Source organism: Apium graveolens, chromosome 1 (assembly GCF_009905375.1).
Source record: "Apium graveolens cultivar Ventura chromosome 1, ASM990537v1, whole genome shotgun sequence".
In the NCBI taxonomy this organism is placed as follows: Eukaryota; Viridiplantae; Streptophyta; class Magnoliopsida; order Apiales; family Apiaceae; genus Apium; species Apium graveolens.
In genome coordinates this window covers 4,664,555-4,736,643 of record NC_133647.1, presented here as the reverse complement: position 1 = coordinate 4,736,643, position 72,089 = coordinate 4,664,555, and the positions used below count along the sequence as shown (strand labels likewise).

The 72,089-nt window shown below is 33.1% G+C and overlaps 6 protein-coding genes and 1 long non-coding RNA gene across 21 annotated transcripts in view; 1 reads left to right on the top strand and 6 right to left on the bottom strand.

Moving 5' to 3' along the window:
- LOC141660051 (uncharacterized) overlaps positions 1-11,226 on the bottom strand; it is a 14,816-nt gene extending 3,590 nt beyond the window's left edge. For 2 of the 6 annotated variants that reach the window (XR_012549863.1, XR_012549867.1), the window contains exons 1-5: positions 11,008-11,226; positions 4,753-4,840; positions 2,464-2,601; positions 2,265-2,374; positions 1-2,159 (exon numbers count right to left, since the gene is read on the bottom strand). The exon at positions 1-2,159 is cut by the window's left edge and continues 70 nt beyond it. This is a non-coding gene — a long non-coding RNA (uncharacterized LOC141660051). Of the gene's footprint in view, positions 2,160-2,264; positions 2,375-2,463; positions 4,841-7,878; positions 7,995-11,007 lie in introns of those variants that run through there. The other 4 variants (XR_012549864.1, XR_012549865.1, XR_012549868.1 and 1 more) reach the window with 4 other exon arrangements.
- A 5,615-nt stretch (positions 11,227-16,841) lies between these two features.
- Positions 16,842-28,467, bottom strand: LOC141660018 (putative F-box protein At2g33200). 9 transcript variants are annotated; one of them, XM_074467000.1, is made up of 8 exons: positions 25,856-28,467; positions 25,637-25,760; positions 24,936-25,472; positions 24,764-24,816; positions 22,897-24,523; positions 21,956-22,010; positions 19,972-20,217; positions 16,842-18,190 (listed from the first exon to the last, which is right to left on the bottom strand). In XM_074467000.1, the coding sequence occupies exons 7-8, from the start codon at positions 20,097-20,099 to the stop codon at positions 17,065-17,067; spliced, it is 1,254 nt and encodes a 417-aa protein (XP_074323101.1). In that variant the 5' UTR covers positions 20,100-20,217; positions 21,956-22,010; positions 22,897-24,523; positions 24,764-24,816; positions 24,936-25,472; positions 25,637-25,760; positions 25,856-28,467; the 3' UTR covers positions 16,842-17,064. The 9 variants fall into 9 exon arrangements, with proteins under 9 accessions (XP_074323101.1, XP_074323106.1, XP_074323091.1 ...); XM_074467005.1 differs by having other exon boundaries at positions 22,897-24,519; XM_074466990.1 differs by having other exon boundaries at positions 22,897-24,816; positions 24,936-25,133; positions 25,336-25,472.
- Positions 28,463-28,918, bottom strand: LOC141714041 (agamous-like MADS-box protein AGL61). The gene has a single exon (XM_074517779.1). The coding sequence runs from the start codon at positions 28,916-28,918 to the stop codon at positions 28,463-28,465; it is 456 nt and encodes a 151-aa protein (XP_074373880.1).
- A 3,087-nt stretch (positions 28,919-32,005) lies between these two features.
- Positions 32,006-32,344, bottom strand: LOC141713413 (uncharacterized). Its single transcript, XM_074517180.1, has one exon. The coding sequence runs from the start codon at positions 32,342-32,344 to the stop codon at positions 32,006-32,008; it is 339 nt and encodes a 112-aa protein (XP_074373281.1).
- A 3,400-nt stretch (positions 32,345-35,744) lies between these two features.
- LOC141660012 (putative polygalacturonase) lies at positions 35,745-40,638 on the bottom strand. Its single transcript, XM_074466969.1, has 6 exons — positions 40,364-40,638; positions 39,723-40,134; positions 38,276-38,396; positions 37,895-38,069; positions 37,333-37,403; positions 35,745-36,834 (listed from the first exon to the last, which is right to left on the bottom strand). The coding sequence occupies exons 2-6, from the start codon at positions 40,053-40,055 to the stop codon at positions 36,194-36,196; spliced, it is 1,341 nt and encodes a 446-aa protein (XP_074323070.1). The 5' UTR covers positions 40,056-40,134; positions 40,364-40,638; the 3' UTR covers positions 35,745-36,193.
- Positions 40,639-43,926: 3,288 nt separating this feature from the next.
- Positions 43,927-50,262, top strand: LOC141718980 (uncharacterized). The gene is made up of 17 exons (XM_074521359.1): positions 43,927-44,023; positions 44,356-44,493; positions 45,754-45,804; positions 45,906-46,081; positions 46,163-46,240; positions 46,352-46,463; positions 47,157-47,241; positions 47,328-47,379; positions 47,471-47,532; positions 47,608-47,720; positions 47,817-47,938; positions 48,154-48,222; positions 48,320-48,377; positions 48,605-48,678; positions 49,194-49,236; positions 49,397-49,476; positions 50,090-50,262. Exons 2-17 carry the CDS (start codon positions 44,373-44,375, stop codon positions 50,150-50,152), a joined length of 1,359 nt encoding a protein of 452 aa, XP_074377460.1. The 5' UTR covers positions 43,927-44,023; positions 44,356-44,372; the 3' UTR covers positions 50,153-50,262.
- A 1,825-nt stretch (positions 50,263-52,087) lies between these two features.
- LOC141660002 (ethylene-responsive transcription factor ERF061-like) lies at positions 52,088-53,903 on the bottom strand. Of its 2 annotated transcripts, XM_074466965.1 has the most exons (2): positions 52,692-53,903; positions 52,088-52,598 (listed from the first exon to the last, which is right to left on the bottom strand). In XM_074466965.1, exons 1-2 carry the CDS (start codon positions 53,356-53,358, stop codon positions 52,495-52,497), a joined length of 771 nt encoding a protein of 256 aa, XP_074323066.1. In that variant the 5' UTR covers positions 53,359-53,903; the 3' UTR covers positions 52,088-52,494. The 2 variants fall into 2 exon arrangements, with proteins under 2 accessions (XP_074323066.1, XP_074323061.1); XM_074466960.1 differs by having other exon boundaries at positions 52,088-53,897.
- Between the last annotated feature and the right edge of the window lie 18,186 nt (positions 53,904-72,089).

The following is a 72,089-nucleotide window of genomic DNA, read 5'->3' as shown; positions in this document are numbered from 1 at the left end:
TATTTTTAAATTAGTTTTTCCTTGCTGAAGTTATTATCAGCTCGTTGAATTAGAAAACACTGGAAATATGAAAAAAGAAAATACTTTGTTAGTCAACTACATTAGTAAATAGCACCAAAATCTTGACTAAAACTAATGAATTACATTGGTAATTGCACCGTAAATTTGAAAAACACTTGAAACGCTATTGGATGCAAAAATTTTAAATCAGGTATGATATTTCAATCAAATGTTGGTGCAGGAGATTGTTGCGGTTATATTAGTATTCCTACTAACTAGCACACTTGCAGCCAAGTGTATATGAGAAATGTATGCATCTAAATATCAATGTGTAGAGCTTTATAAATTAATAACCTCAAAAAAGGAAATTTTTTATTAATTTATTGAGATTAGTACTTTACTGAGATTGAAAATACAGTATCATTATTATGTTGGGAGCCAAAAAAATATCAATTTACCGAGATTATACTTCTCCGATTCTCAGTACCTTGTGTATATTTACATAAATACTTAACGAGTTAATAATCCACGACAATGTAATTTCTATAGAGGGGAGGGGACCCTCAGTAATATTTAAGGACGACTGACAAGTCGTCTTTATCAATCTTCTGACAAGTGATCATGCTAAATATGCCCTGCAAACAAACAACTTGTATCATCCAAAAACAAATGAATTGAAAAGGCATGACATATAATCAAGAATCATATGGTGCAAAAAGAACAATTACATAGAATAAGATCAAAGCGCTCTGGTCGCATGTCCAATGGTGGTGTAAAAATAAGTGTAGCAATATTGCTATAATTTAGCACCAAAAACATATTGCTATAATTTAGCACCAAAAAGTAGTTTTTGGTGCTAATTTAGCATCATGACTCCAATGGCTGGTTCTATATTTTATTCCAAATTCCATCAACTCCCCGAGTATCCCCACTATTTTGAATACAAAATTAATTTTTCTAGCTAACTTTTTACTTTTTGATGAGGTGTGATGAGGTGGGATGAGGTGTGAATTATAGCTCCACATATCTTTTGTTCTAAATTTTGCACAAATTATAGCATTGTGATATTTTAGCACAAGATATAGAACACCATTGGATTTGCTCTAAGAGGTTTCGTTATACAACTGTTATCTAATATTTGAATATAAATATGAAACTTTAAAATACACACTTAGCCACAAGATAGATAGACTCTTACATGCCAAATTCATCACCAACACAACTGGTTATTTTCACAACTTAATATGTAATGGCATAAAAGAAAAGAACATATATATGTGATTTGGGTGTAAGTCGTGTGATTATAAAATGTGATTTGATTATAGGATGTGACTTGGTAATGGCATAAAAGAAGAGAACAAATATATGTGATTTAGGTGTAAGTCGTGTGATTATAAAATGTGATTTGTTTATAGGATGTGACTTGGTTGTAAGACTGTGATTCGTTATGAATTAAACTTTAGCCCGACTTCGGCTCAACCAAAATGTTTTATGAACAAACCCATGTTTGATGTTTGGCTCATTTATTATCCGGCCGAGCTTGATAATCAATTTTCGTTCGAATAGAAAGCTAGGCTTGACTCTGCTCGTTTTTTGAAAAAAAAAGTCAGACCCAGCTCGGACATACCACGGCTCGGCGCAGTTCATGTAAATCTTTAATGCCTATGCTATGATTTTCAAGATAGATGATCTTGTGGGGAGCACATATTCATCACAACAGGGCCTAAGAAACTTCAAGATACAGATCCTAATACTGATATAGAGCAGTGTCAAAGAAAGATACCAAGGAAGAAACGTATATTCGTGCGTAAAATGAGAATCAACATGTGTCATGACTTTGGCACTAAATGCCTGCTTCATTCCACCAAGATCAGGTCTTCCGCCCACTTGCATTCTGCTGTCGAGCAAACAGTACTAGATGGATTTCTCAAGCTCTCTTAAGATAGAACAACAGACGAGAGTCAGGGAGAACTTGAGGTTTCCATCCGTCGTGCCCCTGTTAAAAGTTTGTGGAAGTAATTTATGGTAGATATATAATGAAATAAACAAATTTGAAACATCCACCGATAAAATTAGGGCTGATCTTAACTATGAGCAATTTGTTTGATCTCCAAAGAACATCATCTACCAATATCAAACACACATTTTATTTTGATTTCCTATTAAGATCACAAACATCAAATTTGAACTCATACCAGAAAAACACAGATATAGAAGCAAGTTTCAATTGCAAAAGGCAATAAAAGATTCAAACTGTATCTCACATTAAAATACAGAAATGAAGTTTGGACTGACACGGTGCACATCAAAACTTCACCAGATTCTAATACCTGAGTCGCTCTTTAATCATACATTGTTTACCTGTCAAAACAATCTGAAGTACAATGATATATTAATAATTTGCTTTCTATTCTATATCTTAGAGAACTTTTATCTATAGCAGCACCAACTAGGGGAACTAACCCGGTAAATCTGGTGTACACAGAAAGCAGAAATATCTTATCTGCCAAAAACAAGAATTCACTCCTAGTGTACCACAATATCCCCCCTTGATAAATGATAAGAAAAAGTGGTTGCCTCGACATTCTTTGATCACGGAAACTACAAATAAAATATTAGAACATGTGCAGATATGATCCTGACAGTCAAAGGAACAAGATCACAAAATATAATCTTGGCAATCCACTATGAGTAAGCACTAAATGGCCTGTTATATTGCACAGCACATGATTAGCACGACACCCACTCCATAACAGCTCTGGGCACTGTAATCGTTATCATGAATGAAAATGTACTTCGCATAACAGTGAAATGAACAGTTTTAGAGATTAGTTTTGAAGACAAAAGCGAGCAAGTAAGAAAATGAAGAAAAAAATATTAGAATAATGAAAATAAATGGAATAATATATATTAGAAATTATTTTAATAGGTATTTAATTAGAATGGACTCCAATATATCGATTACAACGATGGCATACAATTTGTGGAAATCTGTTGCATGAAAATGATTTGAAAGGTGCAATAGATTTTCCTAAAAGGGTGAAAACTTCTTCTCTAAACCTCAAAAGACTTTTGCGGTTTCTAGTCAACATTGTCGTGCAGGTTTTCCGCGAGGATAAGGAAACGGACAGGTACACTGTCCTTGGTGTGGATCCTTCGGCTGATTTAAAGACAATGAAGATTCACTATCTGCAACTGATTAAACAAATCAGACAAATTGGGTCGTCTGAAGCATACAAACTTCTGGACAAAACATGGAAGAACTTGTTAATCTTCTCTTTGAGACCATAATCTAATATGGTAACTCTATTCAATAAGATGTTCTATGCTTTGTCCAGAAGTTTGTATGCTTCAGAAGAACCAATTTGTCTGATTTGTTTAGTCAGCTGCACAAAATGAATCTACGTTGTCTTTTAATAAGCCGAAGGATCCACACCACTTACAGTCTACCATTCTGTTTCCTCATCATCGCTGGAAACCTGCACGACAATGTTGACTAGAAACCGCGAAATTCCTTTGAGCTTTAGAGACGAAGTTTACACCCTTTTACAAAAATCTGTTACAGCTTTCAAATCATTTTCATTCAACATATGTTCCACAAATTGTATGTCATCGCTGTTATTCGATACATTGGAGTATATTTTAATGAAATACCTATTAGGGGATTATTAGAAATTATTGTAATGAAAATACATGGGAGATTATTGCTTGAAAACCACTAATCTATACTCCCTCCGTCCCACTGGATTCTTTACATTGGGGGACGGGGGATCAGCACGCATTTTAAGGCTCCCGTAAAGCATGGTTCCCTAAATAATTTTAAATATTTTTTTTCTATTAAATAAAAATATAATGTTTAAACTTTTATACAGAAAAAGAAAATTCTAAAATAAATTATAGAACTATACTTTATAGTAGCCTTAAAAAGCGTGCCAAGCATGAGGAAAAAGCATGTAAAGAATCTAGTTGAACGGATGGAGTATTTATTATTAACACATGCTCCTTCAAAATTATGATTATGTATTAGGGGATTCATATCATAATATATATTACCAATCTCACACTCCATACTCATACTTCTTTGTTCGATCTTTCCAAACATTTCATATTTCTTTAAGATAAACAAAGTTGGGTAACGATTTAAGTACAAGATCTCTTAAAAATGAAAAAAAGGGTAAGAGCATACTGTTGAGATCTTAGACTCTAGCACAAAAACATGCATATACGTCAATCAAATTCAATATATAGAAGATTACTATCATTAAAAGAACTGATGAAGTATCAATTTAGCTAACAATCTTGCGAACACAATCCATAATCTTATGTAAATGCATAGAATTATATTCAAATTTAATTTCTATAAAATTAACTTGTTCCATATACTGAATAAGACATAATCAAGCGAAACAGATAGAGATACTGATTTTGAAAAAAAAAATATTAATAACTATTGAATTGTTACTAATTGAACAACTCAATGAATTAATTAGAAAACAAAAATTGTTTAGGGTCAAGGCAAAAACTTGTGGACAATTAATGAATCATCTTGCACAAATACAAAGTAAAATTGAATCAAATTAATAGCTATTCTGATTGAGGAAATGCAAAGTTGAGTTCTACAACGATTATTTGAGGGATGAGAGTCGACTAATTGATAGGTAACCCGCAAATCAGTAAAAAAAAGGATTTAGAGATTTACCGGTAGGCAACATGATTTTTCATAATGGAAATGAATAAAACAAGATCGCTTACCAGCTAGGAAGCACGGACTCGGATACAGCGACACAGAACACGAGAACTAGGAAACGGGGATTCGCCAATCATCTAAGAATACAGGACTCTGCAAATAAAATAATATTAATCAAATGTGTATACATTGATGATAAGGTTTATATATGTAAAATACTTAACATTTCAATTGTAAATCATAAGTTCAAAACAAGTAATAAAAGCTTAATTCTTCTAAACAAGTGAAAAATTAATAAAATCTCAGTCGGCATTGTGTTCATCTTGTGTAAAATAATCAGACTCCATTTCTGGTGTGTGTGTGTGTATGGGTGTGTATGGTTGTGAATCGATGGGTTTGGGTGTCGCACAGAGGTTGACGTGTGTATATATAGTGTTCGTTTACGAAAATAGGTTAAATAGATAATGGGTTGGGCTTTTTCTAGTTGAGTTGGGTTTTCTAGATTTTACTAGTTGGGCCGAGTCAGAGGTGTGTCACCAGTCGGTGGCGATTCGAACGTTGTATTCATGCCAACTCTCCACTTGGCCAGTCCCATACCGCTCGGTGGCGTGTCGAACGTTGTGTTCATGCCAACTCTCCACTTGGCGAGTCTCATACGCACTCAGCCGAGTCGGAATCACATAAGGCAGCCAAAAACCTAAAATTTCTCATAAATGTAGATTTGGAAATAATAATAATTAATAAAAAATTAAAATCCTATATAAAAGTCAAATCCTTGAGTATATAATTGCCTCAACATCTTAATTAATCATATTATAAACAATAAATTTTGTTTATACTGCAAAATCCTTAATGCAAATCCTTACGTATATAAATTATCCTCCTACAAAAAAAGACAAGTCCTTAAGTACATAAATTTGCCTCAAAATCCCATATATGTATAATGCAAAATCTAGATGATAGATTAATACAAATTCAAAAACCTGAAACTAAACAATAATAAGAAAAAGGCGGACAATTATCCTCTGTGCACCTGAAATACGTCAACAGTTTCCAATAATTTCTTTTAACAATATCCACTTTCTATGCTAAACTCAAAGGATCTAAGGAAATAAGTTCGCACCTTATGCATAAAGAGACACTGCTAAATGAACCTTTGCAACAGATGTTGGATTAATGCGTATCCTTATTAATTGAAACAAGCATATACCACACTTCAAAAACCAAGGTACATGCTAAAACTGTCAAGTAAACTTTTACATCTCATGTTTATGACTAATTCTAAGTTTCAACATTTTAAAGATTGCTTCTGAGTACTTGAACAAGAAGACCACTCAAATGCACTAATCCCGAAAAATCATGGAACAGAATACAAATAAATCTTATGCCAAAATTGATAACATGTAAAACGTCAGTAGAGCATTTCTATTGTGGAGTATAAATCAGACTAGCATTACCAGGACAAACTCTACTAACTATTTACCATGTGAGTTGATGTGTGTGCATGTGTACGTAACTTGCATAAACAATGACGCGCAAAATGTTACAGACTAATGAAGAAACAGAGGCCTCGGATGAATAAATGAAGTACCACATTAACTAGCCGGCTATTGGTTGCAAAAATTTTAAATCAAGATATTTTAATCCGGTGTTGGTGCAGGAGATTGGTGCGATAACGATATTAATTTACCGAGATTATTACTTTTCCGAGTTTCAAGTGTACATTGTTGAGTATATTTACATTAATACAGAACGAGTTATTTACTGAGGGGAGGGGTCCCTCAGTAATATATAAGGACGATTGACATACTTTTTCTATTGTTACTTGTTATCAATCTTGCAACAAGTGATCATGCTAAATTTGCCCTGGAAACATGCAAATTGTATCATCCAAAAACAACAGAACTGAAACGGCATGACAAATATTCAGGAATCGCATGGTGCAAAAAGAAAAATACATAGAACAAGAGCTCTGGTACAAGTACTACAAAATATTTGAATATAAATCTGAAATTTTAAAGTACACAATTAGCCAGAAGATTTGATTGACTTACATACCAAATTCATCACCAACACAACTGATATCACAACTTTCATTAGGGAAATACCAAAAACATGGTTTCCAGCAAGGGGCATCCCAAACCACCGGAGCTGTTGCTAGTTTATTGCCATTCAATTGAATAAAATCTTAACAAAGCTCGATTAGTACTAAATGGCCTTTTACAAAGCACAAAGAAAGCTTAGCATGATACCCACCCCATCAAGTAACGACTAAAACTGCAATTTTCACTTTTCTTAAAAAGAATGAAACATGCTCTCTCCTAACATTCATATTTAGACCGAGCAAAACCACTAAAAAAATCTAGGAAAGCTCCCTCAACCACCAAATTCTCCCATTGTGCATCGCAATGAACATTTTAGTTCCATATTAACTCCCGCCAACATGATTTCCTAGTACACAACTTATACAGATGCAATGACAAAAAAAGTATGATAAGAAGCTCGGGACTCTGTTATCATCACCATAAATATCTTAATTAACTTGTAATTACCAATCTCAGTATCAATATTCATATTTCTTTTCTCGATCTTTCAAATATAACTATCTATCCATATGATAAACAAAGTTAGGTATACATGTAAGCACAAGATTCTAAAGTACGGAAGAAAAAAGAAGGTGAACAGAAGATTAGAATTATCATAACAATTAAAGAAGTCCCATTTTAGCCATAATCTTAAGGTAAATGCTTAAGATGTATTCAAATTAAATTACGATTATTAAATTAATCTTCTTTATGAACAAAGCAAGGACTTAATTATGCAAAACAGACATAGATATTGATTTAAAAAGAAATGCCACTAACTTGAGATAAGAAAACACCTAGATAACCACGTAAGTTTAATCAAAACCTATGTTAATCGGACTCGCCTAAAAGTGTGCGACATGGACACGTATCCAAGTATCGGACTCATCAACTTTTTGAAAATATACATATTTTTGCCTAAAATAAGAGTCTAAGTCCGAGTATCCATGCCCGAACGTCAAGTGTCCGACACAGGAACTCGGAGATAAATTTAAGAGTCCGAGTAGCATAGATCACAACTAGATGCTCTATAACGCGATTATTACTAGACGAACAGTTCAATAAATGAATTACAAAACATAAAATCGCATGGAGTTAAAGCAAAACCTTGGGGAAAATTGATGAACCAAATTCTGTATATGCAAATTAGGGCTTTGACCTTCTAGGATGAAGATAATACGGTACTTCAGACACAATTGTTACCAACGATTAAGGGTATATTTGAGATGAGAGGATCGAAACTAGGGGTGTAAACAAACCAAATTGTTCGTGAGTTACTCGCGCTCGACTCGTAAAAAATTTGAATTCGGCTCGGAAATAGTCAAGCTGACCTCGAGCTCGAGCTTTTCAAACTTTTAACTGAGTCGAACTTGAGCTTTAAATTACTCGGCTCGTAAGGTTCGCGAGGTTATCGAACCTATATTATTTATAATTTTTTATTATAAATATATTTTTATAAAAATATTTAATATTTTTTATATATTTCTTAATTTATATCGAATCGATCTCGAGCCGAACCGATCATATTTTGAGTTTTTGTTAATATTTAGTGAAATCAATTCGAGTCGTCGAGAGCCGAACTCGAGCCTACCGAACTTTTTACGAGCCGAGCTTCGAACCTGAAATTAAAGGTTCGATCAAGCTCGAGTTCGAGCTCGATCCCGAACTATTTTAATCGAGCCCAAGTCGAGCCTGACAGTGTTCGACTTGGCTCGGCTCGATTACACCTCTAATCGAAACTAGATATACGAGAACAAATAAAAGAAGGCAATCTTTTTATAAGGAAAGTCTTGTTTAAATATATTCTGCAATTAACTGACAAGTAGAACAAAATACATCTAAAATTTCTGAAAAATGTGGATTTCAAAATTATAATGTTTAAAAATTAACATACGACAAAAACAACATTTGATACTTTAATATAGTTTGCCTCAATTTTTTTAAAATCACTAATTTGATTGTATAATAAACAACTTGTGTGCCGAAGCACTTTAGTGGAAAGCTTCAAGCCCAAAACGTGATTCAACTTAAGCACCATTTACCCTTCATGAATAGGAGACCAACAAGTGTTTAAGATTACGAATTCAACTAGCAAATCACATGTATGAACATGATTAGAATAAAGTATATTAATATGAGGCACTAAAATTTTGACACCACACTTTCAAATGATAATCTAAAAGATCGTTTATGACAAGAAAATATAGAAACATATAATCTAAAAGCATTATGAAGTGAATAAGTGATCTATTTTCAGATTTAATGTATGAAGAAAGCATCAATTGGACCATTTCCAAACTATTTTAATAATTCTATTTGCATGCTCTAGGAATAGCTATTTTTAATTTTATTTTGGGGGAAGGTGGAGGCAAATGAGACAATAGCTGATAACTAATTTGTTGTAGTCTTGCGCTAATAAATGCAGTATTTATTATATGAATTATCATAAACCGAAGGGGAGGTAAATTTTCGCCACCCCCTTTTAAGGGATATTCTAAGGCCATGTGTCTTTCATAGTATTATGTATAGGATAACTGGATAAGTCATAACATTATAATCCTTTAAACTTTTCAATCCCATGTTTGTTTTTAAAAATTTATTCCTCCTTAATCCAAGGATTATTATCTTTCCTATCTCATGTTTGTTATGTCGTAGCAGGGGATACGATTATAATCCACTTTAATACTTGGTTGGAGGAAGTATTATTTAATCCCCTCCAACAAGTCATTTTTCAAAGGATTACAATCCCCTCATTATAATCACATGTAAAACAAACATAGTATTGGAAAATTTAAAGAATTAGTCCAATCACAATTACTACCCCACAAAACAAAAGTGAGATAAAATTATAAAGAATTACAGTCCAATCCTAAACTCAATCCTTCAATACAAACATAGGATGGTGTTATTTAATCCATTGGATTAATATTGATGAATTTAGTTATCCTGGATTATTATCTCCGAAACAAACGTGGCCTAATATACCACCTCTGATTCATAAATTGGCAAAAATCAATTTAGTAACCTAGTGTGTTCCAACGAACCAACTTTAAGGTGTGCATAATAAATTGGTTTCGGATACTTGGTTAAATGATCAACCTACCTAAGGTCAAAAAGGCTAACAGCTCAAATTTCTCATAAATTCTTGAAATTAACATCATGTGTGGGTGCAGGAACTAAGAGGAAAGCCCAACCGTCTCTTAACTCACTCCTTAAACAAAGTATAAAAATTAAAGGCTTAATGACCTTTTGAATCTCAAAATTTCCACCTATATATACATCTGCCATGCCCCCATGTGTTTTAAAGTCATTCCTTTTTGCCCATTTTTGCGCCTCAAGTACTCTAAACCTACCTTTTTAATCCTGGACCTAGAAAAAAAAATCGAATGACCGAGAAAAATAATCAGTATAAACCAGGCGGTCCAAGATTTAAAAAGTACGTTTTTAGTGCATGTACACACAAAGGAGCAGCACAAACCTTAAAATTAAGATAAGTAATGCTGATTTTTTTTAATCCCATTCCTTTTTCTTTTTTTTTGACAATAAAGTAATTGCATTACTTATAAAGCTTCGGAACAAATTACATGAAATTACATGATGGATAAAATTGGGAGCATGTACATGCCATTCCCTAAAGTCCTACGTAGAATAAGCCGCCCTTGCTAACTCATGGGTCACTCTATTCGCAGACCTATGTATAGAACATACTAACACTTCCTCAAAGTATTGAAATAACTCAATATAATCTTTGACAATCGTATGAAACTAAGTCTTCCCAACAACTCCTTTGAATCCCATTCCTTAAAATAAAGCAAATGTGGAAAGAATGTTAAAAATTACAATTTTTTGGTGCAAATGGCTGAAAATAACCATTCTGGAAGTGGATCTTCCATGGCTGAAAAATACCGTTTTGGATACGCATTTGTCATTTGAGTATCATGTTTTGTCAAGTGGGTATCCAATTTTTTTTATTTTCATTTAAGATACACATTTGGCAAATGCTCCAAACAGTAATACCCAAACTACAAATGCGTATTTTTAGTAATTTTCTTAGATACCCAATTCTCAAATGCATATAATGCATATTACACTTACCCAATTACAAAATACGTAACCAAAACAGTATTTGGTATTTTTAAACATCACCCGCAAATGTGGTGAGTTAAATTGGCCAAACAGGAGTATCAAACACCAAGATTTCGTCAATATTAAAAAGATTAAAAGGATAAATTATACCTGTCTTTTGTTGTGAAAAGTCCATTCAAGCAGAGAAAATTATATATCCCAACACTTTGTTTTGTACATACATACGTTATTATCATATATACAGAGATGTAGATTTGCAAATTTGAGCTCAGATGTTTGCTTGTTTGTTTTGACGTGAATTTACGAATCACAAAAGAAAATTTGAGCTGCAGGGGTTTTAAAATGAAAGGTAAGTAAGGAAAGGTGGGGACGAAGTACGCAAATAACAGTTTTTTTAAAAAGTGTAACATAAATACCACCGCGCGAGAAGGATGGCCATTTTTACCACCCTATTACGCGTTGGCTATCTAATACGCATTTACAGTATGCATAATACCAATAAATTTTTTTATTAATAAAAACAAACCAAATACGCATATAAAAAGCGGGTAATTAACTAATAGGATTTCGAAGAACGCTTTTTCCAGTCTATTATGCATTGCTCTAATGGGTATATTTATTTTTTTTATTTATTTTTTAATCCTAAGCTTATTACGCATTTGTGGTCCACGTAATGCCTAATATGCATTTTGACTATACGTATTATAACCATTTTTAAGGTATTTTGTAATAAAACACATTACGCATTTGTATAATGGGTGTTTCTATTTCGAATTTAAAATAATTTCAGAAAATAATAAATTTTGAACGTTCGAAAGTATTAAAAATTGTTAAATTAAACTCGAGTTCGTTGTGTAATTTTTATTTTTTAAAATGATTTCTAAAACCCAAATAGGAATGGTTAACCCTAAAATATTAAAAATTGTTAGATTAAATTAGAATTCGGCTCCTAGGGTTTAGGGCTAGATTAAATTAGGGTTTAGGCTCTAGAGTTTAGGCCCTAAACTCTAAATCCTAAACCCTAAACTGTTGTATTATTTTTGTTTTTATTTTACAAATTTCTAAAACCCAAATAGGAATGGTTGAACTCTAAAATATTAAAATTTATTGAATTAAATTAGAGTTCGGTTCCTGGGGTTTAAGGCCCCTAAACCCTAGATTAAGTTAGGGTTTAGGATAAAGAGTTTAGGGCCTAAAGTCTAAATCCTAAACCCTAAATTGTTGTATTATTTTTTATTTTTCAGGTCCTAAACTCTAGAGCCTAAACCCTAAACTGTTGTATTATTTTTGTTTTTATTTTACAAATTTCTAAAACCTAAATAGGAATGGTTGAATTCTAAAATATTAAAATTTATTGAATTAAATTAGAGTTCGGTTCCTAGGATTTAGGTCCTTAAATTAAAGTTCGGTTCCTTAGGCCCTAAACCCTATATTAAGTTAGGGTTATGTCCATATGGGTACGTTATTAACAGGTCGGGTTAATAAATATTACGCATTTGATATAGGCATAATAAATTGGTACTTTTGGCCATCTACATCTGAAAGTGTTATTTCGGTAATGAATGATATAAATAGTGGTAATTATGTCATTTTTTTTGAAGAGTTGAAGACGCAAATAACAGTTTTTTTAAAAAGTGTAACAGAAATACCACTGCGCGAGAAGGATGGCCATTTTTACCAGCCTATTACGTATTGGCTAACTGGGTAATATCTAATACGCATTTACAGTATGCATATTACCAATAGATTTTTTTATTAATAAAAATAAAACCAAATAAGCATATAAAAAGCGGGTAATAACTAATAGGATTTTGAAGAACGCTTTTTCGAGTCTATTACGCATTGCTCTTATGGGTATATTTATTTTTTTATTTATTTTTTAATCCTAAGCTTATTACGCATTTGTGGTCCATGTAATGTCTAATATGCATTTTGACTATACCTATTATAACCATTTTTAAGGTATTTTGTAATAAAACACATTACGCATTTGTATAATGGGTGTTTCTATTTCGAATTTAAAATAATTTCAGAAAATAATAAATTTTGAACGTTCGAAAGTATTAAAAATTGTTAAATTAAACTAGAGTTCGTTGTGTAATTTTTATTTTTTAAAATGATTTCTAAAACCCAAATAGGAATGGTTAAGCCTAAAATATTAAAAAATGTTAGATTAAATTAGAGTTCAACTTCTAGGGTTTAGGGCTAGATTAAATTAGGATTTAGGTTCTAGAGTTTAGACCCTAAACTCTAAATCTTAAACCCTAAACTGTTGTATTATTTTTGTTTTTATTTTACAAATTTCTAAAACCCAAATAGGAATGGTTGAACCCTAAAATATTAAAATTTATTGAATTAAATTAGAGTTCGGTTCCTGGGGTTTAGGGCCCCCTAAACCCTAGATTAAGTTAGGGTTTAGGATAAAGAGTTTAGGCCCTAAACTCTAAATCCTAAACTCTAAACTGTTGTATTATTTTTTATTTTTCAGGTCCTAAACTCTAGAGCCTAAATCCTAAACTGTTGTATTATTTTTGTTTTTATTTTACAAATTTCTAAAACCTAAATAGGAATGGTTGAATTCTAAAATATTAAAATTTATTGAATTAAATTAGAGTTCGGTTCCTAGGGTTTAGGGCCTTAAATTAAAGTTCGGTTCCTTAGGCCCTAAACCCTATATTAAGTTAGGGTTATGTCCATATGGGTACGTTATTAACAGGTCGGGTTAATAAATATTACGCATTTGACATAGGCATAATAAATTGGTACTTTTGGCCATCTACATCTGAGAGTGTTATTTCGGTAATGAATGATATAAATAGTGGTAATTATGTCATTTTTTTTGAAGGGTGGTGGCCCTAAATGTCTCTTGAGGTTAAAAATGACCCTAAATGTCAATTCAAATCGGTACATCGTGTACCGTTTATGCAAAACACCTAAAACGGAACTTCGTGTAACGTTTTGACATCTTGAATTTGGTTTATGCGCAAAACGGTAGATAAAGTAACGTTTCGGTACAAAACGCTATATGATGTACCGTTTTGAGCCAAAACGCTACTTCAACCTCCGTTTTGCACATTTTAAAAAAATTAAAAAAAAAGTACCAAAACGGAACATCATGTACCGTTTTGCATTAAAAATACAAAACGTAAGACGAAGTACCGTTATGAAATATGAAGTGACATTTTGGGTCATTATTTTCAAAAGTGATATTTTGGACCATTTAACACTCAAAAATGACATTTTGATTCATTTCTCAATAAGGAAAGGGTGACTAAATTAGTTTTATATCTTTTTATAACAGTACTTTCGAGTTTTTAAAACTAACAAAAATAAATATTGATAAATGCAAATTTAACAATTTTTTAACTCGAAAACTTTTACTCCAAATACATAACGTGAAATGTCAAAGATATCTCATTAAAATTAAACAAAAAAATACATAAAATTACTGCGTATCACTCTAATTGAGATGTGTTAAGCATTATAGTATTGTGTATCCGAAGTTTACTATTTTTGTTTTTATTTTTTTAAATTTATTCTAACAGAAGGCGCTCATGTGTAAAATACGTATTACTAATACTAATTTTTGAAATATGTATAAAAGTGATATTTTTGGTAAAAAATTTAAATACAGTATTTTTGTCGAATCACCTAAAAGATGTGATATTTTTATCAATTTTTTATAAATAAATATCGATTTTTAATATTTTGATCATTTTCACTATTATGAATGCCTATTTTTTCAAAAATTATATTTTTTATTATTATTTATTGCGTGAATATGTTTATTAAAAAATTGGTTGAAATATTCGGTTATGTACTCGGTAGTTGGACTAATACTTGTTCACAGGAGCCTATCTCATATATCTTGTTGAGAAAAACGTATTAAATCTTTGTATTTATCTCACCAATTTCAAACCTTCTGATGACTGATAGTTACTATGGAAGTTATTCAGTTGGTCAGGTTCGCATTTGAGGGTGGAAAATTTATAATCATGTCTTATGGGGATTGTGCCTCTTGAGAGACATATGTAGTTTATATGCGGTTTATCTTGATTCATGTGATTTGCAGATTATTGTGTGAGTCCGTGAGATTTACCTAGTACGTACACGAATGGTAGCGGCTACGGGTTTCTTATGAAAAAAATTTATAAGATTTTAAATTTTAAAACGTATCTTTCATCCTTATATATTGGGGTGGAATTATTTTATCTTATTCCTCCATATATAAGCTATAATTTTGATCTAATTTAAAATTAGAAAACTTTAAAGCAGGGTACGTTAAACTCCTAAACTCTTAGGCCATGTTTGTTTCATAAGATTATAATTCCGGGATAATAATCTGGGGATAAATAATCCCATCAAAATTAGTCCTATGGACTAAATAATCATATCCTATGTTTGTTTGTTTGAAAGGATTTAGTGTATGGTTGGACTATAATCCTTTAAAATTTTATCTAGATTTGTTTTGAGGGATAGTCCTTGGGATTGAATAATTGTCCTTTAAATTTCTCAAATTTCTCAATCCTATATTTGTTTCACATGATATTATAATGAGGGATTATAATTTTTCAGAAAATGACTTGTAATAGGGGATAGAACAATACATTCTCCCACCAAAGTATTAGAGGGGATTATAATCATATTTTCTATTCCAACAAAACAAACATGGATAGATAATTTAAAGGATTATAATCATTAGATAACCTTTCACTAATATTTTACAAAATAAATATGAGATTGGAAATTTCAAAGGATTACAATTGTATCCCATACTTAATTCAATGAAACAAACATGGCCCTAGAGTCTAAAAGTCCTTTTCAATATTATTCTAGGTCATTGTGTACATATAATTTTTAGTTCTTCAAGTATTAGTTTTTATAATAACCCTTTAAGTGAGCATTATTTTGTTATCAATAAAAATGTATTTTTCTTGACATTTTAACGCGTTTAGATTTTAAACTACGTGTTATCATTTTTTTATTTTTTCTTTGCCCAAAAAATTGGTGATCAAATTTCGTGCCATTTAGTATTCAAAGTACACATTATTTTGTTAACAATAAAAATGTATTTTTCTTTTCATTTTAACGCATTTAGATTTTAAATTACATCCTATCATACTTTTTTTATTCGTCCAAAAATCGAGTGACCAAATTTCGTGCAATTTAGGATCACCCCAAAGGTCGAAGGTTTGAATCCTACATGCACGAAATTGTTTTTTTCAAGAACCACAAAAGCATTATTACAATGCATTGCCTTGAAAGACCCAGGCATCCAAATCATCCGTTTTCACTTAGGGCTGTAATTCGAGCCGAGTTTCGAGCCGGGCGTAATTCGAGCCGAGATTAATCGAGTCGAGCCGAGCCGGCTCGTTTAGTTAAACGAGCTTAAACCTCTACCCGAACTCGACTCATTTAATCTCACGAGTCGAGTCGAGCCGGCACGTTTAGCTAAACGAGCCGGTTTTAACGAGTTGGTTGAGCCGGCTCGTTTAATTTTACACTTAATCTAGCCTAAAACTCTACCCGAACTCGGCTCGTTTAATTTCACGAGTCGAGCCGAGCCGGCTCGAGTAATTAAACAAGCCGGAACCTCTGCCCGAACTCGGCCTAACTCGAATTACAGCCTTACTTTTCACAATAACACATTCTTTGCATGTGTTTTCATGTTTTCACATCCTAGGTTGTACCCAAGAATTTGAGAAATAAATTCTTGTATATATATCTGATTTGGTCACCGTAGAATCTTTATTGCACTTGAGATCTTTATTTTTAGTGGGTTCAAATGTTGTTTCCATCTTCAAGCTTTGACAATAACTAAAATACTGAAGAACAATTCCATAAGAAGAACATTTACCTACTGAAAAAATTTGAATAATGTGAAACAATCTGCGATCAATACACAAAATAATACACGTTAACGGGTAACGGGTAAATATGTGCTCGAATAACAGAACTGTATAACTGTAAATTAACGAAACAAATTAACAAGAAAGGCCTGTCATATAGTCAACAATTTTTGGTGCCAAAGACCGATTACATAGAATAAGTTCGATTACATAAAATAAGATCAAGCGCTCTGGTCTCTCTGGTGCCTATAAGTCACAAATTACAACTTAACACTTAAATATAATTAGGAAACAACAAAGTACAGACTTAGTCCTGACAAACACAAAAGTACAGACTTCGACAGAATATTTGATAAACTTACATGCCAAATTCGTCATTAACACAACTGACGTCAAGACCTTCACTAGGAAAATACCAAAAACGTAGTTCCCAACGACGAGCATGCCAAACAACTGGAGCTGCTGCTAGTTTGGTGCCATTCAATTGATATAGCGTCCATTTCTTTATATTTTCTGCTTCAAGAACACAGACACAATTACCTGCACCCCAACCACTTGTATCAACCACGGCAGAATTAAACCTACTCATAAACAGCGATTTGGAGCCCAAGTCATGAATCTGTTTAACACACTCCATCTTCATGTGGTCAAGTTCATACAGAGCAAGATATTGACGCCATCCATGATTGTAACGAGATATACTCATGCAAAGCCTCTCTTTTGAAGTCACTAGTTGCAAAGACGCATATGGGGGAAGTACAACAGGGATGTTAGCGCTGTGCAGCTTCAGAACAGTATCCGCCCATGGACTGAATTCACCAACAAGTGCATCAAACATTAGAACAAAGATTTTCCCATCGAAAATCTTTACATCTGAAATCCCAGCACTTGCTTCTGGGAAAAAGTACACCTGCCAACTGCTGGAACCACTTTCAGACAACAGTAGATAATTTAGTTTCACAAAGAAAAGAACCATAAAAAACTTTGAAAGCCGAGTTGACTGAAAGAGGACAGGATGATATCTGCCTTTGTCAATATGATGAAAAATTTGAGGAAGGACAGGAAAACGAAGCTCGTGCCTTGTCATCAAATTGACAAGCCAAAACTCCCAATTTCTGTCGATTGTGATCAAATAGCCAGATGACAATCCCACAAAGGGCTTGCGACACAAATCCGGCAGCAAAACTTTGTATTCTTTCCCATTAAACATATTATATAGGATGCAAGATCTTTTAGTATGGTTTGGCCTCACAACCACCAAGGGTTGCTGACGTTCCATATAGGATCTGTGGAAATCAATAGACCCAAGCCTCCATGATCTACAAACACCACTGAATGCGAAGTAGTCAATTATATCAAGTTTTAACATAATTTTATCGAGAAGGTCCCTGGGGAGTTGGTACCATGGTCCCCAAACGCTGTTTTCCGACCTCCTGCTGGTCTTTCTGCGCTTTCGTCTCTTGTCTGTTCTCTGCGGAGATTCCCTTCAAGTGACAAGGAAACGAATAAATTATTACAATCCCGGAACAAACATGTCATTTCATGTGTATGATATAATTCTTTTTAAACTTCTTGCTTTAAAAAAACAGAATTTTTAAAGATGTTTCGCAAGGTCACAGTCATCCTCTCCATGACTTTAAAAACAATAAGATAAATTTGGTGGAGAAACTTCAATAAGGCTGTTACTGTTACCTATTGGCTGTTAATACATTAGCAGTTAAGCACATATATAAACTGATTTCACAGAGATATTATGAACAAAAAATTGACTAAATTACATTACAATTTATACAGAAAATATGCTGGGTGAAAAGGCAGAACTAATGAGTACAGTTAGCTACGAATGCATGTCTCTATAATAAAATTCCAATCACTGCACAGCTTTATGGAAAAGGCCATTAAATTTTAATATTTCAAATGTAAGGAAAGGATTTAAAAGATCTGTGAAAACTGAACGTCTGTATAAGAGTGAGAGTGTCAAAGGCTATGCTGCTGGACAAGGCTGGTACTGTCTAATTAATGTAGATATGTATTCAAGTCTCGAACTCAACAATCTTATGATCTTTCATATTATGGTCTAAAAGAGGTCCGAGTGTCCATTACCCCATGTCCTAGTATCGAGTACATAGGCACAATTAAAAAAAAATACTGAAGAGTCTTTGTAACCGAAGCTAAGAGTCTAAAACGAATTTGCCTGATAGATCTATCTCTGTTCGTTCTGTTTGGAGAACAGACGCTTTGCCATATAGATTATCCTAAAACAAGCCCTATGTACCGTAATTTAACTTAAGATACCTTTAGTCCAGCATAGCATAAACACCACTATATGCAGCATTTATATTCACCTAAGAAACTATGTTTCAGAAGTATTTCATGGCCAACTTTTTCAGCAACATAAATGAGTCGGTGTAATGATTTCTCTGTTTTGCTTTTCTCTTCCTAAAATATTAAATCTTGTTGGTAGAATTTGTTTTTCTTATTCTGACTACATAAGTCTTGTTGCAGCCTACACATGCGCGCACGCACGTAATCTATACTTGAGCAAGAAGAGGTCACTACATTTTCCTACTTGGGATGCCTATTAGGATTGTCAATGAACGAAGTCGTTCGTAAACAAAAAAATAAAAAATATCATCAAACAAAATAATTGTTAACACATAAATGACTAATCAACTGTTGTAAGTCATTAGTTGACATTAATCAAAATGATTCCATCTACAAAATTTAATTTTACCCAATTTTAAGACTTTTAGGTTTAGATTTTTGAAAAAGTACCTATGTGCAAAATCTTCAAGAATTAAAGATAAAATTGGTAATTTTCACATACGCAATGGCATAGAAGAAAAGAATATGTAATACGGGTTTAAGATTATAGAATGTGATTTAATTATAGAATGTGACATGGTTGTGAGACTGATTCATTCGAATTATATTTAATTTGACTTGGTTGAGTGAAAAAATATATGAACAGTTAGCTAGTTAGCTAGTTAGCTAGTTAGCTAGAACAAACTCATGTTTGGCTGGTTTATTATCCGGTCGAGCTTGATAATCATTTTTTGATTGATTAGAAAGCTCCGCTTGACTCGGTTGTCAAGCTCGGATCTGACAAACCAAGGCTCGACGCAGTTCTGTACATCCTAATGCCTATGCTATGATTTGCATGATACATGCTCTTGTGAGGAGCATATATTCATCGCACCAGGGCCTAAGAAACTTCAAGATAGAGATCTTAATACTAATAGAGAGCAATGTCAAAGAAACATACCAAGGAAGATATGTAAATTCGTGCGTAAAATGATAATCAAGATGCCTCATGACTTTGGCACTAAATGCCTGCTCCATTCCACCAAGATCAGGTCTTCCACCAAGATCAGGTCTTCCGCCCACTTGCATTTTGCTGTCGAACAAATGGTAGTATATGGATTTCTCAGGATCTCTTACTTCGTTAAGATAGAACAACAAACGAGAGTCGGAGAGGACTTGAGGTTTCCTTGGGTGTCCTTTATTGCTCCTGTTAAAAGTTTGTGGAAGTAATTTAAGATAGATATATAATCAAATAAACAAATGTAAAACATCCATCGATAAAATTAGAATTTATTTTAACTATCAGCATTTTGTTAAATCTCCCAAAAACATCATCAACTGATCCCGTCTACATTTTTATTTTCATTTTCTTGTAAAGATCAAAAACATCAAATTTAAGCTCATGCCAGAAAAAAAATTAATACAAAATCATGTTTCAATTGCAAAATGCGATAACTGATTCAAACTAGTATCTGATAAGAGAATACGGGAATGAAGTTTGAAATAACATAGTGCATATCGAAACTTGACCAGATTGGCAGATTCTAATATGGACTCACTCTTTGATCTTATATTTTTTACTTGTCAAAATAATACGAAGTACAAATTGAATTTATTCACAATTAGTTTTCTATTCCACATCTTGAAATCTACAGAAGCATCAAATAAACTCTTGGAACATTTGCGTGATATAATGTCGACAACCAAAGGAACAAGATCACAGAATATAATCTTGACAATCAACTATTAGTAAGCACCGAATGGTCTGTTATATTGCACAGCAGAAGCTTGGTATGACCCCCACTCCATAACTAACACTGACAAAATGTGCAATCCTCACACTCCCTAAAAGAATAGAACATGCTCTTTGCTGATATTAATATTCAGACTGAGTGAAACCTCAAAACAAGAGCCAGAAAAAGCACACTCCCTTGTGTACAAAAAATGTTCCATTGAGCTCTATATTAACTCCCGCAATCATGAGTTCTTAGTTTACATATCACAAGTGGTCTGAATGCAATGACAGGAAAGGGACAATAGGAAGCTCTGGACACTGTATCATTATCAAGAATTAAAATGGCCTTCAGGTAACAGTGAGATGAACAGTTTCATAAGGGATTATTTTTTGAGACAAGCAAGCAAGAAGATGAAGAAGAAAGAATTGTATTGCTTTGAAACCACTAATCTATTTTACCATTAACTCATAGATGAACAAAGTTGGGTAATGCATTGAACCGCAAGATCTCTTAAAGAGCACAAGAACATGATGTTGAGATCTATTAGACTCAAATACAGAAATACATTTATTGTAGTACACAAAGCATCAGACAAGTACCCTATGTAGAAAACTAGTATCATCGAAATAATTAATGAAGTGCCAATTTCGCCAACAATCTAGCGAACACAATCCTTATTCATAAGTAAATGCATAAATTCATATTCAAATTGAATTGCTAATAAAATTAATCGTATTCCATGAACTGAATAAGACTTAATCATACGAAACAAATAGATATACTCATTTGAAAAGATAATACCATTAAATCTGAGAAAAGACAACACCTAGCTAGTCACATAAGACTATCCCCTGTTCACGGGTTGACGATCTATTATAGAATTATTATCAAATGAACAACTCAATGAACCAATTAGGGAACTAAAAACTGAACTGAGTCGAGGAAAATACTTGGGGACAAGTGATGAATCATCTCACATGAATACAAGTGAAATTGAATTAATTCTAAGCAAGGAAATGCGAAGTCTACCTGAAGGTTGGTCCAATTTTACAACAATACTCGACTAATCGACAAGTAACTCGCAGAAGTGTATAGAAGAGCAAAAGGATTTAGGGATTTATCGGGTAGACAACATGATTTTCCTTTTAAATGCAAAAAAAAGTATCCTTTCCAAAGGCTGATGGTAATAATTAAAACAAGATTGCTTACCAGTACTGGAATGAGGTACATATATGGCTCAGCTGTTATTTAGGGCTCCGGTCCTCTGAGGAAAAGAGAGTGTAGTACTGTAAATGTAGTTGTTAATAATGAAGGTGTATTCGGGTGAAAGAATCGAAGTGAGAAATAGGAACATCAATCGAGAAAGGCATTTTTTTATAATAAAAACATCGTTTATATATCTTATGCAATTTATTTGTTTGACAGACAAAAAAAGATCGAAAATTTCTCATAAATGTAGATATGGAAATAATAATATTAAAAAAAATAACATCCTGCAAAAAAGACATATAGTTAAGTATAGCCGTAGACCCGGCAATTTTGGACACGACACGAAAATTTAGTGTTTGTGTTTGCATTTTTAGTACACGATACGAAAGTACACGAAAGTACACGGTCGAGATTTAGTGTTGGTTTTGTGTTTAACCTTCAAGTACACGACACGACACAAAGTATACGACATAAATAAATATTATAATTAAATTTTAATATTTTTTATGAATATATGTATAATTATAATAAATGTATGCATATTTATTTTTAAAATATGATTTGATTTAATTATATTGTATAGATATGAGATCTAAATATATATTTTTCATATATTTTATAATTTTTTTACCTAAAAATCTTATATTTTAATTTATATTAATATTAAATTTAATATATATTTAAATTCAATTAACACGACATACACGACACGAAACGAAAGTACACGAACACGAATATACACGAACGCTAAATATGTCGGTTTTGTGTTTGACCTTCAAGTACACGAAACACGAAAATACACGACACGAAAGTATACGACACGAACGAATTGCCAGGTCTAAGTATAGGTTTGCCACAACGTTTATAAAAGAACTAATTAAATCATATCATAAATCTAAATGGCTAAATTAGGCAATATAAGGGGGAAAATAAGATTGTACCTTACGTGTTAAGAGATCTGCAAGGTCCCCTCTGCTAACTGAACCTTTGCAACAGATGATGAATTGGTTATAGACTACTAACGTGCATTGATAAACCTAAATGGCTAAACATCCCTCACTAATAATGTTAAGGAAACTGCCAGAAGGTGTGTTCAGTTATAGTAAGTTGCAGATCCATATTATCGGAACAAGCACACCTGCTCTTCAAATATCAAGAGAAAAGATAGAACTGTCAAGTTTCAACATCTCGGAGACTGCTTCTGAGTACTTGTAAAAGGAAATAACATCTCAAAAGCACCTAATGCAAAAAAATCATGGAACAGAATATAACTAAATCTTATGCCAAAATAGATCACATTTGGAACGTCAGTATAGCATCTCTTTGGTGAAGTATAGATAAGACTAGCATTACCAGGACCAATTTACTCATTATTTACCAAGTGAGTTCATGTGTGTGTCGATAACTTGCATACAGCCATATAGAAATGACGCGCAAAATGTCACAAACCAATGAAATTAAGGCAACACTTGGCGCTATGGACCTCATGCCAAAACGTAATCATATTGGATCACAACCCAACTACTGGCACACACCAGCTACCACCACGAGGCTGCCATTTCAGAAAAAACACACCCACTGGAGAAGTCATAAAGATGTAACTTCTTCAAGTTTCTGAATATCTGGTCATACAGAAATATCTTAAACTACCATGACTTATAAGCACAATATGAACTATTATATTGCACAGACGGAAGTTTGGCATGACGCCCACTCTGCATTATGCAAAAACCAGTACTAACTGAAACCGTCATCTTTGAAAATCATAAATAGGATATAACATTCTTTTCTTCTTACCTTGATTTCAGACCAAGCAAGATTTCAAAGCAAAGCCTTCAAAGCATCTCTCTTGTCCATCACAAGAGTCTCATTGGTAAAATTTTAGCATCACACATAGCAAAAAAGAAATTTTTTTGCATCTTAATGATGCATTAAGTCAATGTTTTTAACACGAAACAGAGGCCTCAGATGGCCGCCTCCATTTCAGTTCTTTATCAATTTAATACAACATTAATACCATCAAAATAAAAATCAGCAGGGTAGCAAATCTAATTAATAACCATATCCTTATAACATTACAGAATTACCTGAATGGAATCCAAGTATTAAGCTTCTACTACTGAATTCTTCAAGACAAGACCAGACCTGAATGGAATCCAAGTTTTTATTAATTTTCATCACTGTTTATTATTGATTGTGATTGTGTGTTCTGTTTTTGATTTGTTGTTTTACAATTGATTTTTGGGTTTTGCGTTCTGATCATTAGGGTTTTATAGATTTATTGGATATTATGTTGTTATAGCTTTACTAATTTTCGTTGCTCGGATATTTTTTTCTTCTTTTTATTGATTTAACGAACAATTGCTTGCTCTGCTGTTCATCGAAATAGCAACTCGAGATAGAGCGAAGACGTAAATGCCAGGACCATAGACGAAGAAAACGCTGCTAAAGTTCAGAGACAATTGCAAGAGATAGAGCGCTGATTCATATTTTCATATCTTCGACAGTCAGCAACACAATCTCAACTTCGTTCAGTTCGCGGCAAGCCCTAGAGAGCTCGTAATCTATCTGCACAACAAAATGATTAAAACAGTTTCTTGACTTTCTTGGAATTGTAAAAATAATAGACTTTCTCGAAAGACTTTAGAGAATTTTTACAGTACACAAATTTAATTGACTTGAAAATAATTGACTTAAAACCGTAGGGAAGATACCCAAAATCCAAATAGAAAGATATGCTCGTAATTCTATAGATTATTAACATCGATGTACTTGTCATTGAATCTTCTGGAGCAAACATAGTTTCACCTTATTGTGTTCCACAAAAGCTTCCATTAAGCAAGCAATCTTATGCCTGTAAACTGCATTTATATAACTGTCATCAACAAGTAATTTTAACAAGCGACTGAAAGGAATATTTCTCACCAAGCACAGGTGACAGGAAGGGAAAAATCTTTGTTCTGATATGCAATGCACTTACTGGCGAATTCAGTCCAAGGGCAGATCCTGTTTTGAAGCAGCACAAGACTAAAGACCTATACTTAAGTAAGGATTTTGGGAATCTTCCCTGCGGTTTTCTCGCTGATACATGACTTCTTCCTCCCTCCATCCGGAAATTCTGCATCAAACTTTGTTTTGCTGCCATATGGAAGATGACAACTCGGTGGCAATGCTGTGTCTTCGTAGTCATTTCAATTAGTCGATTTCTTAAAATTCAAGTTGTCGATTTCTTAAAATTCAAGTTGTTTCAGCCAAAGAGATGTAAAAAATATGACATGTTATATTTGAACACATGGGTTATCAACTTAAATCGTGTTAGATTTTTTTGAAACTCGTAGAAATTCTTTTTATTCTTGGTAATACAGAAAGGCATTTCCAACCTGTAACGAACCAAGAGAATCTTCCCTGATAGTTGCATGGATGGTCCCACAGATAAACGGCTGTAAGGAGAAATACAGCCAGAAAGATATCCACGATGACTATGCCGCAAAAGGTAGTTAGCGCCTAGCAACATAAGCTATTTGTGCACAACATCAGCATATTGACCAAAAGTACACTACAAATCATTTGACAACATTCACTATAGTAAAAACGATCAAAGATAATTTTGTTTACTAAGTGTATGACTAAACAAAATTTGTACCAATGTAATTGTGCAGACGCTACTAAAGATGCACATACCGTAGTGCTCGGGGCTGCTGGGATAAAAAGGCAAGTGCAGAGATCAGATAACAACCCTGCTTTTACTTGAAACTACAGCCAAAGAAAAGTGCACATGCCGCTAAGCTAGACACTCAATTGCCACCTGCATTCCCAGAAAAAGAACATAAATATAAGAATCCTGCCCATATCAAGAGAAACCGCCAGTTGAAATATTGTTTAGGCTTCGAGAAATTTTACATGTTAACACAGAGGAACTGGACCAGAAAGATGTGTTGGCCCTTTTATCTTTCCGTTCCACGCTTGGGTGCCTCACAAGTGAAAGTTCATTATCAGCACCAGCCATTAACAATTTCACTAGAATTTGTCCAGCATCAATCTCTCCGGCCACGTCTGGTTTAGGCTATTTCTCGGTCTCACCCCTCTGGATGAATAATATTAAACTAGTTGAAGAACAACATGGACTGACAGAATTTCAGCCAGCACAACCACCAAATCGCAACTTCAATTTGCAAATTTGGGGTTCTTGCTTGACCAAGTAGATCTCGGTCCCAGACTCCCAATGTTCATGTTCATACACCAGAAATTTCTAATATTTGACCCAAAATTTTGAAGAATATACAGGTAGAACTTATATACAATTAGGAAGTTATATGGTGGTAAGTAATAAGCATTTTATATAGTTATATCAGTGCAACTAGTCACAAGCTCGTATGTCTTTACTGAAGAATATGATGTCTGTACATCTGACATTTTTTACTCTTATAAAGAATTATATGTATGCCTTACAAATGAATTTCGTTAAGCATTAGAGTGGGTTTGCCAATCATATTCTTATGCAGTATATTAAGAAATCAAAAGAAATAATGGATTTTAATGAAAAAAACAACTTCAGGAATTCCTTAAAAAAACATAAGCCTTGTCATCATGTAACAAAAGGAAGCAAGAATCTGAAAAGAAAATACAAATACACGTGAATCAATTATATAAGTTATTTAATAAATTTCATGTTGGAAAAAAAATTATCCAGAAATATATTGCAAACAGAAGATCCCTGGCACAATCTAAATGTATCAAGTGTGATGACAAACCCCATACAAATTAAAAGAAACGCTATCTAACCATGCAAAAACAAACAATATCTTCTCTAAATTCATATAAATTCATTATCATTAACCTCATATAACTAAATCATTCGGTGGCAGGAGATAACTATGTAAAGCACATTTAGTTTGAACAAAAAAATCTACATTAAATAACAACATACCCATCATAAATCCATTGAATAACAACATACACAACATAAACTCAGTTGTAAATAAATTTGATCTTATTTCAATATAACTACAATAATTCAACTAAAAAACAGAATGTAAACCTTGAAAAAACCTTAACTAGTCTCTTATATTCAATTCTCTCTGCATAATGAAGGCAATTTGCAAATAATAATTGAGCATTTCAATATTAGAGGAGCTAAAATCAACAAAGCTCAGCGACAAGGTGTGTCATACGTTGACCCATTTCAAACGACAGATTTGTAGTGCAAAAACTACTAATCCGTCGACGTGTAGTGCATGCATCAAATTTAGTGCAGGACAGCTAGTCAGATCCTTTGTGGACAGATTAGCATTCTCTTATCTACAGATTCTTATGATTCTTGTAGCTGTATCTACTAATTATTCTTTTAATCTTAAGAAACAAACCATCATCAACACCAGTAGAGCAAGTGCTCTGCACTAGCTCGACGCTACTCATCAAAACAAATGCTCAACTTAGTAAAGGTCTCAGTGCACGATTAGAATCACAAATGTTTGTCATTCTTCAGCGTAAAAAGAATGCAACTGAGATAGCAGTAAATCTCAAGACTTGGAAATTTCAGAAAACCAAAGTGTCGTTGAGATGATATACAGTCTAAATAACCCTGTGTCTACAAGCTTGTCTTGCAATGAAAAAATTGCAAGTATATAATTAAAAAGCAGGGGAACTGACCCATCAGGGTCTTTTGCTGCTAAATATGGTGGTATCATGACAAGAGCCAATAAAACTTTCCCCATCGGGTTTGGCCTTGTCCTTGCCCTTTTCAGTTACCACCAACACGATGTAATAGAACGTGCTTGTCAACCAAAGGAATATGTCCAAATTAAACTAACCAATTCCAATCTACTCACATTCGTACTCTTGGACAAATCAAAACATTCATTCACAAACACAACTAAAACCTAATGATCTGACAGTATACCGTATCAACAAAAACCAAAGAAAAACATGCAAATTATAAAAGATCATCAAAACCATATCGACAAAATGCCAAAAAATATATCAATAAAATGCCAAATAATCTAACATTATACCATACCAACGAAAAACCAAAGAAACAATACAATTAATATAAAATCCATCAAAAGCATATCAAAAAAAAACAACTAGTATATAAATGTGATCACATCCAAACCAACTGCATTTCATACTAATCATATATTCTTCTTCCAATAAATTCTCGAAACCAAAAAAACTACAAATCAAAGAAACAATGCAAGTAACATAAAAGTCATCAAAACCATATCGATAAAAACAACTAGTATATCAATGTAATCGCTATAATCCAAACTAACTGTATTTCATTCTCATCATATATTCGATAACTTCTCGAAACCAAATAAAACTACCAATCAAATAAACAATGCAAGCAGTATAAAATCCATAAAAACCATCTCGATAAAAACAACTAGTATATCAATGTAACCACTATAATCCAAACCAACTGTACTCTCATTTTCACGACATATTATCTCCTATCAATAAATTCGATAAATTCTCAAAACCACAAAAACTACCAAATCCACACAATCACATATTCGACGCCTCCGCCAAAATCCTCCGCTGCTGCACCAAAATCTTCCTCTTCATCTCCTCCATCGCAACCCTAACCTCATCGATCTCCGCAACGCCCAACTTCTCCACCTCCTCATCCCACACTCTCCTCCCGCCTCTACTCCCCACAACCTTCTCCATCATCTCTCCGACCTTCCTCTCCGCCGGCGACACATCTCCGGCAACCGGAACTTCAACTTCCGGCGACTCCGCCGCCGCCTTATAGTACTTCTCGAGCACCGAGTCGACGGAGGGATCACCGAAGGCGTAGGCGTTGCCGGCGAGAGAAAAGGCGATGACGGCGACGTCGGCGTTGAACTTTTTGTGAAGCTCGCCGGCTTTTTTGAAGAGACCTTGACGTCGTTTCGTGAAGGTGACTTGTCGTTTTGATCGGTCTTCGATTTTTTTGATTTCGATTGAACGACGTGCCATTGAAAATTGGTGGACTTGCTAAAACCCTAGAAACCCTAGACTTGTGTGTGTGAGATTAAAATGAAGGGTTTATGAATTATGAGTTGTAAATACGTCAAAGTGGTCTAATTCCGATTAAATTCGATAAATGTTAATTTTATTTTGTGAAACTTGCTCTACCAAAAAAAATAGGTATTTTATTACTTAAAGTTAATAGTAGCAATGAAAATGCTACATATTCTTTTTGACAAGAAAAAAATCTATTGCATAATCAAATGAGATATTTTATATTTTGCACATCGATGATCAAAATAAAAATAAATAAATTAACATTTACATAATTTATTTTGCTTTTTTGATATATTATGGGAGTTTTATACCGGTATTCATATTAAGAATAAAATAACAACATTTATTTTTAAAGGATAAAAGGATAATTTTATGGTTATATTTTATATATTTATATCTATATTATCTATACTATAATACAATAACGAGAATGAGATATATTTTGGTTCAACTTTATCCCTTTATTTAAAAATAAAAATAAATAATATTATAGCCCATTTATCAACCCCACGAGATATACGGTTTAGAAGGTGGGTATGAGCTAAATCAAATTTTGGGTATTATTTATCACACATTACTCATTACACTTCCTTTCTTTGTAACTAAATTGTGATTCTTTTTTTAGCTCAAATTTCAATATTGATGAATAAAAATATAAATGTATATTTTATTTTCTTAGATATTAGGTAAAAATATATAATCTCATGTTTTGATAAGAGAAATTATTAAAAATATTATATTTTCCTAATTTTTTTTTACGATTTTACTATATTCTGAAACATGTAACTAGTTGAATCGATTTTTTTTGTTGCATTTGAGGTTAGATGAGGTTACATGGAGTTGTAAAAATTCGTCGAAGGTTGCATATGGTTGAAGCAAGTTGTATAAAATCGTATTTTCGCAAAAAAAATTGGAAAATAGTATTTTTGCAAATAAAAAAGTATTTTCGAATTATTAAAAAAAATTAGTATTTTTGTAAAAATATTTTTAGCTTTGGGCATTTTTCAAAAAATATCTATTAATAAGTATGAATCAAGTGATCGTGTGTAATTTTAGTTTTTAATATTAAAATATAAAAAAATATAAAAAAAATAAAGTGTTTTTTTATTCTTGAATCCAATCAGTTTATCAACTGAATACCAGGTAAGGATACATCCTATTTTTGAACCAAACAAGTAATATCAGGTATCAAGTTCCAAATCAATACCAGTCTGACCCGATTCCTGGTACCAACCCGATACCACCTAACGAACCAAACAACCCCTAAATTGCTAAGTTATTATATATAGTCTCATTATTCCGCTAAAATACGACTAAAACTTATCATACTAAATCACGATCACAGTTCCTTCCTATTTTTTATTATTTTTATTAGAAATAAATATTTATTATATAATTATATAAATATATTAAGATTAATACATTGATCAAATAAATAAAATTTAAAATTTATTCAAATATTAACGACCAATACATATAATAGACTGAACATGGGATTGGGAATGCGGAAAGTAGGGGTGTGCACGGATCAGACCAGTTCGGTTTTTACCGAAAACCGTTACCAAACCATATATGTCGGATCGATTCGGTTTCTACCTAATAAACGTAACCGAACCGTGCAGAACGGTTATTTTCGGTTCAGTTAACCGGTCATCGATTTCGGGTTTTTTCAGTTTTTAATTTTAAAAACTAAAATTTTATTATAATTATAAGAAAGAATTACCGTCATTTTATCATTGTATTTAGTCCATCAACTTTATAATCTAGATATTAAGAAATTAAAGTAATTACATAATATATGATGAAAGTGAACAACATTCTCGAAAGACTGTTGATAGTGAGAGAATAAACATATAAATGATGAAGGACATGGCAAGAGAAGAGTCAATACAACAAGCAGCAGGCATCAAGGTACTGTTTTATGTCTACTACTAAGATCACGTACAGTAAATAATTTATTATGAATATTTAATAATATATCGTACATAAATAATTCTAATAAATATTATAAGTGGTTTGGTTTTTCGGTTCGGTTTTGAGGGTAAATCCGAAACCGTAACCTAATCGTTATATCGGTTCGGTTCGGTTACGATTTTTTTTTATTTTTTGTCAATTTTGGTTTTTTTTGGTGCGATTTTCCGGTTTTTCGGTTCGGTTTCAGTTTTAGTTTGCTCATCCCTACGGAAAGAATCAATGGAAGCAGTAGTTGACTCAATACGGCCTGCAAGGATTAAAAGAAGATTGCAATATTAATTATGTTTTCTCTCAATTAATCTCAAGAAAGATTGTGTTTTTATCTTGGAGCTTTTTGACAAATTAAATAATGAGCTTGGGTATGAGTACTTAAGTACTTATAAACAACCCCATTCTTGTTATATATTTGGGTTCCCTTCGCAGTTATGGTTGTTTGGGGTTTATTTTATAGCCAAACAATCCTTTCACAATGAATCATAATCTCATGATGTCGAATAAACGTTTCTCAAAATAATCTAATAATAAGAAATATGAAATGAATATTATTATATTTGAATTATAAAATTATTATTTAGTGATACATTTTTTTACTAAATTTATGAAATACTTAATTTTATTATAGTTAAATTATTTAATAATATTAACATAATATAAATATAGTACAATGATGCTATATTTATTTTATTTTAAAATAAATAAATAAGAAAATAGCTTCCGCGATGATTTATTACAGAAGTACACGTGGCTTTCAGCAATAAATTATTACAGATTCGTTGTTGATTCCACAGCCCCATAACCAACTTTGGTTAGGAACTTTTGCCTATATATTTATATATATATATATATAACATGTAATGTAGGCACAAAATAAGATTAAAAGTACTTTATGCCTTTTTACACTCAAGAAATTTAACATTTGTTAAATTTTTAATCACGGTATGCATAGATCTCACAGTGCATCGTAAAATTAATCTGCCAAATGTTGTCTTTTTTTTTTGAAAATCAAACTTGCATTAATTCATTCCATCCAAATCAAGGTTACATGTAATAAAATCAGGAATAATTTCATTCCCTAAGACCTGTCATAGAATACGCAACTTGCGCTAACAAATGCGCTACCGTATTCGCAGATCTGTGGGCAAAAACCACTAACACCTCCTCAAAATGTTTAAGAATCTCAGAACAATTCTCGACAATAGTATCAAACATAGATCTCCCTTTAAATCCATGAATTGCATCCACTAATAATTTTGCATCGGACTCAAAAATGCATTTAGTAACTGCCCGTTCTTTTGTCCACGATAACGCCTCTTTCAAACTAAGAGCTTCAGCCTCCCTAGCAATTGTTCTTCCTCTGACTAAATTACTTCGAGCACCCATAAACTGGTTTCTACTATCCCTCATCACACACCCAACTCCTACAAACTCAGATCCATTTCTGCAGGCAGCATCTATATTCACTTTAATCCACCCATGTGGTGGCTTTTCCCATTTCTTACTATATATCTGCTGTTGTCCTCTACTTACTGTACTAACTTCCTTAGCTCATCTCCAATCCGCCAAGAGATTGAGACCCAAAGCCTTGACACTCATCACAGTTGTGTTAATACGATCCCACACCCACTTGTCTTTTTTTTCGGTCACAACGTATAAAATATAAGATTGCAGGAGCACAAAGTGCAATTTAGTTTCCTAATAATAATTTCGATAATTGTCAACTTTTCTATTTATTTATAAGAAGGAACGTATGTAATCCATTGCTCCGAGTCCCGAGTTTTAATTAGCAAGGATAGTAAATGACAACAAAGATCCAAATTGTCACTATTTCAATTAATAATATTCAAATTGTCACTTTAGAGGAGAAATACCCAAAATGTCATCTCATAGCGTCATATAATATTTTTTTAATACATACAAAACGGAAAATCGTCTTCCGTTTTGCCTCTTATTTTTTGTAATAATGTAGCAACGTGACTTCAAGTCATGTTTTGTATTTCCTTTATTTTCTGTTTTGTTTTCTTATTTTAAGTTTGTTTTGATGTATTATTCAGGGTTCCAGAAACATCATTTAATGTTACGTCTTTCAATATTTATATTATTTAATATTTTTAGAATTTATAAATGATACCATAATTTAACAATTTTTAACATTTAGGATTTATCAATTCCCTTTTGGGTTTTAGAAACATTTAAAAAGAAATTAAAAAATGTTACACCAATTCAGGGAAGGCCCTAATCCCTAGAGCGTAAATCCTAATTTAATATAGGGTTTAGGGCCTAGGAACCAGAAATATTAATTTTAAATTAAATAATTATAAATTTTAAGGATGTAACTTAATTTAATAATTTTTAAAATTTTAGTGTTCAACAATCCCTTTTTGGGTTTAAGAAAATAATTTAAAATATTTTTTATTAATTTATGATTTAATAATTTACAAGATATAGTGTTTTGTTTATTATTATTTTTAAACAAAGTAAAAACGTTACTTTATGTGACGTTTTGCTACAAAACGCTACTTTATGTGACATTTTACTATAAAACGCTGATTTATCTAACGTTTTGTCCTATAAAAAAAATCAAAGTGCTAAAACGGTACACAAAGTTCCGTTTTTCCATAAATAAAAAAATAAATTAAAGTGCTAAAACGGCAGACGAAGTTCCGTTTTACCTTTAAAAGAAAAATCAAAACGGAATACGATGTTCTGTTAAGAAGTGACATAAAGAGCCATCTTTTTCGAAAATTGCAATTTAGATCATTTTCTATGTCAAAATGTCAAAGTGACATATAAGGCCAACATCCAATAAATTTCATATTACATTATTTCGGAATTTTTTTAAAGAAAATTCATTCGGGGTATTTGAGTTGACAATTATAAATTTAACCGTTTAATTAGTGGATATGGATATAATTTTTTTTTTGGAAAAGCTTTGGTAATATGATACTTTAAATTTAAATAATTTTAAGCAAGTTTGGATAACTCAAGTAATTAAAAATTTATCATATGTTGTTCTTGGATTTGATCCTCGCTTAATCCGAATCCGAAAATTTATGATAACAAGTACTCATTTCGCTTAACCCGAACCCGAAAAATTATGAGAACGGATACTAATTTGTAATGTTACAGATAACATTTGTCCAAAAAAATTTATTTACGCCCAAATTTTGACACCATAGGAGCCAAAGGCTGTAGCCTCAGTTCTCAAGAGTCAAGACTCCAATAACGTGTCACCTAACCCGAATTCAACTAATGTCCATTCTTCACATTAACCGCTAAAAAAATTTACAAGACCTCAACAAATATAAACCATCACTTTTTTAACCAACTCAACCTTTCTTATATTCACTCCCTTGTTTCATTTTAACACCTCTTGTTCACATTCAACAATGGCTACCTTCAAACTCCTAGCCCTTACCTTCACCCTCCTCTGCTTATTTGCCTTCTCCTCCGCCCGGATCAGCATTCCGTTGAACGTTCAACCCAAGAATGTTGTCATTAACCGTGACAATGACGCGAAAGTGTCTGATCGTGTTTTTAGGCCTAGTTTTAAGAGAACAATTTTCCTCCCTGCTCCAGATCATGAGCCATCTGACAAAGTCCTTGGTGTTGAGCTTGATCCTGAAGTCTTTGAGCACGATGAGAAAAAATTATCGGATTCAAGTACTGTTGAGCTGACGAAATTTAACAACAATGATGTGAACGACGACCATAAGGCATCGGATGCAATTACTATTGAGCTGGAAATGGAAAGACCTGATCACATGACACAATCCAAGAACAAAGAAGCTGAGGTATCTGACCAAGATATTCTCATCAAAGAACCCCATGAATCTGACCAAGATTTTCCGATCAAAGAATCCCATGAATCTGACCATGATCTTTCTGTCAAAGAACACCAAGAATCCGACAAAGATATTCCAGTTCTATCAGAAAACACTATTTCTATTGAGACACTCAATCTTAATCCATCTAATTACTTCAGAATTCGTCCGATCAACCGTCATTTCCGCGTGAGACCCTCTCTCTTCCGCATCCACCGATGCAGTCACCACCACATGAACCATGCCAACCAAAACAATCAGCAGATTCCATACGGAAATGACATGGTCTTAACCAGAGATGACATGGTTTTGGCTGGACAGACCAAGGAACGGTTTGATCCGTCTACACTTCACATCAGCAGTCATTCTGATCAGGAAAAGAGGCCAATGACCCATCACCGCCATCATCATGATGAAGACAAAAACATGATGATGCGGCGTCCATTCAGGCAATACATAGCTAGACAGAAACTTAAAAAGAAGGTAGAAGAAGAAATTCAAAAGAGGAAGGAAATGGAAGCAAGAAAGCAAGGTGGATTCATGAAAAGCTTCCGAAAGTTTTTAAACCAATTTTAAATATGCATATTTATATAATTATAAGCTATAGAAAGGTTTGTATATAATATTATTCCTATGTTTTTTGTTCCATGTAAATAATTTGCATCTACCATCCTATACTAGATGCTGAAGCATGCACAGTTTGTTCCATACAAATAACATACCAGAATATGTAGAACCGGTATATGCTTGTATACAACAAATGTCATCTGAAGCTTCAGCTTTGCATGAATTTGATATTCATTATGTTATCATGCAATTTCACAGACAAAGATCTATTTGATATTAAGCTGAAGCTTTTAATTCTAGGGCCATAATACTGAGGTAGCCACTATGTAGCACATAGATTAAATGATAAATGCAAGACTACATGAAAATTCTGAAGAAGTAGATAGTAGAGTGAAGAACTGAATCATATACAATGCAATAATAAAATCATTTCTCATATAAAATATAAAATAATAACAATAATCACTGATGGTAAAATGATAACAATCATCACTGATGTGGAAGGTTAGCATGCCAATAGTGGTTTAAAACTGCCTCTGACACAAATCTTTCCTGTCACAACTGAGTGAAAGTGAATCACACAAAATCCCTATTACTACAAAGTTCTCTTGTAAAGATATAGACAACGTGGCGTACGTATATAAATAAAATTACATGCAAAGAGCAAATCAACTTAACTTAGCAACCTCGGTTCCACCAGAGACATGTTTTTTCCGCATAGCATTATATTTGAATTTACACCATTTTGTGACTAATAAAAGATCCGCCAATGTGAAATACATATTCAGTGTATCTTTGGACCCGTGATAATTTATTTTTCATTTTGCTTTTAAAGTAGTTGGACATAGTTGAAGGTCACGTGATTTTAGAAAGGAACAGAGCATGAACCAGCTTGACCGATGCTCGTCAGTTCGGAACAGGGCGATGGGCTAACTTGAATAGCAGTCCCAGTAACATCAGAACACTTCCAAGGAAGATTTCTTGTTCCGGTGGCACCATTAAGGTGGATATTTGAAAGGCAAATACCAGTAAAAGGAGAATTTTTCAGACCTTTTATAAGACCTGCCTGCAGAACCTTTTCACCCCAAACATTGTTGATCACGATGTTCTTGAGAACTGGGAGGGCATCTGGGTTATAATTTTCATCAGGATGATCTCCAACATCACCAGCAATTTTAATCCCCTTCCGTACATTTTCCATATAAACACTGGATACTGTAATATTTCTTATGACCCCTCCTCTACCAATGTTCGTCTTCAAATGTATGCCAACTCCCATGTTGAAGAGGCTTATGTGCTCAGCTAACACATTTTCTACACCACCGGATGTTTCACTTCCAACTGCTATTCCAGCAAATGGGGAAGATCCTGTTAACCTCCTAATTGTGATGAACTTGCTAGGGCGACCATAAGCAATTCCATACTCATCCCACCCACTTTTTACAGCTACAAGGTCATCTCCTGTAGCGATGTATGAGTCCTCGATGCAGACATGAGAGCTAGAATCTGCATTAAAGGGGAAATTTAATAATGAAAATAAAAAGGACTTTATTTATAATACAATAATTTTCTTATTATTCATGTTTAAAAAGATTAGTGTAATATTGTGGATGTTTATAATTTTAGAAACAAAAATTATATCAAGTATTTGTTATAAGATAATACTCTCAACTTTAAGCCATGAAATCATCTGGGCACACAAAGGTGCAGTGCTTCACAACCAATATTCTATGGAAGACAATCTTTGTAATTTATCTAATGAGTGTCAAGCTGCTTCAACTTTTTTAAACTTAAAGGAACATTTATGCTGACAAATGTGTGGCAGAACGAAGTTTTACATCAAGCTAGAGTTCAGAGACAAAGCCCCATGGAGCTTTAATATACAAGACTTAGAGTTTACCAATGATGTTGCATCCATGATCTATGTGACGAGGAATCTGGAAATAACAGGCATATGTAAAAAATTTAAGCACTTTATACCACAACATAACGTGAGTTATGTACCTGGATCTATCCCATCTGTGTTAGGAGAGTCAGCTGGAGCCAATATCGTGACATATCTAATTACAACATTGCTGGTATAGGAGAAAAAACATGTGTTAGTTCCCGTTACAATGTAGTTTCTTCGAAATCAGAATGTACAACACTGCGGCAACCAACAGTAAGATGCCTACTCATTTGGCTACACGAAGAATCGCAGGGGTTACATAGATGTCTCATATGCCATCAGCATAGTTGGCTAACGAGTTTGATTTACAAAAAGGTTAAAATGACCAGTCTCAAAATACGAGCTACTGTGAGACACCTGCTGGATATCTGCCAGTTGGTTTTGCCATGTTGTACATGAAATTACATAATTACCTTTACGCATTTATAAAAATTTAAAGCATTTAGATTGAAAGACGGAAAAAAAATGCTTATACGCAATTCTTTGAAAGTAAGGCTACAAAATAAGTCTGCCTGATACTCTGATATACAAAAAATGGTTGGGTATTTTAATCCATAAATCTGAACTCTCTATGTCTATAAATAATTATAATATTGACTGAACGGGATTTATAAATACCTGCAATATACAGGGTGAATGTTCCAAAAAGGCGAGTTCTTGAAAATCACATTGGAGATGATAATATTTCTGGAGTTCATGAGCTCGATTAGATTTGGTCTTGTAAATTGGAGGGTTCTCTGCCTCCACATGTTCCACCAGACATCACCTTGTCCATCAATAGTCCCATTCTCACCTAAGAAAAACAAGTGGTCTATTTAAAGGAGGTGTACATCATACATTAATACCAGCATCCATGCTTCTAACCAGAAGAATGTGCAGTATAAATCTAAAACGCAGCCTGCTTTCAAATCCAGACGCTCTCACTCAGAAATAAAACTGTGCATGACTAAGTAGCATGTGTTTATTAGTAAATATACAAACGCGAGTACTGATACTAACCAGTAATAACCACGTCATGAAGCCCATCTCCATGAATAAAGCTTATGTATCTGTCACCAGGGCGCTCCCTACCTCTTCCATAAGAAGGCAACGGAGCAATCAAGGGCCAATCACTTGTATCCTTAAGCATCAAGTTATGAGAGAACAAATTTAGAATTCGTTATAAAATAAGAATATGATAGAACCTAGGAAGTATGGGTAAAGTATAAATATAAAATAGTAACTGTGGTTGCTTGAAAAAAAAAAACAAATCAATGTTCTTCTTTCTATGCGAAGACTTTAATATACACGAAAAGTATTGTTATCACTATTTATTGTTTATTAATTTATATTTATGAAGGGGGTCAAGCAGCAATTTAACAATATATGATGCGCAATATTACGTTAGTATTAGCAATATTACAATATAAGATGCGCAACTCAAAGACTTTATGAGTTTATGGTTTGGAAGCAAAGTCCGATAAACCTAATTTAAGACTAAGCATTTCAATAAGATAAAAGATCTGAAGCTAAATGCGCAGACGTATTAGCCAGGCGACAATCGGACATGCTAAGCTTACAATTCTTAAGTCCAAAAATCTACAATAATATTCTGTCAAAAATGATTTAGTTTACCTTTAAGAATAGTGAAAAAAAAATATTGGGGCTGACCTTCTATAGTGACATTTTCCAATAAAACGGAGGATAAGACAGGACTACAGGAACCAAGAGTGTTCACTATTAATTAATGGTGCATCTGTATCACAATATGATATTAAAATACATAATAACATGCTACTGCAGGAAACATATCATCCTCTGCATTTTATATTTTATATCAACAGGCTGGCACACCATCCTCTAGTACTATCCTTTAATGGCTGTTCAACTGTCATGGTTGCTAAATGCAATATTATAAATGCCATGCACATGGAAGAAGTCCCCACATAAGTAAAAAATTTGACCTATGTTTTTTCTTGGGCACAAATACTTTATTCTTCACCATTCATATTAAATGTGTTAAGTATAGTTAATTAGTCACTAACCCTACACAAATCTCAGCCTACAAGGCACTCCCCAAAATTTAGCTGCCTCAAATTTGTACATCTACAAAATACTCGTAAACAAACCAAGTCATAATCATTGAAAAACTATAACCCAATTAAAGGAAAAAAAAAATCTACATCAACAGAATACTGCGAGTAATTAGATTATAAGCCACCTCAGTATACATCAGTGTAGCAAAGAATCTACTATTTAATTTTAAAATAATTGCATCAAGCTATATGATTTTCTACGAACAAAACAAGAACTAGTGATGCGTTATAGGATTATAATTCATAACCATCCACATTATACATCAATGTAGTAAACAATCTATCACCGACTTTCAAAATAATTGCAAAATAATTGCACAAGTTATACGATTTACAACAAACAAACAAAGAACAAGAACTAGCGATTCTACCTGTGTGGCCTTGATAACAGCCCCTTTAGCCAAATAGAGAGTCATATGACTCGTAAGATTAAAGCTCCCGGTTAAATACACCCCCGCAGGAATATACAAAAGCGTTCCTCCTCTCCTCTTCAAATGCTCAATCCTATAAATGGCCTCACGAAACGCTTTCGTGTTCAATGTATGTCCATCACCGGCACCTCCAAAATCCGTAATCGATATCTTATCGTTCCGGTACACCATTGGAACCATTCCGGAACATGTTACAACTTCACAACTCACCCTTAAGTTCATTAACATTAAAATAGCCAGTACTCCAACTACATTACCCCAAAATCGATACATTTCCGACTTTCAATTTTAGTAATAAAACAATGAATAATACCAATAGTCCAATAGGGTTTGTCCAATTTATGATGATTATCTGTGTAATTAAGCAAAAGATAATAAAGGGGTTAGTGAGGTAACAAAAAGAAAAATCCAAAACATACTTTTACAATAAAAAGATTGGTAGAGAAAAATATAGGTACAAAATGCAAAAGGATTAATAAAGATGTGCAAGAGAGATCTATGAATGTGCCAATGGGAAAGATCCAAGCAGAAAATTAATGGAGTTGTTATGTTATATATTTGAAGAAAGGGAGGTTTGGAACCTGGAAGTGAAGTGAAGCTGGTTTGCAAAGGGAGATTTGTCTGCAAGTGATTGTCCTGAGAGAGAGAGAGAGAGAGAGAGAGAGAGAGAGATGAGTGTGTAGGGGAGGGAGAGAGAGAGAGAGAGAGAGAGATGAGTGTGTAGGGAGAGAGAGAGAGAGAGAGAGAGAGAGAGATGAGGGTATAGTAATGTAGTAATTGATCAACTGAAGGAGAAGAAGGGTACAGTAGTAGAAGTAGTTGCTGAATAGTGAACGTTGGGATGCGTGAAGTACACACAGCCGAGCCGACAGGACAGCCTGTTCTTTACTTTCTTCTCTTCTCTTTTCTTTGCGGTCTCAATTATTTTCTGTAAGATCGGTTTGTTTATTTTGGAAAATATTTTTCCGAATTAATTTATTTATCCAATAAATACATATATCTTCCTGATAAATGTTTCCTAAAATTATGATATTCTCTTGTTGATTTTCTAAAATTAATTAATTTATTAAGTCATGATTTGCAGCAGATTTATATAATACCTTTTTCATATATTCATGGGAAATGTACTCCAAGATAAAATAAAAATTATTTATGAATTAATTATATAATTTATTTTCATTCTCGAATTATTTTGATTATTCATAAATTCCAATTAAATTTAAACATTTACGCTCTTGTTAAATATGTTTACTCCAAAAAAATTGTTCTCTCATTATTTATAAATTTAATATCATAAAGTTATATCATCTCTTAATTATTAATCGATTGTATAATTAGTTTAAATATTTTTATAAACTAATTTAACATATGACATCTTATAAGAACTTGAAATTTATGAGGATATTAAAATGACAATTTTTACTTAGAAAAAAGTTTAGGCAAGTATTAATATGGAAGTGAAATTTTAGAAAAATTATAAGATGATAAATTGATTTAAGGATAAATTTTAATAAAAATGAGATATTGAGTATTGACTTGAAAATAAAATTTGTATAGTAATATCAAGATAAATTTTTAGGAGAATAACAACATGATAATTTGAGTTAAAAGAAAAATTTATAAATATGGTAAAGATATTTTAGAAAAATAATAGGATGGTGATATGAATTTAGAGGAAAGTTTAAAAGAATATGATATAAGGAATAATTTCATTATAAGAATAGTAACATGGTAATTTGAGTATAAGAAAAATGTACTAGTATGGTAAAGAAATTTAAGAAAAAAATTAAAATGATAATTTGAAATAAGAATTTTTTTTAGAGTAATACGAGGTAACTAATATTTTATTTACTTAATAATTCTAAATTTTGAAAGAAATATAAAAATAGATCGAGCGCCATCTCACTCACTTGTCGTCTCCTTCATACAAGTAATTGAGAAAATTAGAAAAAATAAAATCTCACCACACTCAACATGCCCTTTATATAAGTATACTCGTTGATGATTTATTCAAAAAATTATTTGAAAGTAGTTTTGATTCTTTCCCGGCATCTATTACGAGAGATATCTGTAAGATGTACATAATTGTTTAATAAAGAATTTTTAATTATATTAATAGTGGTCTATTAAATTCAGAATAATAATTTTTGAATTTATTTAAATTAAGAAATTTTATTTAAGATTTTTATAAATATTGGTTTATTATTGTAATTGAATGAGAGTGATATTCTATGATTTTGAAAGTATGTATTTTTATGGTTTTTTTTTAAGAGTTAACTATAATTTACAATCTTCAACTTTGATGGAAAATAAACGTGTAGCACAATTTTAAAAACATATTTACACATTAACTTATATTTTGATACTCATTATTGATCCATTTTCATAATCTCGTTTAATTGAACACACGCAAAAGTTAATCGTTTTTTTTTCAAATAATATTAAAAATCGATTTTTGATCCAAATAGCAACTTTAAAATTTTCATGTAATACTAGTAATTTTAGTTTATAGTATTTACCCCAAATTTTTATGATTTTACTAAAACAATTTAACAATTATTTTGATTATACACTCCAGCTTAATTTTAGCAGAGTTATAAATTTTTAAATTAATATTATAAAATAAAAATCGAAACTGAATTCAATAGTATGATTTAAAAATTCAAAATCTATTCTTTATAGTTGGCGTGAAGAAAATTTTAATTTTAATATTATTTAAAAAATAAGAAATTTATTTTAATTAAGTGTTTTGCTAAAGTTCCGGTACTTGCCCGAAGTAGGAGGGTGCATAGAACTCTTTTCTAAATGAATATAATTTTTTATATTCATATTCTAAAAAAACGCATTTTTTTTTCAAAAGTACAATTTTTCGGTAACTCGATACAACTATAAATGCAAACTCAACTTGTTTATACAACTCCATGCAATTACGGGATGTTTGGTTCATACTATTTATAAATGTAAAATTTAAGCCTTCAAACCTATAACTCAAACAATCAATGTATGAATTTTTGATATCACACTAGTAAGGTGGGTATCAAACATGCTACAGGGAATCAAATATATCATTCATTTTATATACAATTCTGGTAGTGATAAATAAATCCTGATTGTGTAATTAAATATTATATTAATTATACATGATTTGGGTTGCTCGGCCCGATAATAAGATGTATGACATTCAGATCAAAAATGTTAACAGATTGATCAGGCCTGATGGACCAGATCAGGCCTGATGGAACAAAGAAGGCCCAAAACCCTGAATATTTATTAATTTCGTAATTAATTAATAAGGGAATAATCAACTATCGAGAAGAGTCCCAATAAGGACATAAATCCTTATAGATTAGCCTTTAAGGGACCTAAAAAAATAAAGAATCAGTTTTCTACTATTTAGAAATCCAAAGTCCATTATAATTATGAGACTTGGCTACCAAATCTCCTATACCAAGTCCAATTCAAGGACCACCAACATTTATATAAGGGGTCTCACCCCACAAATTAGAATTACGTTTTATAACTTGATCCTTGACAATCAGCAAAGTACGTATGCATCTTGTTAAGGCAGATTGAGTCACGAGATACAAGAACAGTTAAATCGAGTATCGAAACTCACGTTACTTAGTAATACATACAGCAGTAATATACCTTAATTTTTAATCCATAACAAATTCTATGAAAATATTTAACACAAAATTAAATCAATAAATCAAAATAATATAAAATTAATTTTTTTTTAATGAAAAAAAATTAATAAATTTCACGGCAACTAAACACGCGACATCGAGAATAATACCCAACCTTATATCACCTTAACCTGATTTCTCATTAAAACCCCGTACCATTTGGCGACCAAATGACCCCTAGATGAAGCCTCAAACCGTGAATGCAGCAAAAAAAACTTGATTCAAATAATTTCGTATTTTGTTAATTTTGGTGGCACAATAAAACCGATTGTTTTTTGAAAATGTAGCATTTTTTGTAACTTTAAAAAGAAGACAAAGGCTGGGCTTAGACTGGACCCGGAGAAAACAATAATTGCTCAAAGTTTTGGCCCATCTGTTAGTCCGATCCATTAACTATTCGGGCTTCATGGCTCCAACAAACACCCAGGAAAACAAATTCTGACCCGAATTTTCCCGCCAAAATTACTCCTTTTACACTCATTTTCATCCCCCTTGCCGCCAAAACAATCCACCGCAGATTCACAATCGCAAAGTCCACCGCCACACATCGCAACCGTAAGTTGCGTCTCTCTCTCTCTCTCTCTCTCTCTCTCTCTCTCTCCCTCTCTCTCCCTCTCTCTCCCTCTCTCTCCCTCTCCCTCTCTCCCTCTCTCTCTTCCCCCCTCTATATCTCTCCCTCTCTTTCTCTCTCCCTCTCTCTCTCGTTTATATAATTGGTTTCATTTTTTGATTTATAAGAATTAAACTACGTAGTTTTGATTAATTATATAGTTAAGGTGATCTCTCATTCCCTTTTCTATATACATATTCAGATTAATGTGTTTTATTATGTTAGTTTATTACTCTTTTTTAGCATTTTTGAAAAGTAATTATTTGAATAATTGAAGGTTTTAATTGTGAAATTATGCCCGGAGAAGCTGAGAATGGACAAGATGACATGATAATTGATGAACCTCGATCTGAATTGATGCGAATCAATGCGGTTCCTGATGGATTTAACCCTAGTTACCTCAAAGTTTATTACGGTATTTTCAATTAGTTCTTTTTTCGAGTAGTTCTTTTCTCGAGTTAATTGTAGATAATTATTAGTCATTTATGTTGAGTCGTGATCGTAATGTGTTTTAGTTATAATAATGACTTTATATGCGTGCGTGCTAGTGTGTTAGAAGTTTAGTTAGTTTGAGATTTCTACTGTTATAAGTGATTTGTGTGCATGTGCTCAGATTTAGTTAGTTTCGTTCTTGTTTGGAGTAGTTGTACACAATTACCGGTTATTTATGTTGATAGTAATGTATTTTAGTTATAACTTACTTTATGTGTGTGTGTGCGCAAGTGTGTTAGAGGTTTAGTTAGTTTGAGATTTATCGTGTTATAAGTGATCTGTGAGCGTGCACTCAGATTTAGTTAGTTTGAGATTTAGAGTGTTATAAGTAATGTATGTGTAGAGGTTTAGGTTGGTTGAGATTTCTCGTGTTATTAGTAATGTGTGTGCGCGCGCGCGAACATTAGAGGTTTAAGTAGGTTCAGATTTCTAGTGTTATAAGTAATATTTATGTGTGTGTGTGTGTGTTAGAGGTTTAGGTAGGTTGAGATTTCTCGTGTTATAAGTAATGTATATGTGCGAGGTTTAGTTTTTTTAGGCTTTTTGCCCTTACTCTAGTTTTTGCTTTTAAGATGATTCTGTTATTCGAATGTGCTCTCACTTTACAGCTTCGGCCTAGCTGCTCTTTGGTTTTATTTGGATATGAAGATGATTAAGTTACTCTCTTGTTCCTTTTATTCTGTTAATTTGTACTTTGTAGCGGTAATAGGTAATTAAAAAGTCTTTTAAGAAGCTTGATTGATTTGTTGGAGCGCATTTTAGGTTATGATACTATGATAGAATAGATTAATTGGTGTAAAAAATAACTTCATTGCTTTGATTATTCGTATGTAGTGTTAGTTAGAGTCTTAGAGATTATTGATAATGTCTGTATATAAGTAGACAAAGTATCTAAAAGTAACTTTGATAAGGATAATTTGTAGTCTATGCAGAAATTAACGGATAAAATACTACAGCATTGCTGACCTATGATGTTGTGCAGTTTGTAACCAATTTTAAAGTATATGTAATGATATTTGGTGCAAGTATATATGTCCTAAAAAATACCATGCAGTTGAAGTTTTTTTAAGATCATTTGTCACATATTCCTATAGTTTCTGCTATTTCTTTGTCTTCTGTTCAATTAACAAATTTTACAGACACCGGTATATTTAAACATAATTGAAATTTTCGATTTGGACAGGAAAGCTTTTTCCACATGCCGATATCTTCAGATGGATGTCATATGGAACTGGTAAATTGTGCTACGTATTCCACATTTTTTTGGGTTATTGACCTCTTTCTTGGTTTGTCATGTCACCTTTTTAACTAGTTATGCTGATTAACTATGTGTAGATGGCAAGCATCCTGGTTGTGACCAGTCATTTTTTGGGCGTAGAGAATTTTCTTTCACATTGGACAATGACATATATCTGCGCTTTCAGTCTTTTAATAGTGCATCTGATATGGAAAACGCAATCAAAGAAAAGTGTCCATTCAAAATCGATATTGGTCCCGTTTATAGTGTTGATGTAAAAATATCTTGATTTGCCTTTTCTTTGTACTTCAATTTTTTCCTGCATGGTAAAATTGATGATTAATCTCTGATGTAGCCTGCAAAGAGACATGCCTATGCTCAAGCTGGCGACAATGTTTTCACTCCAGTAGAAAGGGAGTTAGTTTTCGATATAGTAAGTAGAATAATTATGCATTCACAATACAATTCATGCTAAAAATATCATAAAAATTTACAAGTTCACAGTGGATCGACATTAATATGTTAATTTGTCTCTGCACAACAGGATATGACGGATTATGATGATGTCAGATATTGCTGCTCAGGAGCTGATGTTTGCTTGGACTGTTGGCCATTGATGACCATTGCAATTAAAGTTCTCGATACTTCCCTCAGAGGTGTGTGCAGAATGCCTCCCAGTGTCTGTCTAAAGATGATTTGGTTTCAAACTGACGAAAAGCCAGAAAATAGTTTATTTTGTCTGCATCTATGTTTACATTGTACCACTAAATACGTGAATTGTGTGTTTTCTGAAGTTCTGTTCTTACAGACTTTCCCTTCCCCAAGTTGGAATCTGGCATTCCTTAGTGAATGCCAGATATTGAGTGCTATATTATGTACAAAAGGCATATCATGGCTGTAATAAGTATGAAGTAAAAATGATTACTGTTAATATTTTCTTAGGTCAGATCTTTCATTCAAGTTTGTTTGTGAGGTAGGGAAGACTTAGACATGTCATGGCTGTATGTGTATTATGATGTCCATGTTCCTAAATGTCATGCACTGCTGTAGTCATTGTTTACTTAATTTTTTATTTTTAGCTTAATATATTAATCTGGTAAGTTATTTATCTTCACAATATAAACATTATAGTGGTTTGTTTTTTTCTATACTCCATAAAATGTGTTAAGCATTTTGTATATTAGAATTTTTGTTGCTTGTATCTGTTGGCACTCATTCCTGAAGGCTAGAAGCTGAAGAGTTTCAGAAAGTTTTTTTGCTAGATTGTTCTTATGTATGTCTATGAGTGTACTTAAGATATATTGCGTTAATTACATACTACCCTTACACTTTCATCTCCTGTTATGCAGATGATTTTGGATTTAATCATATTCTATGGGTTTTTAGTGGCCGACGAGGTGTCCACTGTTGGGTTTGTGATGCAAAAGCAAGAAGGTAAAGCAATACTTGGATTAATTTTCATTGAACTTTTGTTTTATTTGTGAATTCTCATTATTTTAGTTTTTGCTCCTGTTATACAGGTTAAATAATGAACAGAGAGCAGCTGTTGCTGATTATTTTCGGGTTTACAAGGTTGCTTAAAACTTCTTTTTAACTAACTAAAATTTCAGATATTAGTAACATTTGGTTTGATAGGTTTTGGTTTGTTCTTTCTATATTTTAGGGGAATGAAAATAGTCATAAAAAGGTTTCCCTGATTGGTCAGGCACTTCATCCTTTTCTAGCGTAAGTGCTTTGTTGATAATCCTGTAGTTCTGTATTAACCTTAGACTCTCATTCACACTCATTCTATCGCTGCAGAAGATCCTACACGAATGTTTTGAAGGACTTTTTCGAGCAGAAATTGCTTAGCAGTCAGCAACTGCTCTCAGATGAGAGATATGAAAAAATACTTGACATGATTCCGGATGAAGGTATGCTTTCTTTTAATAACATCTTGTTCTTTTTTCACCCTTTGTGAATTTTTCTGTCTATCAATTTTATTATATAAATAAGTCTTTGTATTTCAGGTATAACTTCTGAGCTTCGTGGAAAATGGCAAGATAGCAGGCGTTCATCTAAGGCCAAAGAAGACATAAATGTTTTTAGATGGGATCAAGTGAAACATCTGCTTCAATCTGGAAAGCAGAAGGTACTTCTTCCCTTTTATGATAAAATTTTGTTATGGTAATGCCAAAGTGGTAGCTGATACTTCTCCCTTGCAAGAGATCCTTGTTTCTAGTGTTCAACCTAGATGCTTAGGAAGTTATGCCCCTTTTGGGGGACTGAAATTCATGTCTCAGGAGTAAGGCATTTAAGATATATAGGAAATAATTTATGAACTTATGTCTGCATTCTATGTAATAGGCACCAGGGGTCCCTAGATGCGTTGAAGAGATCGTGTTCTCTTATGCCTATCCAAGGATTGATATGGAGGTTGCTATTTGCCTCTCCCCCCCCCTCTGTCACCCCCTTTCTCTATTTTCTACAGTGTTTTTTAAATGTTAAGAGGCTGATTCTCCTTGCATTTCAGGTCTCAAAGCACATGAACCATTTACTGAAGGCACCATTCTGTGTACATCCCAAAACAGGTTAGGTATCTTTGACCTTGTTAAGTAGGAACTGCATAAAAATTGAATTATAAAAAATGTGGCTTACTAATTGGCATAATCCTTGGTTATAGTTTCTGTTCCAGTTAGTGAAATAGAACAATCTTTTTAAGTTTCAAATTTTAATCCTAATTGTGTTTAAAGAAAATACAGTTGCCTGCTTACCAACTCTGATGTTTAAATTGCTAAATTTATTTATCGTCTTCTAGGTCGTGTTTGTGTCCCTATCGATCCTGATCGTTGTGAGGAGTTTGATCCGACGACTGTGCCTACCCTTTCCAAGGTAAGGACATTTGGAAATTTAATTTACTCTAACCCCCGCTACCCTCCTTCCTTTTGAGTCTTTAGTAATTAGAAGTTGAGAGGGTTCAGGTGGGAAAATTGGGTGTGTGAGTTTTTATTTTTCTGCATATGGCTTATTTAAATGACAGTAATAGTATTAAGTTAACTTATGTTACTATTGAGGAATTCGGTGATTATAAAAAACAGTGTGGCGATGTCAGTTTTTAAATGGATGCTCTTATAGGAATTAGGATACCTTTGAAGATGAAATACATGTTATATTTCTTATATGCTAGTATAATTTTTTATTAGTAAAAACAGAAATTTCAGACATTTTCTGTAGCATTTAAAAATTTGGACTCGAGTTGATCAGTTGTCCTTATTTCCCCATCTTGTAATTTGACATTCTGTTTATGAGTGTAGAAACCAACTTGGGAACTAAAATACATGGTTCTTGAATCTTATTTTGTTATATGTAAACTATACAAAATAAATCTCTTTTATTCGTATTTTCAGCTTCTGGGAGAAATCAACATGGGTTTGAGGTCAGAGGGTGATGGTAAGCAGAACTTTTATGTAGAAGTTTGCTTCACTGTATCTAGTAATATATGTTCATATTGACAAAGCACTGATGCATTTGATAACGCGGCTTTGCTGAAATGTAATGCTTTCCAGTATTAGCTCATTTTCTTTTCTTTTCTGTTGGATATTTTTCACAGAATGGGATGCAACCTCACTTGGACAATCAGTCAGATACTTCAGATCATCTTTCTTGCAACCGTTGCTAAAGTCTTGCAAGGTGATTTACATTAATTTGAATTCTGTAGTCCTTCGTTTTGCCTTGCCATTAATGTTTGACTGCTTTCGAATTTTCTGCACACTATGGCCCCAACGTTAAAAGTATTACTTTTGATTTTTGAACTATAACTTTACGAGGATGCTTGATAGACCAGTTTCCTTTTGTTAAGTAACCAGTCACACTAAAACCTTAAGGTGGTAGAGGAAGGCTCAAACATGATCTTATACTCTTTAACACTCCCCCTCAATCGTACGATACTTTTCGCTACGATTGACAACAACAAATACAACTAATACCAATATCAATACCAACAACAAATATTCAAATAAAATAAATGGGGGTGGGATCGAGTCCTCCCTAAACCGCGCTCTGATACCATGTTAAGTAACCAGCCACACTAAAATCTTAAGGTAATAGAGGAAGACCCAAACAAGATCTTATACTCTTTTACACCTTTTATACTAAATTTTCTCCCTGCATATTCCTTTGTAGAAATTTTAAATTCAACTATACACTCTTATCCATACGTCTTGGAAAGATCAAGCGTTCTGCTAAGGCTATCTTCTGAGAATTTATACAATTAACAAACTTTACTTGTTCATGGTTGTTGCAGGAGGATATAGAAAGCTTATATATTGCAAAGAAAGAGCAGTCAAGGAACTCTTTAACCTGGTAGTCTTGTCCAGTATTTCGTCAGGTCTCAACTTTGTTATCTTTTATTTGTATACATATTAGTTTGTAACCAAATACATATTTTAATGCTATGTGAACTTAATATTTATCTTCTTTAAGCGGGCGGAAGTATAAACAGTTATATCGTAATTAGTTTCTAATGTTCACAATGTTCAAAGAAATACCTAAGCAGAACAAGGTATCTTGCAGTACCGGTTACTCCTATATATCATGTTTTCCATGTGATACTACAAGTGGTTACCATCTTACAGATAATGCTTTATATTAAGTGTATAATGACATTAAAATCAGTAGCTTTATTAGCGTAGTCCATACTTTGCTGATTTGAGGATAAAAGAAATTACAACAAGAAGTTTTGTCTGAGCATCTCATTGTACATTTAGGCTGGCAAATCACCTTCGTATAAGAATCTAAAATTTGTTGTGTATGCTGCATCTAAGGCCAGGAATTATGAACATATTATGCAGCTTGCAGTTTCCTTTATTTAAAGACTTGCATAGGTATTCTGAAGTGGACTGTTGTTTGCGATACTAAAATATAGGCATAGTCCATTACTATTGTTAGATATTGCATGTGGATCATACTCAGATAAATACAAGTTATAAGATTTAGAGATGTTTTGAACTGATTTGGATGCAGCCTCTTTGTATTTCTGATCTATTACAGATCTAAGCTTCAATTGCAGATATATGTATTTTTTTGGGTTTTTTGCAGAGGTTTTACATAATATATAGTTTTAATTTTAATTTCATTTTAGGATTGGACTCAAAGATATGGCGTGTGCTTGAACTAATAGAAATTATATATATTATGGTTTTTGTTGGTATTTAATATGTTCTGAGTTTTGACTTAATCTAGGGTGGCTGACCTTGCGATTAGATCCACCTGCCATCATGTCCTTTCAGTCTGTGATTCTCTAAAAAAATCAGTGTTACTATATGAAATATGTCGCTTTTAAGACTTGCAAAAAGAATGAGTCTAGGATGCATTAAGTAAAAAACTTCTTGTAGGTTACTGAAATAAGTAAAACTTTAATCAACTTAAATAAATCACCACTTTGACTTGTATTCGATGAAATCTTCCTCCCACTAAAAATCACCCTATAAAGCTATTGTACCACATTGCCCGATCAAATCCGTTGCAAGCTTACCCCATTAGTTGACATGACTTTAATTCCATTAGTGGGTGATCGTTACATGTTTCACAACTAAAGTGTGATATCTACCAGTCCCATAACACATCAAAAATGAAAACCCGTAGCTCTAAATTATTAAATAACTCGTTTACTTCTGCATTAGCTTTATTAATCCGCTTGATTAGGATAAATTTGGATAGCTAAGGTCGGCTGAGAGTTCAGATGAATGAGGATTTATGACCTGAAATTGCAGGTTCAATGAAAGTAAGGCAGACCAAGCAGAGTAGACCTATTTCCTAAAAGACTGTGTTCAAAAGGAGTGGAGCGGATTTCTGGGTATAGCTTAGGAAATAGGATCAAGTATGATATCGTGCATAGGTCGAAATAAGTACACACTCTAAAGATTGGGGAAAATAGAACATGCTAGCCCGGGATGTTTGTGCGCGCACAAGATGCGTTAAGTGGAAGGTTTGTTAAGGCGTAAACAATTGTGGAATAGTTTGAATATTGTCTAGAGCGAATTTTTGAATAGGGACGTGACTAAAGTGCCTAGACTGTTAAGGAAGTGCAGATATGTTCTCTTGAAATTTATCAGATAAAAAAATTTAAGCCTTTTTTATTAGTTAAATTCTATAATTCCAACTACACAGATTTATACACACAATATAATGAATCTAATAAATTAGGACTTTTCCAGTTTTAACATACTCTAGGATCACAACCTTTATTCTCTGGTCTGCAATCTGCATCATCAATATCAATATATGCAGAGCATAAGTCAGAATTAAAATGTATAATATGCGACTCATTTGTATTACTTCTACAATACCATCTTCAGTTACCAAATCTTAGTCACTAGTCAGATAGTGAACCGGCATTAGCACTTGTTAAAGAAGACAAAAACGTAGGATTGGTTGTAGTAATACTGGTCTTAATATTATAACCTTTCCACCTTAGAAAGGATAAGAGATCTTTCAGGTTACATTGCTACACAAATTTTTTCTCATAAATTCCCACAAAGGATATACTAATTATGTTCAAATATTAGAAGGATACAAGTATAACAAGTAGAAGACTAGAGTATACACATATATCATTTTCTTGAATAGCTCACTATTGAATACTACATTTGCAGTGAGTGCCGCTAGACTCTAACTCAATTATGAAGACCGAAACCAAAATGTTTCCTATTAATTAGAAAGAACTTCCCAGATCAATTCTGGATCATATGATGGCATGTGTGCTAGGGAGAAGCCTCCGAATTCCAAATCCCCGGGTGACGCCAAACAATTGCCTGAAACAGAGTAGGGAGAGTTCACGTCTTTACACAACCAATCTTCAGAAACGTTGGATGAGGCAATTTCATTACTAAGACTACTGCTCTCACCAGTCAGTGAAGTCGAAGAACTTGAATCTACTATCATCACTTTCTGACTCTCAATCCCAGCACTTAAACTAATCTTATTAGTCTTCTCCCTCTTTACTTTATGCAGAATAGCTTGAATTTTTGCATCCACGGTATTTTTCAATGTTTTCAATCTTGAATCATCTCCATTTCCCAGCTTGCTTAGATCTCGAAGAGTCGGGAAGTTCAAGCGTGCATATTCGCCACGAAGCTTATAAGCAGCACGATCATATGCATAGGCTGCAGATTCAGCTGTCTCATAAGTTCCCAACCATACTCTTGTTCTATTTTGCGGGAGTCTGATTTCAGCTACCCATTTTCCCCAGTGCCTCTGTCGTACTCCTCGGTACAGATTCTTCTTTGATAGATTGCTGTTTCTGTATAAAGGCTTCTGAATTTGGTTGGGAATTTGTGTTTGTGAATATGCATTTCCTGATGGATTTTCTTCAGAGAACTTCTGTAGCAAATCTCTCTGTTGGAGATACAATGAAGAACCAAATGGCTCAGCAGCAGTGTTATAACACGGGACTGAGGATGAGCAGTGAGAAAATATTGAGTCCAGTGTGTTTGTACCCCCTAGTATAATATTTGACAGTGAAGTCCGAATATCAATACCTTCGTTGTGTATGAAAGCCATGTTATTGTCCATTTCCCTTGAAAACTTTCCGGTTAAAGAATAGAACTCTGCTGATAAACGATTACACGGAGACCAGCCGAAGTTCTGAACAGAAAAATGACTCAAAGATGAAAGTTTTGGAGAAGATATTTTATGTAGAGTTTGCTTTCTTGGTTTAGCTATTGCCAGTGTAAGAAAAGGGTAGAGAGAGTCTTTGATATCTTTAGTCTGCTGCTGATACAGTGTATTTATAGCTGCAGCTATGGGTTCATTTCTTGGTCACAACTCTACTTTCCTCTCAAAAAGTATAAGTTTGTCTTTACCCTAATGTGTTGAATACAAAAAGTGGATGTTTGTCTTCACTCTAGAGTCTTTTTAGCCCTCAAAATCTAGCCTTGTAGACTAGATGAAGTCTAAACTAGTAAGGGTATTTTGGTAACAAAATGATCCCCAAGTGGGGATGTGACAGAGAAATGGAAATGTTCAACATATTACAACTTGGCAGATCCTATTTAGTCTGTGATTTGTAGTGGCTTACATTTTCTGTTTCACATCTAATTGTTTTGACTTGTGTGTGGTGGGGAACTGGGACTCCGTACTAGTTGGAAAAATGTGTGTCTATGTAACACGTTATATAAAGCTCTACTTTTGCAATTTAATGCAAGTACTTTGTCACAGATTCAGTCAAGTTTTTTGTTACGTGCGTGTACCTTCCGTGTTCTTTTTTACTACTTCATAAAAAAAGTTCAATCTTATTATTTTTTGAAATTTTAAGTCACAAGATGATAGATACTCTTTAATTGTACTTAATAGTTGATATTGACCCTAATTACCAAATTGATGGATCACATAACAATCACACACTGATTCATTTCAAGTAGATGGCTACTTGATTAGGAAAAGGAATCAAGTAGATAACTAGTTGATTCAAAAAAGGTAGAAAATAATGTCTTTTAATGGTTTGATCAGTCAATTTATACTACTACTAGTAGTGCTATATATGGTAAATATGTAAGTGAAATAATCAAGAGCAAATGATTGTTAATTCCATAATATATTGCAGAAATTTTTTACGGTAATATATAAAAAAAATTCTGTACATATGATATGTTGTAACAATATTATTTGTTATGCTCATATGTATATAGAGTCTAGAAGTGCAATATCGTTTGTCATTGCCGAGATCTTTGTATGTATATATGGTTTAGAAGTGTATTTTAGTAATTTTGGGACATTTTAATGTGGGATTAATGGGATAGGGCTCCTTGTACATTCTCGTCTGCTGTCCTGTTGAGATTAGGGTATCTCATAGTATTAAGTTGAAGTTGCAATATGTACTTTTAGAGATGCAAGGCCATGAGGTTGATCCAATTGTAAGAAAGCTTAAAAAAGTGAGAAAACCAAGTAAGGGAGAACGATAGGTTGGGACTTAGGATGAGTGAAGGTGTTAAAGTGTAAAAGGTGGTACAGAAATGAAATGATCCTGCTTGAGTTGAATATGGTATCTGTCACGAGACTTCCCGAAATCATGTATGTAAGCGTGTTTTTTTTCAAAAGGCGTGCCCAAATTACATGCCATTTATCAATTAAATATAATAAAATTTAATAAATAATTATTATACTAATATAAAATAAATTTGAATATAAAATTTAAGTTAGTTGACAATAATAACCAAATATCATCATAATATTCATTTAAATTAGTAACTTTTTAGTTTTTAGATATTAAAATATATATAAATATTTTAAAATTATATTTGTTATTTCTGAATATTTCTAATATTAAAATAATTATAGAAAAAATAAAAAAATAGTAAAAAAAAATGTCAAATCATGAAAAGGCATGTCTAACTAATTGACATCATGACATGTCCTTACGGCTCTGACATTCACTCTGTACTTGAGAGTACTGCCAGGGACAAGTTGCATGTGAATACAAACCAAGGATTGCCACTCATTTTCTCTTTTAAGCATGTCAATTTTCTAAATTTTGATATTTGTAAGATATTTATGAATGGGCATTTCTTTTTTTTATCAAAATAATTTAAATTTATTAAATTTATGTGTTCTTTGACGTACCCTAAAAATAATAAAAAAATATGTATAGGACATAAGTGACATGGTAAATCTACTGATAGTTTTCTTGAAAAACTTGTCGTGACTTCAGTGACATGGTAAATTATCTGATACTGAGAAAATTATAAATATATATAAGAGGCTAAAATGAGATGGTAAATTTACTGATGCCCTCTTCAAAAAATTGTCATGACTAAAGATTTTGAACTTTATTGTCTAAATTTATGGATTAATTATCAAATGTCGCTTACTACATTCAAATTTATTAAGTAAGTCACTGATTATAAAACTGACTCAAATGAGTCACTTATTTAAAAATTTGTTTCAAAAATATCACTCTATCTTTAGTTGAAATTCTTAAAAGTATTATATATTAAGTTTCACACATTTTTTATGAATGATGTTACATCCAAATGAAAAATTCCAATTTATGTTATTTTAGATAATATTGTTAGATTTTTAAAATTTTATCAACTATTTACTTTTAATTTTTTGATTATTTTATTTGATTTAAATCAAAATAAATAGTAGATAAATTTTTAAAAATCTAAAAATATTATCTAAAATACTAGAACTCAAAATATTTTATTTGGATGTAATATAATTCATAAAAAATGTGCGAAAGTCAATATATAATATTATTAAGAATTTCGAATAACGATAGAGTGATATTTTTTATACAAATTTTCAAATTAATGACTCATTTGAGTCAGTTTTGTACCAGTAACTCACCTGATACATTTGGACACAATAAATAACTTATAATAATTAACCCCTAAATTTATCGGTGACATTATGACACACTATCAATTTAGCTCACACGAGGAATGATTCACAAATTATATAAAGGGTTGACAAATCTTAAACCATCATATACATGGTTGACATATTTTAAACAAGAAACCATACCCACTTTTATACAATAAGTCAATACGACTAATTCTTTAAAAGATACGAAAGAAATGCTCATGTCAAATTGACAGTTGCAACAGTGTTGGTAGTTATTCAGTTTTGATCTACTAACATGACCAATATTATGAATGCTATTATAGTTATTATAGTTAATTGCACTTTGCAACCCTCGCCTTTCATTTAAAATCAAAACAGTATACCTACTTTGTAAAATACAGTTTACAACCCTTAACTTTCAATATCAACTATAACATGTATCTCTTGCGGTTATAAAATTGAAATTGAGATGTTAATATTAATAACTAAAATTTCAAATTAATTAAAATATTTATTTTAATACATTTTTTACATGAAAAAATTATAGCTATTTTCTATTAGTAATATTCTAAATTAATCATAATGCTAAATACTTAAAAATATATTTATTAAGCAAAATATATGTTTATATATATAATCATAAAGTTTCTAAATATATATATTTTAAATTTTTAAAATTATACTGAGTAATAAAATAATTGACATTAATATTATTTTTATAATTTGAAATTCTAAATTTTAGTTTAATTTAAAAAAATTTAAAATTATTATTTAAATATTTTGCAGAATTTTAATTTTACCCACCACAATATAAATATTTTAAAAAAATGATTAAAGGGATGCATATTGTATTTGTGTCTAAAGTTAGAGGTTGCAAACTGTATTTTTGAAAGTAAGTATATAATTTTGTTATTCAATGAAAGGTAGGGGTTGTAAAATGCAATTAACTCATGCTATTATTCTAAACATAACTATTTAATGGTACATGTATACAAAATTTCTACAAAGTTAAAAATGTTTAAAACCCTTAATATGATTAACTAATTAATGTTTATGGAACTCTTTTTATGATTAATTAATTAATGTTTGTAAAACTGTTTTTGAAATTATTAATTAATTGATGTCAAAAGAGCATTTTTTTCAAAAAAGGGTCAAAAGTCGACCTAGACGGAATTAATTGGTCAAAAGCCGGCCGAGACGGAATTAATCTGTCAAAGCAGAAAAAGTTTAAAAATTTTAAAAAATTATTTTAAAATAAAATGTATTAAACAATATTTTAACTATTTTACATAGGTAATTGTTATGAATGTATTGAGTAAATCATTTACCAAAACCCCTGAAATTTTTCTTAAACACTGTGGAGTATGTCTCAATGATAATCACTAGTAAATCTTAATATCTAAATGCCAATATTGGAATAGTGATACATAGTAAGAATTCTTTAAAATATTTTAACAATTTGATGATGTTTATATAAAAATATATTTTATTATTCATTAAATTAAAACTGCCGACTAATTGACACCATTAATTATTTATTATCCACTTAATTATTATAAAATCTTTCGACCAACTAATTTCAATTCCCGTTTCTAGTACACTAGCTAGTTACAATTATGTATAAAGAGAACTTAAAAATTCACGAGTAACAATGTTAACCTGGAAATGATAGTTATGTCTGCTATGCCACATTTTAACATATCCTAATTATCTCCAAATTTCTAATATTGTTAATTATTAATTTCAATTAATAATTATCATTTAATGCTCAAATTTTATCCTCTCCCTTAAACGAGGAAAGAATCAGTCACAATTAATAAATAACAGAAATTATCTCGAAACGATATCTTTCAAATCAAGAAAGATATCACAACGCCCAGATCAAACCAAATAAAATCGGTAATTAGCACATTATCGAAATTTAACTCCTAAAGTCTCTTAGGGATAAATCCAAATTTCCCAGAACTGCGTAGACTTGATCCAATATAAATTGGTACGCAGACATCTTGGCAAAGAGATCCGATACAACGAGACAAATCAAGACACCCCCAAGTCCAACCACCCTATTTTTTATAAACCCTAATCCCTAAAAACAACCACATTTATACGATAATCGATCTACTATTCCGGCAACCCTCCGATTTCGTTATTTTACGAAATTCCTCTAACAACACTTGGCGCTAGAAGAAGGGGCTCGATATCTTTGGGAGAAGGATGTCTCGATCTCACAAAACGGAGCTAGCTAACCCCAAATATTTTTCCTTAAACATTAACGAGTATGACTCAATGATAATCACTAGTAAATCTAAATATTTAAATGCCAATATTGGAACAGTGATACAGTAAGTATTCTTTAAAATATTTTAATAATTTGATGATATTTATGTAAAATTATATTTTATAATTCATTAAGTTAATATTGTCGACTAATTGACGCCATTAATTACTGATTACCCGATGTTGAGCAAGATTGAACCTGTATGCATAAGTCAACAATACTGGTTTGGATAAATCAACATTGAACAAAGGACTATGAAATAATTTATATTCCACTAGAATCGTACATATTGTTCATTAGGCATATACACGATGGTTTTGGTAGCTACAGTGAAAAAGATATTAACAGTGATTCGTATGAAATTCATTAACATGTTCAGGAAACGGAAGAATAAATTTGGAGTCCTTCGAAGCAGTTATCAGGATCACTGTAAATACCTCAAGGATTCTTAGTGACGTTGTTTATATCTGGTAGAAGACTTGACTGTGATTTTTAAAGATATAATACGAAGGCCTGAGAATGGAACTAGTCACCTGTGAACCAGACCATTACACTAGATGCCGTTGATTCTTAGGAAGATTGTCAAGTGAGGATTCGTATATGGAAATACAGGTTTTATGATTCAGACGAATACTCAAGAGAGAAGACTTGAAGATGCTCTACAAAAACTAAGTCAAAGTGATCACTACCTTGTAGTAGGAGTCACCATGAACAGTACATTGAGTATCAGAAGCAATATCTTGGTAATACAGAGAAAAGGCTCTGGGACGCAAGTAACATCAAAGAATGCAAGTTGTCATATTTCAGAATGCTTGATTCTAAGAAAGCCACGTGTCCTTCTTCTATCTCCATCCTACTAGTCTATAAAAAAAATCAGATGCAATTGGAATTGTATTTCTCCCATATTGAATATAACGAAACTCTTGCAAATTATATTCAGAACGTTCAAAAGCTTGATTTGACAAGGAGAGCTCATGTACAATTTGATTCACACCATTTAAAGGCTTGAAAACTTGTAGCACTCATCATTTAAAACTTCTTTGAATGTATTTAATATCATTTGATAAGGGTTTTAGATCTTTAGAGTGATAAGAAGAAGCCTATTGTGATAGCTTATAGTTTTGGTTCTTTTTATATTTATAGCTTCGAATCTTTTGTATTTAGAGTTGTAAGCAAACCCTCTTGATATTTATATTTTGAATAAAAGCATATTTACCCAAAATCTCTTTGTGTGCTTATTTCGTTTTCATAGTTTGATGATCTACTGTATTTATTTATGAAAAATAAAATATATACATTCACCCCCCTCTGTATGTACATTTTGTACCTAACAATTGGTATCAGAGCTTGTTGATCGATATACAGATCAGATCCATTAGATTAGCAAGTTTTGGTTGTTGATTTTGGTTGTATGAAGTCTGGGAGTGCTTCTGGTGTGTAGATCTGATTTTGGGTTTGTTGGTTTTGACTTGACTAGTTTGGTATTGCTGACTGAATGGTTTATCATATTTTGAAACGTTATATTGTGAATTTTCTTTTTAGATCTGAAAAAATGAGTGCTTAGAAGGTTAATAGTATTAAGGTTCCCTGAGTTCGATAAATCGAGATATAATCTATGAAAGAAGAAAATGCTATTATATATTCGGGCATCAAATCCAGAGTATATGAAAGTATTAAGAGAAGGAAGACATGTGCCGATGAAGGAGCATCCAGAGCTTCCTAATATGAGATTGCCATGTCCTGAATCAGAATGGACTGCTCGTGATAAAGAACTGATAGCTCTCGATGAATGCCTGAAACTTATATTGGTGGATTCAATGGATTATGATATGAGTCACCAAATTATGGTCTGTGAAAGTGCCAAACACATGTGGGAGAACATAGAATTGCTTATGGAAGGAACTGAAGATGTCAGGAAAAATCGATTGGATATCTTGACTTCACAATATAAGGCTTTTAAGTCCTTTCCTGGAGAAAGTATAACTCAAGTCTTTGAAAGACTGAACAATCTATTAAATGAATTAAGTATTCATGGCAAGACTTATCCTCAGAGAGAAGTCAACAGGAAGTTTATGTTGGTCCTACCTCACCACTTGGAGAATGAGGCTTTATCTGGTCGTGAATGTGTGGACTTTGAAACCATGACACTTGAGAAGTTGTATGGTAAGCTGAAGACTCATGAAATGTAGCAGGAACAAAGGAAGATCATCTATAGTGGTGGTACAGTTGTAGCAAGAATGTTGAACTACTCAAGATAACTGCTCTTGTAGCTAGTGGAATCAAAGAGCTTGATATTACTGCTAAAAAGCCTAAGTCTAAAGCTGAGATGGATGATGGAATCCTTACTGGTAATCCAAGTGACTACTATACCATTGAGGAGCTGTAAGGTATGAAGGACCCTACTATGTCCGATCTAGCATAGATGTTCAGTAACATCAGGGTTAGAAGCAAGCAAGGTTCTAGGGGTTCTGGAAGCATCTATCGTGGTCAGAGTTCAAGTTCATCATCTGGATCTGGTTACAAGACATCGATGGTAGACAGAAGAAAGTTCAGATGCTACAATTATGATGAGGTTGGGCACTGTGCTACTGAATATAGGAAATCCCAACAAGCTAAGGATAAAGGCAAATCTTATCAGAAGAAGGACTCAAGTAGCTCAAGGAAGTACCCAGTGAAATTTTACATAGCTAAAGGGAAGAGCTGGGATGACACTGATGATGAAGAAGAGTAATATGGAAATCTAGCATTGATGGCAAAATCTTCTTCTCAGGTAAAATTTTTAACTGTCCGTGCTTTACCTCCAGATAACTTATGTGAGAATGAACAATGTGTTACCTTCAGACAGACTGTCCTAGTGTATGGAAATGTAGTTTCTCATCACTATCTTAAGGCATGATGTAATACAAATGAATGCATTGAACAACATGATGCCGTAAAGGAAGTGTATAGAAATGTTAGTACTACAGTAAGATGTACTCTAGATGATGTCGAGGACCTTAAAGTAGAACTAAAGAAAGTTAACTAAAGAAAGTTAAAGATGAAAATGGTAAGTTAGTTCTAGATAGGGTCAGTGTAGAGAACCTTAAGAAAAATAATATTTGTTTAGAGCTTAAGATTAAGAAGCACCTCTAGACATACGAAGAGCTTAAGAAAAAGAATGCAGAATTAGAAACTACATTGCATGTTTTTACCGATTCTTTAAATCTTGCTAAGAAGATCATAGCTGATCAAGTAGTAGGTGGAAATGTTGGGATATGTCTAGACTACGACGAACTTAGAAAATCTTTTCAGAAACGAGTAGTTGAAAATGACCATGTAGAGAAATTTGTTAATCCCCCTAGCACACCTCATGTTCTTAAGGAAACTAAGAAGCCTCTATTTAAGAAAGCTACTGTTGATCTCTTTGAAGAAGATAATATTTATATTCATCATGAGATGATTGTTGAGGATCTCGAGCTCTCAAGGAAATAAAAGGCAAAGAAACCTATGTCCGTTGCTAGTGATTCTGACTTATCCTTTGCCGGACTAGGTTTTACTTCCACGACTAATAGAATTAGAAACAAGAATGGTATGATAGGAACTAATGGCCCTAGGAATTTATATAGTAATTGTGGTTCTGCTGGACACCTTACTCATGCTTGTAGAAAGGTTAAAGTATACAATGCAAAGGATGCTTATGTGCATAACATGCCTAACATGCCTAAAGTTTCTAAGTATGATAAATCTGTCTGCATGCCATGTTTAGTTTCTTTCATGCACACTATTTTGATTCCACACACTCACATAATACATCTCATAATCATGATAAGCATGCTAGTAAGAACACTGGTAGATCAAAGACTGTAATTCCTCATAAAGTTAGGATAGTGGCACCTGTCACCAAGCATAAGAGCAAGTCTGTTGGTGCTTCTGAAAGTGACAAGGAAACAGTCAATGATAAAGCATCAATTGTTAAGCCTGTCAATTCTGTGAAGAAAAAATGTTAAATATTCAAATGCTTCTAAGTCTTCTGGACCCAACTTAGTTTGGGTACCAAAGAAAACTTAATCACTTTTGTTTTCAGGGCATTAAGCAGAAGAGGTCATATGGATTCTGGACAGTGGATCTTTAAGACATATGACTGAAGATAGAGTTCTGCTATCAAAGGTAGTTGAGAAAGCTGGACCAGTGGTTACTTTTGGAGATTACAACAAAGGTTACGCTACGGGATATGGCTTTTTGGAAATTGGCAATGTCATCATTGAAGAAATCTCTCTGGTTGAAGGTCTTATGCATAATCTCCTCAGTATGGGTCAATTCTGTGATAAAGGATGCGAAGTCTTCTTCAAGAAGAAGAAATGTTTGATCTCTAATATGAAGAATGAGAAGCTGGCTCTCAATGGAGTTAGAAAGGCTGATCTGTTCGTAGCTGACTGGAATTCTAATGGTCAAGTAATGTGTTTCTACAGTAAGGCCTCTCCAGATGAAAGATGGTTATGGCATAAGAAGCTCTCTCATTTGAACTTCAAGACCACAAATTTTTTGGTTAAGAGGTAATTGGTGAGAGGATTTCCCGAGATGGAATTCATTCCGGATGGACTTTGTGAAGCATGTGAGAAGGAAAAGTCAAAGAGGGCATCACACAAGAAGAAGACAATGACTGACATCACTGAACCACTACAACTCCTTCACATAGATTTATTTGGCCCTGTCAATATCATGTCTATGTTAAGAAAGAAATATGGCTAAGTGATTGTTGATGACTATGTTATTCTTACATTCAAAAGATGAAACAGATGATATGATTATTGATCACATCAACAAGATTGAGTAAGAAGCTGGAGTGCCTGTGCGAACTATCAGATTAGATAATGAAACAGAATTCAGAAATGCAAAGTTGAATAACTTCTGTACAGAGAAGGGCATCTCAAGACAGTTTTCAGCACCAAGGACACCAGAACAGAATGAAGTGGTTGAGAGGAAGAATTGAACATTGGTTGAAGCTGAAAGGACTATGCTTAATGAATCTAATTTCCCTACCTACTTTTGGGCTGAAGCACTTAACACTGCATGATATACTAAAAATAGAACCCTGATCAACAAAATATATGAGAAGACCCCTTTTGAGTTAATGGCCAACAAGAAACCATCAGTGAAATACTTTCACGTGTTTGGAGAAAAGTGCTTTGTGCTTAAGGAATATGAGCATCTTGGCAAGTTTGATGCTAAAGCTGAAGAAGGTATCTTTTTGGGCTATTCTCCAGAGTCAAAATCTTATAGGGTATATGTGATTAGTGATCGAAAGGTTGTGGAAAGCCTTAATGTAACATTTGATGATGCCAAGCTCCCAAGTATTCAGAAGGAAGATGATGGTGATAATATTGATGTTGAAGATCATTCTGATGAAGAAGATAAACCTGAAGTTGTTCTAGATAACAATGACAATGGTGATGACCCTGATGATCATAACTCTGATTCAGATTCTGGTGAGAATGATCCTGGAACAAGTAATGATGGTCAAACTATCTCTGGGACTAGTTCTCAAGCTTCAGATTCTGGAGATCTAGCTGAAAATAATTCAGGGGAAGAATAAGAAGTAGAACAAGGATCCAGTAGTCAAACTCAACAAAATTTTGGTAATGCTGAGTCATCAAGAGCTAATATACCAAGACACAAAGTTTGGAGTAAAGATCATCCTTGGTATATGGTACTTAGTGATCCGGATAGTGGAGTTAAGACTAGAAGAGCTATAGTAAATGAATGTTTATATTTTGGTTTTCTATCTCAAATGGAACCAAAGAAAGTAGATGAAGCTCTTGGAGATCTAGATTAGTTGATTTCTATATAATAGGAACTCAATTAGTTTGAAAGACAGCAAGTGTGGAAGCTTGTTCCCAAACCAAAAGATAAATCAGTGATTGGCACAAAATGGGTTTTCAGAAACAAGCTTGATGAAGATGAAATTATAACAAGGAACAAGGAAATACCGGTTGCTAAGGGATATTCTCAAGAAGAAGGGATTGACTACGATGAGACCTTTGCACCAGTTGCTAGACTTGAAGCCATCAGGATGTTTTTAACATTTTACAGCATATTCAAATTTCAAGGTATATCAGATGGATGTGAAAAATGCTTTCCTGAATGGTGAAATTGAAGAAGAGGTCTATGTGGAGAAACCTCCTGGCTTCATAGATCCCAAGTTTGAAGATTTTTTCTATTTTCTCTTCAAGGCTCTTTATGGTCTAAAGCAAGCACCGAGAACATGGTATTGCACTATCTCAAAATTTCTTCTTGAAAATGATTTCACTAGAAGTGTCATAGATAAGAATCCGTTGTACAAAAAGCATAAAAATGATATCATACTTGTGCAAGTCTATGTTGACAACATTATATTTGGGTCTACGAATGAAGCACTTTGTGTAAGGTTTGATAAGCTTATGTAGAGTAGTATGAGATGAGTATAATGGGTGAGTTGAACTTCTTTCTTGGACTTCAAATGAATCAGAAGCCAGATGGTATCTTCATTTGTCAAACAAAGTACATCAAAGATCTTCTAAAGAAATATAAGTTAGAAGATTCAATACATGCAAAGACTCCGATGACAATTGCCACAAAACTTGATCAAGACAAGTCTAGTAAAAAGGTAGACATCACTAATTATCGAGGGATGATTGGATCATTACTCTACCTGACTGTAAGTTATCCAAATACTATATTTGTTACATGCTTGTGTGCATGGTTCCAAGATGATCCGAAGGAATCTCGTCTGATAGCCGTCAAAAGAATCTTCAGATATCTGAAGTGTACACATAATCTAAGTATTTGGTATCCTAAAAATACGGGCTTTGATCTCATCGGCTACATAGATTTTGATTATGCTGGTTATAAAATTGATCGGAAGAGTACTTGAGGAAGCTGCCAGTTTCTTGGAAGAAGATTGATTTCTTGGTTTTGTAAGAAGCAGTATTCAGTCTCTATTTTTACTGCTGAAGCTGAATACATTGCTGTTGAAAGCCGTTGTTCTCAAATTCTTTGGGTGAGAAACCAGCTCCGAGACTATGGACTTGACTTAAAGAATATTCATATATACTGTGATAACATAAGTGCCATAACAATCTCAAACAATCCTGTTCAGCACTCGAGGACCAAACATATTGATATAAGGTATCATTTCATAAGAGAGCATATAATGAATGGTATTGTGAAATTTCATTATATTCCCACAACGGATCAAATTACAGACAATTTCACGAAGCCACTTGATGAAGTTACATTCAACAAGTTGGTTAGTGAACTTAGCATGTTGAATTTTTCCAATTAATTGGAAATCAACAAATGTAATTTGATTATGGTAAACTTTACTACCCCTGTGATGATGCTTTGAGGGGAAAGTAAGTTTACATACCTATTTCATTATATATATCCATGTTTGTAAACTTTTTTGAAGCTAACTGATTACCATGATTCACATGTTATATGCTAATGGTAAGTAAGTTAGAATTATTAATGCAATATATGAGTTGTTTGAATGTTTACATTCTATATGCTTTTCCTTGATGCAAACACTCATGATATTGATATTTATTTCAGCACACACACACATCTTAATCCTACTGTACTCTAATTTTTGATATTTTCATAACTCTGATTGATATGATAAGATCCTATGTAATTAGATTATGTACTCTGATTAGATTTTGAGTGATTATATCATGTTTTCTGAGTAAATTCTGTATGATTTTTAAGCTTCAGACCCTAGGTAACTATGACAACAGATTTTTGGGTCATTCTGATTCTCTGTTTATGCTAGAATAACTTTATTTATCATGTGCTAGAATAAATATGTAGCATGACTAATGATAGTTGTGACTCAATTATGCCAGAAGTAGTTTTTGATTGGTTCAGTCTTGTTATGACTAATAAATTGGCACAGACTTGTTGAATATACTCTTGGCATAATTGATTGACTTTATGACTTGATTGATGATCTTTTGGACTTAACTTTGATGATACTGCTATGATTAAATCTCTAATCTGGATATTAGATCTTGGAATATTTCTTATATTCTGATTACCTTATACAAGTCTTATAGGTTTGAAACAGCGTTCACCCCCTTCCTCTATAGTATTTATCTATATTGGACTAACATGAACTGTTTTGAGCTTATGAGATTTGATTAAGTAGTATTGTCAAAAGAATCAGAAAGCATGAACATCTGAGACATCCTTCATGAATCCATATTGTGGTAAGTAAAGGAAAATTTCTATGGTTTTGAAATCACTCTGTTACTGATTACTAAATTCTCTGATATTGTACTTCAGATGTTTGTGATCTTCAACACCCTGAGTGGTTTTAGGAACTGACTATGAGCCTATCAAACCTTATAGGTTCTAACCCAAGTCATTAAAACCATGCACTTCTAAAACAATATTCCTTTACATGGCTTTGATATATTCACCATTTGGTACCACTTTTGCTCTGATACATCTAAAGTAACAGTTGGTTTCAATACCTCTTGGTATTGGAGTTGTGATGAGAATGAGGGAGATAGTGCCAATGTTAGATATATTTGATAATGTCATGACTAATATGGTTTATGTTTAGTTTTTCAGATCTTACTTAAACAGGACAAATTAGTACTTAACTGAAATCAGCACTTATACTGAAGTCAGAACTTAAGTGATCAGTACTTAAGGTTCAGGAGATATATATCAGGAGATAATATCAGGACTTAAAGGAAACTTTCAGATAAGGAAGGCGGCTGATTGAAAGGAAAGAAGATCGAGACAAACGTAAGAAGAGATATGCATGAAGAAGGAATTTTATGAAGAATGGAATACTTGGAAGAAAAGATATCTGATTGATATATTTTAGGAAGCAGAATTATATTCCATATTAATTAGCGATTATCTTGTAACTGTGTGATATATAAACACATACATAGGGTTTACACTATATGTGTTATCATTATCGAGAATATTATTGATTGTAACCCTAGCAGCTCTCGTGATATTTGTTCATCACTGAGAGATGACAGTTCCATATTGTAACATAGTTTATTGCATTGAATAAAGTATGTTTTCTGTTACTTGTAATCGATTTGATTGTGCTATACACTGTATTCAACCCCCTTCTACAGTGTGTGTGACCTAACAAGTGGTATCAGAGCCTATCTGTTAACACACAAACAGTTTAAGATAAAAAAACAATCATGTCTGAAGCAGAAACTCCAACCAAGCCCACCAAAACTGAAGAACCACCAAAGACTCAAATCCATAGTCGATATGAGGCTATTAGAGTTCCCATACTGAAGCCATCTGAATATCCCATATGGAAGGTGAGGATGACTATGTTTCTGGAAGCTACTAATCTAGAATATCTTGACAGAATCCATGAAGGACCTCACAAGCCAACAAAACTCGATGTTGTAGTTGCATGTGAAGCAGCAAAGTCTATACCAAAGGAGAAGAGTGATTACACAGCTGAAGATATCGCATCAATTGCTAAGGATGCTAAGGTACGACACTTACTGCATAGTGCCATTGATAATGTAATGTCAAAGAGGGTAATTAACAACAAGTTTACAAAGGAGATATGGGATGCCTTGGAGACAAGGTTCCAGGGAACTGATTCGATTAAGAAGAACAGGAAGACAATACTCACTCAAGAGTATGAACATTTTGACTCAAAGCCTAATGAGTCATTGACTGATTTATATGACAAATTTGTCAAACTCTTGAATGATTTGTCACTAGTTGATAAGGAGTATGATATTGAAGATTCAAACCTTAAATTCCTGTTAGCTCTTCCTGAAAGTTGGGATTTGAAGGCAACAATTATAAGAGACAACTATAATCTTGAAGAAACAACTCTTGATGAAATTTATGGGATGCTCAAGACTCATGAACTTGAGATGGAACAAAGAAGCAAGAGGAAAGGAGGAAAGTCAAGGACAATTGCTCTTAAGGCTGAAGAAGAATCCCCCAAGGCAGCTACCTCAAGAAAAGGCAAGGGAAAAGCGTTCATCACAAAGTCTGATACTGAGTCATCAAGTTCTGATAGTGATGATGACACAAAAACTGAAAGCTTGCCTGAGATGGATGCTGATGAAGAGATGATGAAGCTGTGTGCTCTTATGGTGAAAGGAATCACAAGGATTGCATACAGAAAGTTCAGGAAGGGAAAGAGGTTTTCCAGGAAAGGTGCAAGTTCTGATAAGAAGAATTTCAGAAAATCTGAAGGCAAAGGAGGGAAGTCTGACAGAGGAGATTACACAAATGTCAAATGCTACAACTGTGGTGAGAAAGGCCACATATCTCCTGATTGCAAGAAAGTGAAGAGTGACAAAGGCAAGGCTCTTGTCACAAAGAAGAAAAGCTGGATAGACACTTCAGATTCTGAAAGTGAGGAGAACTATGCCTTGATGGCAAATGCTGATATGGCAAATGCTGATAGCAGTCCTGAAGCTGCTGAGTTAAAGGTACCTCAAACTACTTATGCCTTTCATACTGATGATATTAATGAGTTGAGAAGATATCTTAAAACCATGTTCATTAGTTATAGAGATCAAACTTTAACATGTGAAAGATTAACTTCTGAAAATCTTGTTTGTAAAAAGAGGAATGATTATTTAGATAAAGAGTTACTCATGTTCCATCAAACTCAGAAAGATAGAGATGATGCTTTCTATGTTAGGGATGAAGTACTTAAAATGAATGAATCTCTAAAAGCTGAGCTAGAAAAGGAAAGAGATATTATCAGGACTTGGACTAACTCTGGCAGAACAACTCAGAATTTGTTAAGTAGTGGAAACTGGAAATAGGGCTTAGGTTATGGAGATGATAAGAATGATAAATGAACTGTAGATATTAAGCCTATAGTTGATAAACAAAAGCCAAAGTTAAAACCTGTTAAGTTTGTAGCTGTAAATTCTGAAACTGAGAAATCAGAAGTTAAAGAGAAATTAACTTCTGACAAACTAAAACAGGAAAAGACAACTGAAGTAATCGTAGGCTTAATGACAAAGAAGCAGCTTAAACATAAGCTGAAAGATGTAAAGAATATAAACAAGGTAAAGTCTCCTAGGAAAAATAGGAATGAAAAGGAAGGTATAAATAAAAGCAATAATTATAAGCCTGTTCCTAATGCTCCTAGAAAAACATGTCATAACTGTGGAAGTTCTAACCATCTGGCTTCTTTTTGCAGGAAGAATAAGAACATAAACTCCTTACCTTCAAAGTCAGGAGTTAAGAGTCAGTCTGTTAGATATAGGCCACAAAATCCTTATTTTCATTGTGGTAGTTTATGGCATTCCATTTATACTTGTAAGGAATATCATAGTTTGTACTATGATTATTATCAAATAAAACCTTCTTTAAAGAAAGTTAGCATTGTTCCTTCTAGTGTAAGTTCTGATACAAAGTCTGATAGTATAAATGCTGATAAGAAAAATGTTAACATAAACTCTGATGCTAAATCCGCTGCAAATGTTAACAAACTTAATAAGGCCCCATGATCCAAGCAAGTCTCGGTCCTTAAAACTAATCATTAGTGGCCTTTGTGATTGCAGGGCAACAGAAAAAATATCCTAGTTCTGGACAGTGGATGTTCAGGACATATGACTGGAAATAAAGCCCTGCTATCAGACTTTGTGAAGAAGGCTGGCCCAAGTGTTTCTTATGGAGATGGCAACATTGGAAAAACATTGGGATATGACAATATCAATCTTGGGAATGTCATCATTAAAGAAGTAGCTCTGGTCTCAGGACTTAAACACAATCTGCTGAGTGTTAGTCAAATCTGTGACAGAGGTTATCATGTGAATTTCTTTGAAGAAAACTGTGAAATTGTAAGCAAATCTACAGGCAAAGTTGTTCTGAAAGGATACAAGCATGGTAACTTTTATGAAGCCAAGCTTTCAACAAGTACTGATGGGTCTGCAATCTGTCTGGTGAGTAGAGCATCAATTGAAGAAAGCTGGAATTGGCACAAGAAACTCTATCACTTAAATTTCAACAATATAAATGAACTGGTCAAGAAAGATCTTGTGAGAGGACTGCCAAAGTCAGTATTTGCTCCTGATGGCCTTTGTGATTCTTGTCAGAAGGCTAAACAAAGAAAATCTTCATTTAAGAGCAAGACTGAATCATCAATTCTTGAGCCTTATCACCTACTATATGTTGATCTATTTGGTCCAGTGAATGTCATGTCTATTGCAAAGAAAAAATATGCTATGGTCATAGTGGATGAGTTCACCAAATACACATGAGTGTATTTCTTGCACACAAAAAGTGAAACTGCATCTATCTTGATTGATCATGTCAAGCAACTGGATAAATTGGTCAAAGATTCTGTGAAGATAATAAGAAGTGATAATGGAACTGAGTTCAAGAATTTGGTTATGGAAGAGTTCTGCAAAAACCATGAAATCAAGCAGGAATTTTCTGCTCCTGGAACTCCACAGCAAAATGGAGTTGTTGAGAGAAAGAATAGAACTCTTATTGAAGCTGCATGAACTATGCTTGATGAAGCAAAGATACCAAGCTACTTTTGGGCTGAAGCTGTGCAGACTGCTTGTTTTACTCTGAATGCAACACTCATTAACAAGCAAGGAAAGACACCATATGAGATGGTGAAGAAAAAGAAGCCAAATCTGAAGTATTTTCATGTATTTGGATGCAAGTGTTTTGTTCTTAAGACTCATCCTGAACAGCTATCCAAATTTGACTTAAAAGCTGATGAAGGAATTTTTGTTGAATATCTACTTTCCACAAAAGCCTTCAGATTCTATAATTTAAGAACAAGGGTTGTCATGAAATCTATCAATGTCTCTTTTGATGATAAGAAGATTACTGGACTTGAAGATTTCAATGATCATGATCAGTTGTGATTCGAAAATGAAGACTTAAATTCTGATACTGAAAATCCTGACAGTCTAAATCCTGATACTGCAAACTTTGATGGATTAAACTCTAATGTTATTGAAACTGTGGTGACTACGTCAAAAGAAGATGCACCTGTGCAGGGGGAGCATACTGAAGATACAACCACATCTCAAGAAGCATCAGAACATACAACTGGCTCTTCAAGTTCTGATTCATCAAGTTCTGATAAGCCAAGTTCTAATAGTTCTGAAAACTTAAATTCTGAAGGATCCAACTCAGAGAGCATAGTTTCAGGGGGAGCATCAGAAAATGTTGATGAAGATAGCATAGATCATGGGGGAGCATCCAGTTCTAGAGAAAACCTTTCATCTGCAAGGAAGTGGAATAAATCACATACACCTGACTTAATTATTGGAAATCCTGATACAGGTGTCAAAACTAGAACAACTACTTCAAGTGAATGTCACTATAATTCTTTTCTTTCTCAGACTTAACCTAAGAAAGTAGAAGAAGCTCTTCAAGATGCTGATTGGGTGCAAGCAATGAAGGAAGAGTTAAATGAATTTGAAAGAAATAAAGTCTGGAACCTAGTGCCAAGACCAAAGAACAGATCTGTTGTTGGTACAAAGTGGGTGTTCAGAAACAAAACTGATAGTGATGGCATAATTACAAGGAATAAAGCAAGGTTGGTTGCAAAAGGATATTCTCAACAGGAGGGAATTGATTGTGATGAAACATTTGCACCAGTTGCTAGATTGGAAGCCATAAGGATATTTTTGGCTTATGCTGCTCACAAAAAGTTTACTGTCTTTCAAAT

Coding starts and splice junctions, on each gene's coding strand:
- LOC141660018 (XM_074466985.1), bottom strand. CDS start 20,099: ATGCAAGTGGGCGGAAGACCTGATCTTGGTGGAAGACCTGATCTTGGT. Junction 18,191..19,971: donor GAATTTACATATCTTCCTTG/GTATGTTTCTTT, acceptor TGTCACTTGAAG/GGAATCTCCGCAGAGAACAG.
- LOC141714041 (XM_074517779.1), bottom strand. CDS start 28,918: ATGGCACGTCGTTCAATCGAAATCAAAAAAATCGAAGACCGATCAAAA.
- LOC141713413 (XM_074517180.1), bottom strand. CDS start 32,344: ATGAGGGATAGTAGAAACCAGTTTATGGGTGCTCGAAGTAATTTAGTC.
- LOC141660012 (XM_074466969.1), bottom strand. CDS start 40,055: ATGTATCGATTTTGGGGTAATGTAGTTGGAGTACTGGCTATTTTAATG. Junction 38,397..39,722: donor CTGTTATCAAGGCCACACAG/GTAGAATCGCTA, acceptor TTGATGCTTAAG/GATACAAGTGATTGGCCCTT. Junction 36,835..37,332: donor CACAGATGGGATAGATCCAG/GTACATAACTCA, acceptor CCTTTAATGCAG/ATTCTAGCTCTCATGTCTGC.
- LOC141718980 (XM_074521359.1), top strand. CDS start 44,373: ATGCCCGGAGAAGCTGAGAATGGACAAGATGACATGATAATTGATGAA. Junction 44,494..45,753: donor TTACCTCAAAGTTTATTACG/GTATTTTCAATT, acceptor CGATTTGGACAG/GAAAGCTTTTTCCACATGCC. Junction 49,477..50,089: donor CGTTGCTAAAGTCTTGCAAG/GTGATTTACATT, acceptor TGGTTGTTGCAG/GAGGATATAGAAAGCTTATA.
- LOC141660002 (XM_074466960.1), bottom strand. CDS start 53,358: ATGGACAATAACATGGCTTTCATACACAACGAAGGTATTGATATTCGG.